The sequence below is a fragment of the Hoplias malabaricus genome, chromosome X1, assembly GCF_029633855.1.
Source record: "Hoplias malabaricus isolate fHopMal1 chromosome X1, fHopMal1.hap1, whole genome shotgun sequence".
NCBI classification, from domain to species: Eukaryota; Metazoa; Chordata; class Actinopteri; order Characiformes; family Erythrinidae; genus Hoplias; species Hoplias malabaricus.
The window spans coordinates 15,859,008-15,930,307 of NC_089818.1; the positions used below are offsets into that span (position 1 = coordinate 15,859,008).

The window sequence follows — 71,300 nt, forward strand, 5'->3', positions numbered from 1 at the left end:
CATCTGAAGTGTTTAATGTCTCTTTTGACTACCTCACAGAGAATCAACAGGAATAAAGTGATTTAAGTTTTAACGTAGATTCTGGGGTGAAAAGGAAAATTTAGAAAATATTTTAAAAATTATATCTCATATTTATTCTCCCTATTATAAATGGTCACTAATTTCAAACTATAGCTAGCTATATAATAGCTATATTTTCCAGATTTATCTCCGTTAGCCATGATCAATATTACGCATAAAAATAATTATTCATAATATTATTCATGGTAATACATTATATTGTATTTTGTGGAATATCTATGTTGTATACCTTGCCTCTTCTGGTTCCTATCACCACCACTGTAAAAACGTCTGACAGATCACCCCATATCAAACCACTCCTTAAATCCCAATTATTTTCTTTAAATCCTAAATATTTTATTTTCAAATTATGTTCAAAATCAGTGGAATTCATCTTGAAAAGAAAAGGTGAGACATCTCCAAAAGCTGTGTCCAAAACCGCCTACTCTGTGTACTATTCTAATGAATACACTTCTAATAGTGGTGTACTATTTCGTTAGCATGTTAGCATGCCATTCCGGACTTTGCAAGCAAACACTTTGCACAAAAAAAAAAACACTTTGCAAGCTTGAATGATTTCTTTTTCAATATAAAATTCAAAGAGTGCAACGACGCAAAGACACAAGTACAAATTTACACAGTGAAAGATACACGTAACCCTGTACACAGCTCATATGATGATACCAAATAAGATACAGCAATAGATGCCGTATCGCACACCTCAGCCATATCTCCCGGACTTGTGCACGTACCATTTGTGAGATGGTCTGCTTCTGTCAGACCATCGGACACTTCCAGCATTACAATGGCTGTCAACCTTGGTGGGATCGACTCTGCCATTTTGTCTTTTATTCACAGCAAAGAAGCATGGCTCAGCCTCCCACGATGCGCTGATGAGTCTTCGTAGTGTTTCAAAGCTATACATGCTACACAGCACAGTTCCCAATACAAGAGACGTGATTGGTTGTCGTTATCTTAAATCTTCTGCAAGTTCAGCTCACATATGTCCATTTTCTGAAGCATTAGTGTCTTCATGTGCTGAGCTTATAGCCACAGAACCTGCTCTGTTTATAAAATCTTGGACATTAATGGATTTAAAGGTTGCCATTGGTCTCTCTGTTAGTTTTGACTACTTAGTGCTAATGCTAAAGGTTTTACAGTGCCTAGTGAATTACTTCAATAATACTGAATGTTGGACAACTTTGTTATTCCTATCAGATTTCTACAACTGTGCAGACAATGTTATCAGCATTTATGAGGCAACAGCCATGGAGTGCTGCCTTGAAGACCGGCAATATTCTGTCAGCATTATATTTCATTTGTATATTATTAACTTCTTCGTGATTAGGCCGTAATCAACTGACATTCAAGATATGGATATCAACTAAATTTAAGTTAGACACTGCTTAGGGCATTTTCACACTTGACCCAATAAAGGGGATCCACACCTTGGATTGATTCCAGGCTTAGGGTAAAGTGAGAACCAAATTCTAAAGTGTGGATCAATTATACAGCTCCATACTTTACTTACAAACCCTCACAATAACTAACAAAACTTACTCCTGAAAACTTGCCATCCAGGTTATCACAGAAAGTACGTTTTTGTTCAATGCCCTCTTCATTAAATTGGGATTTTATTCACTTACAAAAGAAAATGCATGTTGATAAACCATGTTGCATTGTACGTGTACACAGAAACACTGTATTTTTAAAGAGGCCATTCTCCAAAAAGAAAGATGAATGAATGTAAAGAAAAGTAATAACACTGAATCACATTATTTGATGCCCAGCTTCACCTGCACCTGAATTCTTTCAATGCAAACCTCATTGCTCATTTGCAGTGGTCCAGATGTGTTGTTGTCGGGGCAGAACAGGTTGTCACTGACAGGAGACATGCTGACAGCTGTCTCTCCTTCGCAAACGTACCGAACTTTCTGTGCAACCTCAAGTGTGAAAACGTCCTTGTAGTCAGAAACATGGTGTGTGGAATGTAACCAGAATTTTAGCTCCTTCCACGAAGTCAGAGGCACTGTAGAGCCTTGCAGTACAGACAAAGACAACTTCGTGTGGGTCCATATCCCGCCCCAAAACAAAGGAGACCTGCTGAAGAGTCTAAATGGCTCCTGTATTTGCAGGAGTTTTAACCCTTACTAGTGCACGTCTAATCCCATGTACTCTACGTTTTCTGTGGCCGGGAGGTGACCGTTGGCCTTTGGCTTGGGCCCCTGGGGGCAGAAGTCCTGCTGGTAGTCAGGGTTGTCTATGCTGCTCTGGGGATTGAAGCTGTGGCCGTTGGGCTGGAAATGGCTGGGTGTAGAGGGCGAAAGGAGACGGGAGGTGTTCAGGTACTCGGGTGGAGTGGCTGGAGAAAGGGCTACTGGATTTTTGAAGCAGTTGAGGTACTCCTCCTCTGTCTCGTCCAGGGCAGCCGTAGAGGGCGCGGTATGTGGTGGACCCGGCTGCTGATAGTTGGGGTTGGACATGTCTGACATGACCACATCATTCTTTTGGTTCATGTATTCTATTGTGAGAGAGGAACAAACAGACTTTTAGAGAATCTCAGGGCAGGGGTTCCTTATGGCACGTTTTCACTGCATGGAACCTGATCAGCTCAGCTTGGTTCTACTTGGACTTTTTGCTGTTCCATTAAGTAAATTTGGTACCTGGAATGGGTACTCTTATAGTAATTGCTGGCTCATGGCTCCAAGCGATTCGAGTAGGGACTAAACCATGATGTCTAAACCTTGCAGAGCACTGATTAGCCAGAGAGACTTAGTCACAATGAAACACAGACATCTAGCTCTAAACAAGTGGTTTGTATAATCCGCAAGCTACAGCAGAGATCACATTTGTTTTTATCTGAAACACAATGGCACTTCTTAAAATTACACTGTGGTGTTTTCAAGAAGTTCAAACACTCCTTGAATCTGTGGCTGATGTTTTGCGACATCACAAGCTAAATGTCAGGGGGCGTCTGTTGTACTGGAAAACGAGCCCGGTACCAGGCACCAAACAGCAAGTAGCTGTAGATACCATAGCGAGTAGATACCATAACCATAGTGAAAAAGCGCCATTGCAGTTTTAGTGGTGGGCCAACAGGATAAACTAAGCTAGATAGATGCTTTTTTTAAAATCGATGTCTAATTAAAAACACTTATCTCCAGTTTTGTTGATTTTTTCCAATATTACTTGAAATAAAATATTCCATTCACTTCCACTGAAAGTTAAGTAGTTTTTTTCTTCTCCTGTAAAGTTACTATTCTGGGAGATGCATAGTTTATTTAAAATATATAATATACATTAGATTTAGTTCTTAAATTCCTCTTTAATTGTGAAATTTAACACATGAGGGAATAAAAAACATTATTTTTCCTATACCTTTCAAGTTTGTCTACAAACATGTGTTCATTAGCCTCGTAGCTTCAGCGCAAAACTAAAGAAGCAAACGTAAGAGACCAACCATGTGTTGACTATGTTTGAATTAGAAGGAAAATCTATGTTGATATTTTGTGAATTCTTGGATTTATTAACACTGGTAGGTGGTGGGTGAATTGGCTTTTGTGTAATGATCTGTTCCATGTGCTGTTCTCTCACACTGTTAAAAGCTCTATTCATGACAGCGTTACCCTGTCATTACCTAATCTCTGAACTGACACTGACCTGGGGCTGGCTGGAAATCTCCATCCAGAAACCGGTCGGTTGGGTCTGGGATGTAGCGCAGCATCACACTGTTCTCTCTCACTGGAAAGAGATTCTGAAACAAACCAAAAAACAGTGCATTACTCAGCGAGGACCCTGCAGCTTACTCATGAAGATGAAATCCCGCGTTACCTGTTCCACTTCCTGAAACTAGTGTTGGCCAATAACTTTTTATATAAGTTAAAACAAACATACAAATCTGGACGGAAGCCCATCTAACTCATGTTAAGCTGTAGTGCAATAGTCAGTGTGTAAATATGAAACGGGCGCTGTTTCCCCTGAAGGTAGTAGACAAACATGTATGAATAATGAAACGAGTCACAACTGACTTCTGATGAAAAACTTGAGTCACTGTTTACACTGTAAATATAATGTAAATAAAACTGACAAATTTAGAGACATTAAACCAGTTTCTGTATTTTGACATTGCTCACTCACCCCGTTCCTGTTGTGGCATGATCCGATGCTGCTGTTGAGACTCTGAAAAAAGATAAAAAAATCACAGTCTTGACAACTCTTTTCTAACAGTTTTTTCCCATCATTCATTTAACATCATGAATATCCATTTTGAAATGAAACAATGTTATTCTTGGTTGGTTTTGGTGGTCTACCCGGATGTACAAGTCCCCTTTTGATAGAAATCCCTTTCTTTATGAAAATGGATTATCTCAGATCTAAGATACATCTCCTGAAAAAATGATCTTCAGAAGAACTTTCACCTAAAGGCTGTTTAGACTGAAAAAGATGCTAATATGCTAATAATGCTAATAAAATACTGGTCTCTGACTTCTGCACTGCACTGTATTTTCACATCAGCGCATCCTGGTTACTTGTGTTACAGTTCATGCAGTAGGTTAATAAATTTATTATTCTTTCTTGAACGTAGTAAAGAGATTAGGCTGGAGCTGGATGTCTTCATTCAGATCACTTCATTGTTCTGAATCTTTTGCAGCAAAGATCTGTCAGCACTGCTTGTTCTCCTAATCATGGCCACACAGTGTCTGATCTGTTTGATAGATAGCGTGCAGACAAGATAAGAACTTGTCTTTTGTATGTATTGTAGATGTACGCACAGGTATTTAACAGCTTTAAGAAACTTCATTCATAACCAAGGCTTATGCAACTGAAGAAGCCAATCACCAAACCAGATTTCTTTTTCAAAACCCTCTTTTAAAAATGAGAAAAAGTGAGAAACAAGTAAACTAGGCTACCATCTGTGACACGAGATCCTGTCCATACATGGCTGTGGAGCGACAGCTGCCTTATGTAAGCCAACGTTATAGCCAGGGCTTCTTTTTTTCTCTCTCTCTCTCTCTGCAAAATATTTTTGAACAAGGAGTATAGCCTGCAAAGGCAATCACACTTGAAAGACTTGGGGGAGTTTAGTGAGCACTCAGGAGCAGGCAAGGGGCCAAAAAGCACACGGACGCCGAGGCCTGGCAAGCCGTTCATACGCTTTGTCACTGGAGAGCGCTCATTAATCAGTGGGCACCTGGGAGGATGTGGAGGTGGAGAGTGTAGGGGCTTTTGGGGGCTGGACAAAAGAACGGGAAATGGGCGATTGACTCTGGGCCAGCTAAATCCTGGCCAGGTAACACATCTACCTCTGCAGTTGGAGCTGAAAACCAGGTGCCCTAGAGTTTTAAGAGGCCCCCATAAAATGAAGAAAGGCTATAGCTGTGTCCCTCTCCAAAATCTCACTATTTTTTCATGTGTGTGTGTGTGTGTGTGTGCATGCACGTGTCATTACCAAAGAATGCAACAGTTGTGTGCGAGAGGTGCTGGGGCTGCTGAAGAAGCCATGATTGGGCACTAAATACTCATCGGCGTCCACAGCATCGTCCATGTCTACAGCACTCATCAGACTGCGGTAGAATTTGGAGTCTGTGGGGTTGGGCAGGTGCATCCTCTCATCGCCCTGAACAAGAAGCAATCAGCCAGATCCATTCAGAAGCAGTTCTACAGCATAGCTATTCTTTGAAACCATTTGACTTGTGTTGTTATGGGGTATATTTTGCATTATAAAGTCCCTCTATGCATGTTTGGCGATGCCTCTATGCCTGGTGGCGATATGTAATTGCATTGCAATACCACATCAGTTCTATAAAAATTTGTGCTGAGTCTATAAACCTATGAGCAAATTCACGTTGATGGATTATTCAATAAAAACTCAAAGGATGTAGGTTATTAATTATCTACTGCTGTCATCATAATCTAATCTGTTGGATTTGCACTAGAGATTTCAGAGGAAGTGTAAAAATATCAAGCTGGTGCTTGTTACTGAGCTGTACGTTCATAGGTAAAACATTATGACGTCCAAAATCCACCTGACTAGTTTGTTTTCATCTAGTCACACTGAATCATGACTGAATCACTGAAGGATATGCAGAAATGGAATGAAGGTATATTTAGGTCACCTGAATGACTAGGTAGCGTGTCGGATCTCGTGCCATCTTGGAAAACTCCGAGATGAGTTCTCGGAACCTCGGCCTGCTGTCTGCATCAATCATCCAGCCTGAGGAAAAACATAACCACGGTTGTGAGGACAAAAAAAATACCACTCGAGTCTGGTTTACAAGAGTCTTGGAGTTCAGTCGAATGAATCATCTGATCATGCTTTCCAAATTATTATCAAACGCTTTGATTCTCTGATTCTGTTAGATCAGGTTCAGCTTCACCAAGTTCTGATCCAAATACCCAGCAGATCCCTGAATGTGTGGGAAGTGTCTACACTCTTACATTTGACCATGATCATGTACACGTCGATGGTGCAGATTGGAGGTTGTGGCAGTCTCTCGCCTTTCTCCAAAACTCCTGCGATTTCACTGGCAGGGATTCCATCATAAGGCTTTGTCCCAAATGTCATCAGTTCCCAAACTGTCACACCTACAGAGGCAGAGTAGAGAGGCATTAAAAGAAGCCCTGCTGTACAAACAGCTCATTATTGATTGGCACCCTTGGTAAATAAGAGTAGGAAAAGAAAATTATTTTCAAAAAATGCATGAAAATACTGGCTAAAAATTCTACAAGGTTCACAGCTGGATGTTTACAAAAACAGTAATATTTTAGGCCGGCCAGGTCTTCCATGTAATTATAAATATAGCACCTGGAGATCGTTAGTTACCACTGAAATAACAGAACTAGGTTCTATGTTCAGAGGAGAGACAAAAATAGAGCTTTTTCATTAAACAGCAATGAATTTTCTGATGTTTTGAGGCCGTGTCTTACTCCAAGGTTCCAGAAACTGGTCACAGTGCTTAGAAATGCAGCGTTGTGGGCCCCAGAAACTATTATTATTATTTTAATTGGCTGCCTCTGTGAGAGACAAGGTAATGTGTGGATCTTTAGAAAGAATATCTTCAGGAATTTGAGTTCTGTTCAAAAAATTGGTTGTATCTTTTGTAGTAGGTGGATTTCTTACCATAACTCCACACATCACTTTGATGTGTATACGTCCTGTTAAGAATGGACTCAAGAGCCATCCATTTGATTGGCACCTATACAGAGTAGACATTCATGTTTTGTGTTAAGACAATGACTGACAGCTCTCAGCTTTTACATGAATATGTTCGTGAATCACTTTCATATATATATATATTTAGAAATGGCAAGTACACACCTTTCCGCCGTCTGCATGGTACTCTTTCTCATCAGCGTTGAGCAGCTTGGCCAGGCCAAAGTCTGTGATCTTCACATGCTGAGGGGTCTTCACCAACACATTACGCGCAGCCAAATCCCTATGCACCAGATGGCGCTCTTCAAGATAGTTCATTCCCTGAAGCAGATGTTACACACAAAGTTCAGGGACTTTCCACAAAGAGTTTGAGCAGGAGAGATGAGATGGTTTTTCCATTTCTTGTTTGTGCAAACAACATAATTCCATTTAATCTTGACACTGCACTGCGTGGCATTTACACCATGTGCTCCAGGCCCCTTAAACCATCAGAAAGCATAATGATACATGAAATTCCTCGCTTCCCTCCAAGTCCTCGCCACAGCTATCTGATCATCTCATTAAGAAGTGCGAAGCGGAGGAGAAAATATAATTCATTTTGAAGACCACCGGGGAAATATGACAAACACTGGCAACATTTCCAGCTGCCTTCCCTTAGAGTTTAATTAGAATTTATCACAGCGCATCAGATAAAGATAACATTCAGCACATCAGACTGCAAGACAGCTGGGATTCTCTAACATGATGAAGCCTCGCCGAACTGCTGTAATAACCACTTTTCTTTATAGCTCTTTGTGGACCGAAACAATATTGCAGTGTTAGCACTCGACGGTGTGTAAGGAGCCAGTACAGTAGCAGAGGGATATCTCTGAAAGAACGCCTGCTCCTCATAGACCAGGCCATTTCTGGGAACAATTTCTACAATGGGATATTAAATCATACTTAGCCTTAAATATGATTTAAGATATTTAACAGCCTTAAGTCTTCTTTCACTGGCAATATATGTACTAATTAATTGACAGGGGTATTGCTTTATTTCTCTCCCTATTTCTTGGGCTGTATGATTTCTGCCTCTTTATGCAGGGCCCCTGGTTGGCCATTCCACTGGCAGAACAGAAATCTCTGTTAAACAAACTCTGAAATGGGATTAACAAGGACAGCTCTCTGTGTGTGAAGCACTGTGTTCCTGTGTTTAGCTGCTAGAGAGCAATGAGGGTGAGAGTTTAGTGAGAACCTCCTGCTGTGAAATTAATGACATCCCTCCACAAAGATGACCATGTAGATTTCTTGTTATCATGTACAACCACCATAACAAAAAAACAAGTTTATTTACACCACAAAAAGACTCAATACAAATATCAATTCTTATGTAACTCTGCTCTATTGCTGCTATTTCAGTGCTGAACCAGGCCTAGAGTTAATACCACAGCTGTCAACAAAGGTAAAAGAAAGAATCCTTACCTTTGCAATCTGCACACACCAGTTGAGCAGGTGCTGAGAGCCGATGCTGTCCTTGTTTTCCTTGACATAGTCCAGCAGACAGCCATAGGGCATGAGCTGAGTGACCAGTTGGACTGTGGACGTCAGGCAGATGCCCAGGAGCCGACACACGTGAGGGTGCTCCACGCTGGCCATCACATAGGCTTCCTGAAGACACAAAAGCAGTTAGCATGAAAGCTAGTTAAATGGAGGTTGCATACGTGACAGTATAATAAAAATGGTTGTTATATTGTTAGAGACTCTGTTAGAGATCTCTGCAAAGCAAGGGTGGAATAGCTAAGTAAAACCCATCAGCTAATAAAGAGAATACTAATGAGAAATTAGCAAAATGGCTGACACAGTGATATTGTTTACAAACAGAAAGACCCTATGCTGTGTTTGTACGTTATCAATGTTCTGAGCAAGGGGTCAAACTTGAAGAAATGGCAGATTTACTGGGTGGCCTCACTTCTCTGAAAAAAAATAACAACAAAAAAAACTTAAAACACTACTTGCTCTGCCAGTGCAAATATTTATTTTCCTTTCTTTTAAGTCGCAAAGGGAGTATAGGGCTTATATTTCAGAAGATCCTTGACACAGCGCCTCCTTATTAATATTTACAGACCTGTTCCTTGTCAGATTTCCTGTCCTATCAAAGCCACCCATGTTCACATAGTTGAGTTATCTTCAGAGCAACTGACTTCCACACTATCACTAAAAACACATCCTCTGAATCAAAGAGGGGTTTCTTTTAAATTTATTTTTTATCTTCAGTAGCTTTCCTCCTTCATGTCCAGGAACAACTTCTAAAGGAGCTGACGGTTTCAGGATTTCACCTCATAGCTTTACACTGTAGGGTATTTGTGGGCAGACACTAACCATGCATTCTTTTCCAAAACACACTGACCCAACTTCTTTTTCTCCATGGTCGTCATGAGCACAACTAAGATTTTTATATTCCCATAAAATTTGACAAAAGTGTACCAGGATTTAACAAAACATCTCGTCATATAAAACTGAACAGCAGGACAGTTTATTGTACTGCATCAGTGTATTGGAATTAGTGTTTAATTTAAAAACATTACCTAGTGTATAGGATGTGAGGTCAGGACTCTTTAAATTACAGCTGCTCCCAGTATGCAGTAGCTTCTCAAGCTCAAGTAAACAAACATTATCCACTGCTTCCCTATAAAGGTGTTATAGCACCAGTCAGAAGCTATAACTTTTATTGTTTTAAATCTGTGACGGCTGTCAATTTCTTTATTTCATTTTTTTGTGCTTTCATTTATTTACACGTATTTGCTTCAAACCAAGCTCAAAAACTCTCTCATACATCAGTGTAGAAAGAACCACACTGACTAAGTTTATAACTATAATTTAATGCCCTTCCTCTAGCAAAAACATAAAAAAATAAAAATAAACTTTCATCAGATCAGTATCAATACACAAAGCCTGACATATGTGAGTTTGCCAGCCTTAATATAAATGCCTCACAGACCACTGTTGAATAACAACTAAGAAACTGTTTGTTGATAAGCCTGTAGGAACATAGTGAATGATTCACAAATGTACACACTGTACATCAATTGAAATGAACATGGTTATTGTTGCATAATAGACAGGAGTGACTTAGTCTGCTACAAACAGTTTATCAAGGCCAGATGAATGGAATAAAAGATATTTTAGCACGGACAGCTGAAATCCATTAGAAATATAGAATAATGGTTATAATCGGAGCCATATCTCATTGATTAGGATTTTGAACTTTCTTCAAACTCACATCCAAGATTTCTTTGTTAGCTTTCGGGGACGTGGCCTCTCGCAAAACTTTTATGGCAACAGGGATCTTCACATCCTCCCCTTCTGGGACCCACAAGCCCTGAACAAAAAAGACACATTATCAGAGAAGACAACAACACAAAACCCAAAGGGCTGCATGGCTGAACATGGAATTCTCATGGAATAAAAATCTATTCTGCTTATAAAATAAAGCATCAAATGTAGTCTGATGAGTAGCAAATAAGTATCTGAGTACAGTACATACATAAATCTGCCCTGATATCTACAGATGTACCTGGATTTTATGTATTAGATGGGAGGGTTAAAACCCAGTTTACAATATTGTAACAAAAATCACAGCACAATGACACCAGGCAGTGTATTCACAAACCTTCCAGGCAACAGATTTGCTGTGAGAAGTTTACAGAGATATTGAACTCTTCTGTTTATATGCATTAGAGACAAAGAAAGGTTCTTCACCTTATACACTGTGCCGAAAGCTCCGGATCCCAGAACTTTGATCTTCTTAAACTCTGTTTCTTTGAGGATGCGCAGGAGGGCCTGGTTGGGAGCTTCTCCGCTGGGGGTGAGGGGCTCAACTAACTACACACAAACACACATAAACATTTCCTCTCAGGAAAACACCTCTACACAATCACTCAAGAACATGTCCTGTCCAAATCTGCTGCTTCCTGTCCCAAAATCAGCAGAACACCACTCTTTGTTAAGAAAAGCACTATAAACATATTGCTGTCAACAGAAGAGTATAAGTATTGGTCTGACTTTATCTTGCTGAGCTTATGAAAAAGAAATATACACAAATTCCTATGATACCTATGATCTTTTATTCAACAAGTATGGTGTTGGAAGTTTGCTTCCGTTGTCTTCTTTTGCACTGGAGCTAAAAGGCTAAAGGCTCTAACAATTAATGTAGTAGCACTATGTCAACAAACTTTAATACATTTAAATAGGTCAAATTTTACAGTTAGATTTGTAATGTTTCATTTATCTGCTGTAATACAATGTTATTAATTGTTAGATAAGGGGTTTTTTATGATGTGTTTATAGGTTAAGAGGATTTTTATTTACATAACAGTGGCTATGTTCCACTGGTGCTGCAATGGTGTGCAATTTCATTTCTAAGGTGTTCCAGGTTGTTGCTAACCAGTTGGGAAAGTAATGTTCTGCTTCATTTTTCATCAAGCCAATGTAATGCAGGCTCAAAGATAGCTACTGATAGACTACAATTGTGGCTTGTTAGCTGCATTGGGGAAAGGGGGGAAATGAATATATCTGATATGGTAACTTGTGGACACAATGTAGAAGTTATGAATCTGGCCAAACCTCTCTCTCCTGCAGAAATCTTCGCAGAGTTCTCTTCCTCTTGATGTGTCGTCTCCTCAACAGCACGGCCACACCCAGACTGAGAATAACAAAGGCCAAAAGACCGCCAACGACCCCAGCAGCAATCACGGACAAGCCTGAATTACTGAAAGGTGAGATACATGGAAATATAGATAAAGTGGAGATCAGTCACTGAATGTTGCAGATTTTCTGATCTTCAGAAGCAAACAAAACAAAGTAAAAATTTATCTGTTTATTTAACAGAAAATGATACAAAAGACTCAAAAACTACATTTATTATATATTCTTAATGCTGCATAATCAATGTCCAGTCCAGTGATTTTTATTATAGCTTCCACCGTATCAGGGAGTTAATATAAGAGGTTAATTTATATGTTCATAATTACAAGCACGTTTCTTTTTCAACTCACGATTTAAAATCTCTGCATTCTTTCAGGTCTGGTCCAGTGCATCTAAAAGATATTAAAACATTTAAAGAAGTTCAAAAAATATAATTAAAAAATAGTAACTATTCACTAAATATATTTAAAATGCCATGTAATTTCATCACCAAATTTTGCACATGACTGTGTATTCAAAAAGACGTGTGTAAGAAATACACTATATTCTTAGAACATATAATAAAAAACCTGCAGTATTCAAAGTATGTAGAAGACATAATCCAGGGTCAGCTTGGCTTCGGATTGATCTCTGACTGTATTGCGTGTGTTTTGATGTTGGTGGAGGTTTGGCACACTCACCCCTGGGTGCAATTTGGGTGACACAGCTGGCATTCCCCATTACTGTCCGGATATTTCCAGATCAGTGTGTCCTTTTCTCCTGGGATGCCCTGAGGGCAGCGGGACACGCAGTGGGGTCCATCTTTGACGTTTGCACATTCCACACAACCATCAGGACCCTGCACCAAAAAGCAGTGAAATATTATATTAACAATTTCAAAATAATACACAAACCGTCACAAGACTGCCAACTCCTGACATTGTTTTAGGAACCATAAAGGACTCATTTCTTTTAAATGTTGGTTGCCCTGAAGTGCGCATGCACACACACATTCACACACACACAGCTTTCTTCTGTAATACTTCAAACACTATTTACAGAAGAATAAATTCATGCATTGCCACTCTAAATCAGATCTTCACTGAAGAAGCTATGTCCGTCCCTTGAACATAAACAAGACATTTAAATAATGGTTTTCTAACAAAAGAACCACTGACTTTACAAGGCAATTGTTTCTATTGAAGCGGCCAGTGGGTGGTCACACGAATTAGGAATGTCTCATAAACTGAATAGCATGTTAGTTCATCTGATTCAACGCACTATGAATGGAGGCACTGACCGATCCGGACAGATCTTTAGAAAAACTCACAGGACTTGTGCAGGTTTTGGTTCCATTCTGGAGTCTGCATTCGGGGTCACACTCCAGACACGTCTTGTTGACCTCACATTCACGAGGCTCCCTGTGGGCAAACAACAAGGCGATTGCTCCTGGTTTCATTATTCACTATTCTCCCAGTTTACACAGTGCATAATATGAATTTGGTAGTGGAGTGAGTGTACCCACCCATCCAGCAGGTTACAGGAGGCTACACAGCTCTTTTTCCGGCTGTGGTGTTCACAGCTGAAACACATGGTGGGCCCTGGACCCCAGCAGCCTTCAGAACTACACATTTCATCGCAAGTCTGGTTCTGAGCCACTGCAGAGAGAGAGAGAAAGAGAGAAAGAGAGAGAGAAAGAGAAGAGAGAGAGAGAGAGAGAGAGAGAGAGAGAAAGAGAAAGAGAGAGAGAGAGAGAGAGAAAGAGAAAGAGAGAGAGAGAGAGAGAGAAAAAGAGAGAGAGAGAGAGAAAGAGAAAAAGAGAGAAAGAGAGAGAGAGAGAGAGAGAGAGAGAGAGAGAGAGAGAGAGAGAGAGAGAAAGAGAAAGAGAGAGAGTGAGAGAGATGTCTGGATAAGAAATTCAGTACACAAAAAAATCCAGGAACTATGTTTTTATATAAAAAATGCAGTAATAATTCCGTGACACTACTTTTTTCTGTAATAAATTCCAACAGCTGAGACATCAGCAGCCAAAAAGTGGTTTCAACACCTGAAAAGTGTTTTCTGGAACCGGTAATATCTCACCACAAGTGGCTGGGTCTGCATTCTGCATGGGTCTGGCTGTCTGTGTATCTAATTTAAAGAGGCGTTTCCAGTGCTCAGGGCTGTTGTAGCAGAGCTTTGTGTTCAGTGTGATAGACACGTCTCCATCACTGATCTCTCTGAGAGCTCGCAGACCCAGGTGAGTAATGGGAATTCTGCTCACTCCAAGACTGATTGTACCTCTGTTAAAGGAAACACAGTGGAATAAGCCATACCTGAATTAGATTTCCATACTGCAGATGAATATATTACATTAATGTATTGTGACATATCTCCATTTTCACTGCTTTACATAATTTAAAAATGCTCGCCAACAGGTTCAGACATATATGAGGATCTGGCTCACCCACATTAGGACAAACATTTTAATGTATCAGTCCAGTCATTTACAATGGAAGATAAGATAACACTTTATTGAAAAAAAAGTATGCTTACTGATATTTTGTTCGTCCACGGATGACCTCAAGGTTTTCAAAGGGGCTGAGGGAGGTCAAATTTGGTGTCCAGTGCTGGATCAACAGGGCTCCTGAAAATGTACACAAAGGTGTCCCTGCTGTTACCAATTCAACAAATTATGGACTTATATAAAAATGGTTTTGAAACAGTTTGTAAAGCATTAAGCTGTGCATCAGTGAGGCCCCAGTGTCAGGATTTAAGCCATATTTATTAAAAAATAAGGGTGGCACGATGGCGCAGAGGGTAGTGTCGCAGTCACACCTGGACCTGGAGGTTGTGGGTTCGATTCCCGCTCCAGGTGACTGTCTGTGAGGAGTTGGTGTGTTCTCCCTGTGTCTGTGTGGGTTTCCTCCGGGTGCTCCGGTTTCCTCCCACAGTCCAAAACACACGTTGGTAGGTGGATTGGTGACTCAAAATTGTCCGTGAATGTGTTTGTGTTGCCCTGTGAATTATGTGTTGCCCTGTTAAATTATGTGAAGGACTGGCGCCCCCTCCAGGGTGTATTCCTGCCTTGCGCCCAATGATTCCAGGTAGGCTCTGGACCCACCGCAACCCTGAACTGGATAAGCGCTTACAGATAATGAATGAATGAATGATATATAACATGCATAATGATATACAAAGCTATGCACAGTTGTACTAACCAGTGATTTCTTTGACTGTCTTGAAAACACTGAGTCTGGCAAGATCAAGCTTTGGAGTCTTTGTATATCTATCTCTGCAAAAAAATACGAATAAACACAAAACATAACATTCATTATTTTACTAAGTGCCAGCTTTTTGCTCAAATTCAGCTTAAAAATGTCAATAAACAACAGCAACTTTTTAGAGTCTTTCTAATGAAAACACCACTGAGAGCACCAACAAATCACAGTTTCTCTGTCATGTGTTAACTGAGGCTTTGTACAACATGGTTGCAGACTATAACTCCATGCACTTTAGAAATTAACATAGTTTTCCATTGTCATTTTAAAACAAAAAGGAACAGGGTTTTCTTCTGATTTTCCAACTTACCCTTCAAACGTTGTTGTAATGATATAGACGTCTCCATTGATCGTTGTGCAATTCTCAAATGAGTCAATGTTGCTGGCATTGATTGACAGGATATGTTTCAGATGACCCACTCCCAGTCCAGAGCAAACTAGAGGATGATAACACATCAAAGATTTACTTCACTTTTTATAGTTTTTCTTGGCAACACTGGACTAGAACATTTATAAAAAAGGCTTCACACTGGTTCAGCTGATGCCCATCGACATCAATTATTTGTACCTTTTAAGTCACAGAACATTCAAAAACATTCACATTTTATCAAAAACAATGATTAGGAATAAATATACTCCTGGCTATGTAACCCATGTCAGTGTATTTCATAACAGATAACTTCTCAGACACGCAGGACTTTCTGGAGCTTCTTGTAGCCATTGGTTTGTTGCAAAGCAGCAGCGGGTATCTGCTGTTTCTCTCCTTGCCTATGCTTTGGTCAGAGACACTGCCATAGTGTGACCACTCTACAGGAGCCTGTGGCATTCTCCAGCACTGGGTTTGCATTCTTTGGCGATCTCAGGCACGTCTGTCCCGGGCTGCAAACTGTGGCCTTAAACTCATCCCACAACTTCCAGAGCTCAGATGTGGGAGGTTTTTTTCATACCCAGGGCATGGATGGTGTCATGTGTCTCTGGACTAAACTACAGCTTCCTAATTTGCTAATATAGACATTGAAATAAAACATTAGCTGAGGCTATGGCTCTAAACCCATTTGAAGTCATTTTTCTCTCTCATTTCTCATTTCTGCCGTGCTGAACTTCCAAAATGGAAACTTGTCTGTGTGTGACTCTCAGTTCATTATGTTCTCTTCTCTTCTGCCAAACCAAACGGAACTGGTCTGAATTCAACTGAACTTAGCTAAAAATGCTTGAGCGGCAGCAGTTTAAACCGGACGTGACGACCATCGCCTCTGAGGCCTGATTGGTCCTGAGGAACTGAGGGAGGAGAATCCATCCCTGGTTCTTAAATCTGATTGGAGGTTTCTACTGGGTTTTCCGACTGGAACATCCCTGAAGTGGTGACATCACATATAATTTACAACATTTTGACAGAGGAGTGAATGGCCAAAATTGTTACATCCCTAAATCAAGCCTTTGAAATTAAGACCAAACAATAATATACAATATTCCTACACGAGTTCCTCACACTTGAGAGAGTTTAATTAAGATGCAATATATCAGATTATATGTTAACACAAAGTAATACCCTTCAGAATAAGTAATGTTTTACACAATTCTTAACCAAATGGCACACGTAATATCTAGACAGTTGCCATAAGAAATGCTGGTGATTCATGATTAAAAGGTCATTGTAAACACATAATTATAATTCCAATTTTTGCTGGTCCAACTGGAATTATTTTACAACAATGTATACCATGTGAAACTTGTGAGTCCTTTTTAAACCAATGGGAATTAAGGAAGGTTTCATTCTTTAGTTTTAAGAGTCTTTGAGTAAGCAGTCTCAGAGGAAATAATGGTTTGATCAATAACACTATCCTTTTGTTATTATCCTATTGTAAATAAACGTGAAGTGTCGTTTATGGCCCCTTATTCAGACTATTAGGCACCAAAAACATAAAGGTTATTTGGGGTGAATCTAAGGTTTGTGGACACTGGGGTTTGTCCTCGTGATATTCCTTAAAATTAAAGTCCCAAAAGTCAAATTTCTTATGAGAGAAATTAAGCCATATTTATCTTCTGATACGTAAATTTAATCGAGCAGAGACTCATGGCAAATATCAAACATTTATGCTGTGTGCACTACACTAATTAAAAACCTGTTAATTAGTAGAACATAAAAGACTGTATTGTTTTAAAAACCCAATAAAGTAGCTGGTCTTGCAGGCCTGTGTGCACTGGGTGGGTAAAAAACAAAACACACACAAGGATTACTGTCAAACCAGTTAGTTGTGGTTGCGGTTGTGATGTCACAACAACACACAGGTGTTTGGTAGCGTCTGATTGGTCTAACGCCACAGGTATATCATAAGCTTAAATGATAATCGCTTAAATGTTCCCATTTATTATATTTTAAAGACGTAGGCTATAATAAAAACTGCAGCTCTTTAGAGAAAACTGTCTATTTAGAAACTATACTCCCTTCAAATTGCTATTTTTATTATAAGAACCATTAATACTTCGGCCCTAATAAAAAATGTTACCTTTGGGACACAGGCCTTCACACTTCTTGCACTTCCTGACCCCATCCTCATCCACTTCATAGGTGCCCGGACTGCATGCTCTGACACACGCGCCATGATCCGTGACCACATAGTTATCTGCAACACAGCAGCATTCAGTCAAGAGTTACACACCACAAATGATCAGCAACCAACTCATAAATAACTCATGTTATTCAGAAACTAGAAAAGTTATGAAATAGACTCAAGCGCACGATTCCAGATTGAATGATTGTCTTTGTCTTGACTGGGGATAATCATATTTTAACTTAGGTGTCTGTCAGTTGTGTGTGAATAGCCAGGACCTGAGGGAAAAGGCAGTTCCACTGATTGTTCAAACTACTGCATATTTTAACCATTAAGATGTCAACAAAGTAATTCAGGGCACTTCAGGGAGAAATGGCTCCATGTAGAGAAAAGTAAGGCGGTAATATGTATCACATAATTCATTTTATTTACTATATATAATCACCAGTGATTTTTTCAGGACTTTTATATTTACAATATGCACTATTTTCCCTTACTGTACACTGCATGCTTAGCTCTGTCTTAAACTGATCTTAAAGAATACATTATATGCCTCACCTTACCTCCTGTTACTATTTTCCTTAATGCCAACACTAAATTAAATGATAAAATGTATTATATAGAAGCTATTGTGTCACTCTTTTTACACTAGAGTGTAATTCTTTAAGTGAAGTTTGTCTATTGAAAGATCTTCTATTCTTAATTGCCTCCAGCTGAATCAACAAATCTCTGGGATGAGTCCAGCTCTTACGTGGGCAGCTCTTGACGCACGTGGCTCCATAGTTGTACTTCCCATACGGGTTGGGGGCCAGCTGGTGGGTGTTGGGGTCATAAAGCATGAGAGGGGGACATGCGTCTTTACATGTATCCTCATCTTGGAAGTCCCTGCAGGCCTGCCAACACACACAAACTCAATGAAGGTTAATGTATTACTTGTCATTTTGGATCATTTCTAAAGGAAATATTACCTCTATCATTTGTCAGAAATGAAACCTGGAACTTTACAAAGCTTTAGAAAGACAGAGCATTTTGTTGACTCTTTAAATGAGTATTTTCTGGTTGGTTTACAAAAAAAACCCCATATAAACGAGCATTTTCTCACTCCTGCAGGGGTTAGGTTTTGCCCGGCTTCTCCAAGAGCATGAAGCTCTTATTGATGGGGTTTTATCTCTGAGGGGACGCCTCATTGGCAGTGAATGGTCGACTATGTCCTTGAGGACATGCTCAATGCGCACACAGCTTAATGTGCTACCAGCAGCTATTAGATTAAATCTGATACAGGGTTTCCTGTCTATATTATATTAGACAAAATGGAAGCATGGTGTTAAAAATGTTCAGTGGACAATGAAGCATAGACCAGCCACTCAGTTGAGGTTCAGTTACATTATCAACTGCAAAATGAAGACACTTAGCATGTGGTCATTTTAGCACATTGTGTTGATTGCTGTGGTCTGGAGCATGATATGCGTTAATCCTCTGTCTGTCTTCTCTCTGACATGTGAAGGGAAGTCTAAGCAAAGGTATGTATTTTTGTATTATGTTGATTAATTTGTTTTATATAGATTTTTGATTAATGTCAAAACCCTGTAACTTACAACCTTTATTTTATTTCAAGCCAAACACTTACAGTATTTGCGTAGAATTTGTCATTTTAGGAAGGCACAGTAAAATAAATAATAAGTAATAATAAATGACTGTTTCTCCTTCTAGAAATGACCACATCAGAGATATGAGGAACGGTATAATCCATGACACATTTGCCTTTGTAAATTGAAGACATTATATTTGATTATGCTCCAAATTTGATCATCTTTGCCTCTTTCCTCTTCTCAGCGTAACAACTAATGCAAGGGTGGAGCTCATTTTCTCCTGACCTCAGACATAAAGGCTTTAAGCACGGTCTATCTGATGGGGGCAGCTGCTAAGAGTCCCATTTCCTCTATGAATTACTTTTTGAATGGATGATTGACTAGAAACCTAATGTGCTGTAGGTGATTAATAAATGTGAAATTTGAAAAAGCTGCCGTATAAAAGGACATCAGTCTGCTCCTCACCAGGCAGTCTTTAGGTCTAGGTCCAGTGCAGCCTGAAGCGCAGTGTTCATTGCAGCAGTCGCTAGGTTTGGTTCCTTTGCACCTCCCAGAGCACTGCTCTGCACACGTTAGCTTTGTAACTGTATACAACAAAAACAAAAGAGTCTTACACGTTTAAACCTTAACCCAAATTACTGACTTAAGAACATATATTACAAGAAAATAAGTGCTAAAATTTATGATTATTATTAATGATATAATGATTTATAAAGGGGCAGCACGGTAGCGCAGCAGGTAGTGTCGCTACCTGGAGGTTGTGGGTTTGATTCCCGCTCCGGGTGACTGTCTGTGAGGAGTTGGTGTGTTCTCCCTGTGTCCGTGTGGGTTTCCTCCGGGTGCTACGGTTTCCTCCCACAGTCCAAAAACACACATTGGTAGGTGGATTGGCGACTCAAAAGTGTCCATAGTGTGTGAATGAATGTGTGTGTGTCTGTGTTGCCCTGTGAAGGACTAAAATAGTGTCCGTATGAAATGTGTTCGCCCAAAGCCATGAAATGGTTGCCAACAAGCATTCATGTCAAGCCCTAAAAGCACTTAATACTAATCCCAGTACACTATGTAAGAATCAGCAGAAATCTACATTTCATAGTAAAAGTAAAACAGCTCAGCACTTTTCTGAACGCTTTTTAGTGTTTTTAATTATTCAGTGTGACCTCCATGCTTAAAAATGTATGAGCTGTACAATGTGAAGCATTGAATTCCAGCATCAAACCGCCCTGAATATTTACTACTTACATGTCTGGCATTTATCAGGAACCCAGCAGGAGCCGTTATAACAGCTGGAACTACACGGTTTACCTGGGGAAAGAAAAACAATGAGCTCCCACTCAACCACAGCACTTCAAAGTCCATGAACAGAGCCAAACAGTGGACAACCCCGATACAGTACAGAGTGATACACAGTGACCAGTGCACTCTAGCAAATCTCTAGTAAAATATATGTTTGTTTGTTTAACTAGGTGTGTTACCATACAATAATACAAAAATAGTCTCTTGGACAGTAAGACACGAAACGGTCCAGTGTGTCCACTGCGGATGGTTTATGGTGTTACTCACAGTTTTTAGCAGTGCTGGTCTCAAATATGATGGAATTCAGATTGCTCTTCATGTTTATGATGTCTGCCCACTGGATGGTATCCACATTACATAAGTAAGGGTTGGAGGAAAACTTCACTCCACCCCTGATTATTTCTGGAGTTGAAGAATGATACAGCAATTAATCAAGCAACCATTATACACACAATACACAGTACATGTCCAAATGTTTGTAGACACCTCCTCCAACATATGGATATGCTCACACTGCTGTTCAGTTGTGCATACACCACTTGTATCATTTGCATAGAAAGAGCAAGCACACATGGGGCTTAATACCCCACTGGCTCACCACTGACATTAGAAATGGTGAATGTAGGCACATGTGTAGCTTCTCCAGAGCTTTTTTTCTATTGGCAAAACAGTTAACTGGAAGGTTGCCGGTTCGATCCCCAGAGCTGGCGGGTCATGACTGACGTGCCCTTGAGCAAGAGCCGGGGCTAGGGCTGCCCACCGCCCCCTAGTGTTCACTAGTGTGTGTGTAAATGTGTGTTTCACTGCACGGATTGGGTTAAATATGGAGAACAAATTCCTCTGCAGCCAATAAAGTGGTTCTAATTCTGATTCTAATTCCTAGCCTGAACTGTAGGCCTAGCCCTAACCCATGGCCATAGTTCACTACTGCTAAATGTTAATTAAGAATTCAGTAACAATACTTTTAAAACCATATGGATTACATTTGAAATGAATCTATATCATAATTGTAAAGGCCAATGTACATAAATGTGTTTAACTCAAGTAATGACACTGCATTTAAATACTGCCAAATAACAATAACTGCTAATGGTTAAATCAGAAATGAATTGACAATCTGTTATGAATTGAATTATATTACCAATATTGCTTGTTTCTGTTTTGTTTGCATGTGTAATTTAGGCTAGTCTTGCTAACACCTAGTCACAGTATCTACACATACATAGTATACCCCATTCCTTCAGTCCAGGTCCAGGTCAAGACTCACCGGTCAGACTGGTGAGGGGCAGTCTTCTCAGGCCCCTTGATGTGGACTGATTTTGGTTGGACAGGACAACGAGGGAGAAAGTGTCCATGTACAGTGTGTGTCCACGGATGATCCGCAGGTTTCTCAATGGAATTTCCACGGCTTGATTGACCGCTATCAGGACGTAACCACCTACCTCCTCAATGCTCTGAAGATATACAAAAAAGGGGCAGTGTTTATGAAGCAGTCACTCATTCCATGTTTCATCTCCTTCTCATAAACAGAATCCGTTATAATGACACCTAGTGGTCTGGAGGTCTCACTTGTTTTAAACATGGCTACTCTCATGCTGGGGGAATCCATTCTATGGAGCATATATTGACTCATTCAAAGAATAACTAATGACATTCGTGAATATTGTCTGTCTGGAGACAGAAATAGGTTATGAGAAGATGCCTCTTGTTTGTACCTGGAGGAAAGACAGGTCGTGTTTCTGTGTGGCGTATGTGATCTCCAGGTTCTCCAGAATAACGGTGCAGTTACTGTACATCTTCACCATGTTCTGATAATGATCATCTACCGTGCTCAGAAGAGTCAGTCTGTTATTACCTCCCTGACACACTGTGGAGAGAGAGAGAGAGAGAGAGAGAGAGAGAGAGAGAGAGAGAGAGAGAGAGAAATAATTATAGCAAACTGACCACAGAAAAGATATAATTTCCACTCAAAATATGGTGAGAGGCTTCAAATCCACAAATGTCTACACTTCTACTGCATATAGACAAATAATACTATGGGTCTAAAAGGATACAGAGCTGTCAACAAGCCCTTCATGTCTTCATGAAAACGTAGTTCCTGGTGATCTCAGAACAATGGACTGGGCGCCCCAGAGCCCAGACCACAACATTACTGACTGTGATAGGGATGTTTCACATTGTGAGAAGAAGAAAATAAGTGCTAAGGCTGGGGAAAAAAAAAGTCTCAGAGGCATGACAGTGCTGAACATTTCTCACTCATCCTCGGTATCTGCCCATCCCAGTGCAGTGTGTTTACATGTTCTCCTCATGATCAGACTAATGGTTAAAGTTTAAAAAACTTTTCAGTTGCTGCAGAATGAAGTCATGAACGTGTCATCCAGCTCATGAATTAGAGCAGAGAGCCGGTGGGCGTCTGTTTAAACAGAACCACGGCAAACGCTACACAGCCAGGAAAAACACGGCATGGTCAAAGATCCAGAGAAATCTCTTTCTCTATCTCTCTATCTCTCTTATCTCCTGCTGTCTTTCTCCTCTCACCGTCTCTCCTTTCTTTTCCTTGTCTTGCCTTCTTTCTATCCTCCATCTCGATCTTTTCTTCCATTTATTTCACTTTCTCTCTCCTCTCCCTGTCATGATTTCATCTCATTTTTTTCCCCCTCTCAAACTGCTTCTCCATTTCTTTTTCCTGTTTCTATTTTCTCCTTTCTCTCTCTCTCCCATCTCTCTCCCTTGCCTCTCTTTTTTCTCAGTTCTTTTCTCATGTCACTGTCTCTCTCTGATTAAATCCTCCATCTCCTTGTGTTTCTCTCTCTCTCTCTCTCTCTCTCAGCCCCCCCCCACCCACCCCACCTTCCTCTTTCTCTCTGATTAGAACCAGAACATCTCCTCCCTAAAAGCAGCTGAGCTGACTGTCACTTATCCAGTGAAAGTTTAAGGAGGAACTGAATGACGTGTTCATTTACCACAGGACCACCACTGAACAGATGTTTTTTACAGGTGTGAACGCTAACAGAGTGTATTAATAACATGTATTTCATTATAGTTAATTCATTTCAACTGTTAGTGTCCTTTACATTTCTTTTTATCACAGTTTTATGACGCATTTCCATAAATCCCACCAACCAATCATAGCTTGCCTTCAATAACCCCTCCCCCTGGAAAAGCTTTAATGAAAACCATAAAGACACGGAAGAAAACTAGATCATACACCCAGTGTCCCAGGGATTTAACCTAGTCCTGGACTTAACAACAATCTGAATGGAGATTCTCCATAATATGGACAAAGTAGTCCGGGTCCAGGCTTAATCCCAGACTGGGAAACTGAACCTTGTTGTCTTTAATTATACTAAAAGCAGCAGTCCCTCATGAGCTTGTAGAAGATATTACCGATGATAATGGAATCGTTTCCCAGGCAAAGAAGGTTATTTCTCCCACTGTGTAACGAAACACCACTCATTAGCTGAATTGTAGATGCTTAATGCTCTAATCACTTCCCATAGAAGACACGAGGGATTTGTTTGGACTCATATACAGCTTTGATTATATCCTCTATCTATTTGAAAGAGCAGCCAATTTCAACCTAACCTTCAAGTGCCGTATCAGTATTATAGTCTAATACAAATTTGCCAATGTCAGGTGCAGGAAGATACCACTCCTTTTCTAAATTAGCTGGCAGTATGCACTCAAAGGTATTGAGAATGTTTTGTCCTGAAATGCTCCCTACCAGAGTCAGGACTGTTCACAGTGGTTGTGATAGAACCCACATGTCTGAACATTTAACAAGGCCTTTAAGAGCTACATCACAGCAGTGTATTTCAGGAAATGGTTATGAATATGTTTTCTGATGAGGAACACATTGTTTTCAAGGCTTTTATTTCTCTACATGAAGCATTTCACATCAAAACCTGTTTGTATGAGTTTGTTTAGATATGCACCACTGATTTATGCAGAAATGTTGTAACGTAACCATCAAAACGGTAAAAGAAAAGCAGAGACTGGAAACAAAGGGCACTGTCTGTATCAGGAAGCAGAGACTGGTTCATAATTCTGAGACGGAGTCTTAAAAGCAGCAGGTAGACAGTCCTCCAGACACACCACTGGGCTTTTATTTTCCCCCCATTTTTCTTGCTCAGATTTACACTGTTATTACTAGTAAATCAGCATCAGACTACTCATTCCTGAAAGGCATTTTCTTGATATATTTCATGATATATGAAATATAATGAAACATGGTACTGAAACTGAAGAAGTTTTCACTGGAAGAGCAGCGGGATCCGATTATACTTTTTTGTTTCTACACTCACTCTCCATTCTCTAAGCCCCAGTGACCATACAGGAGCACTTTGTAGTGTTAAAGATACAGACTGACTGTAGCTCATCTGTTGCTCTGCATACTTTCCCTGTGTTTTTCAAAGGTCGGGACCCCCAACGAACCATAAAAGGCCAGGCATCAGAGCATTATTATTAGAGGAATTCAGACAAATTATTTATTAGATTTATTGACTGATTGATTGCTTAATTCATTATTAATTGTTTGGTGTGTGTGTGTGTGTGTGTGTGTGTGTGTGTATGCTCATAATGCCGGTACGTGTTAAACTGTTTGTATGTGTTAATGCGCACACATTAAGTGACTGAAAACATTATCTTTCACGGTGAATCTCAGCGGGACCTGTGCCAACTTTCTGAATGGAGAAAATAAAAGTCAGACCCAGCACAAAGACACGTAAGCTGTGAAAGACAGATACAAAGACATGAAGAGCAGGACACACCCAGAGTGAGTGAAACCTCAGAACAAAACAGTCATGTTATTCCCAACACTAACAGGGAGCAAACACTGAAGCACAGTAACTGTACACCAACCACTTTCTACTGATTAATACTCCTGATCCACAATATTTCACAGACAGACAGACGAAAAAAAAAGAAATATTATGAAATCCTTGTTATCTCCTCCTGTGGTGATAATTCCTCAGATACCATGGCACACTCAGATGGAATCCTGTGGATGGCAGTAGCTCTGTTATACACAGACTGCACACACACGGCACGCACACGCACACACACACCCACACTAACGCAAACACTGATAACAAAGACGCCATTAGAACAAGTGCAATGCAAACAGGTCAAAGTTGTCCTTTTTCTTAATCCAGTCTTGTGTAAGTTTGTGTCTGAATAAGTCTTCGTGTTTAAATAAGATTTAGAATCATAAATCATTACAGTTCAGGGTTCAGAGGAAATTGGTTGTTGTATATATATGTACATACAGTACCAAAAGTCAAAAGTTTAGACACGTCTCCTCATTAGTCATTGTGCACCAGCCCCTACCACTGCACAAACCAAGTTATGGTCTCAAACACTTTAAGAAGCGGCGAGCGGTTCTACAAATTAACTCTTGACGAGGCCACAGCTGTTCACTGAAAACAATTCCAGGTGACGTCCTCATGAAGCTGACTGAGGGAACGCCAAGAGTGTGGAAAGCTCTCTTCAAAGGAAAAGGTGGCTACGTTTTTGGTTGTTTAACACTTTTTCCTTTACTACGTAATTCCATGTGTTCCTTCATAGTTTGAATGTCTTCCGTATTCATTTACAGTGTAGAAAATAATAAAAAACAAAGAAAAACCATTGAATGAGAAGATGTCCAAATTTTTGACTGGTGCTGTACTTTCACAATATGTTGAAAATGGCCCAAAATAAAGGAAACCCTCCCTGAGTAGGCGTGTCTAAACATTTGACTGTTACTGTACATTATAACCACCTTTCACCCTATTCTTTAATGCTCAGGACCCCCACAGAGCAGGTAGGCCTAATATTTGAGTGGTGGATCATTCTCAGTGCTGCAGTGTTACCATGTGTTGCGTTGGTACGAGTGGATCAGACACAGCAGTGCTGCTGGAGTTTACTCTCTTTTTATTTCACACACTTTATTACATTAATGGGATGCAAATTCCTGAAGAATCAGTGGTTTTATTCGACCAGATAATGGTGACAGCTGTAAAACTGAAGATTGTTTTTGTAATAACGGTGCAAAAACAAGTCACTAGTGCTTCTTATAATGTTCCTTTCCAAATCTTAAGATAAACAAGCAGAAAAATCCAAGTCTTCCCTGAAGTGCTGGCACGTAAATTGTGCTAGGTTGCATTCCTGGACATGTCTGTTCCTGACCACACAACTAGCTGCTTATTACGGAACCACAAAGCTCTGCCTGGCTGCAGAATTCACCAGCTTTAATAAAGAAAGAGTGACAACAAGATGATAATCTGAGGTTCCAAAGTCATCTTTTATTGCAGCGTGAGAAAACTAATTACACCAGTGTTCATACAGAAACTGAAACCCTGCACGTTGCTTCATAAGCAGGTTCTCCTCTTTCTTTATTGTTGTATTCAATTGTTCACGAAAGATCAGGCAAGAACAGATTTTTGACCTTGTATTCTGACATGATACAACAAAACCACCTGAGGAAGTAACAAAGTCAAACATGTGTCATGTGTGTGTCATGAAACCTCCTATCTCCAAAATGGCAACATTATAAAGAAGGAATGAAGCAACTTTCAATGGAAAATAATGTAAAACTTTTATTTAAAGCAATTTGGGATCATTAGTTTTGGTAAAGCTTGGTGAAATCTACGTACAAACTAATGGAGAAGTGATTTCAAGTTAAATTTTGTTCCCCCAGCAGCTCTATGAAACCATAAAACTTGGGAATATTGTTAAAAAAAAGCAGTGTACAATTCCAGGCTATTCTGTCTGTCCCACAAGTTAACCCTGTTTTTCTCTGTTTTAATAACAAAGTGGGGACATACTGTCCTGTATGTGCACAATAACAAGTACACACTATCTCTCATCATACTCTGCCTTGGAATCTTTCTGACACGCAAAAGTAATCAAGACAAGCAACGGCAGGTGCCTTCAGGGTACTGGAGTTAGCTTATAGCTAAAGGCTCAGCCAGCTGCTTTCTTTCATTTCCGCGTAAGGCAACTTTAATCAGCGCTGATTATGATTATGCTCCTGCCTGTGGTGCTAATTCTTGGTCATGAGGCTCTTATTAAAAATACACCTGCACTCACTGTGAGCTTTATTAGAAACACTTTCTCTGTACTTCTTTAACCGGCTACAAGTTTTGGTTTAGAACTGTGGTGTAATGCCATTGTTGATTTGTTTCTGTTGGCTATAGTCGACACAAATGACGTCTGTACTTTGAAGTGCACACAGGGACACAGACACAGCCTTTCTGTTGCACACAGCTCATATAATCTCCACAGAGAAGCACTGCAGATAGAGTGCTAAGGATCACCTCCACTTGAGCATGAGGTCACCATGCTCACAGCCAGAGGTGTGTTAGCGGATTATAAAACCCCAGGCATTGTGTTGTGTGATGGAGCACCCTTCAATACTATTGGGAAGAGTCGGAGTGGGGTACGTGATTAAGAACTAATCACTCAACACAGAAACCTACCCTCACTAATCTTCATGCAGTTGAATACAAACAAATCTTCACAGCAATGTTTTAAAAGGCTGTTAATGCAGCAGAAGAGGGGCAAACCCTCTAATGATACCCTTAATCTACATTTGTTTGTCTACAGTGTAGCTTTATTTTGAGGAACATATTGGAGCTGTCAGATTTTATATTCTGGAATTCATTGCTAATTGGCTTGTAAACAGCTTTGCCATTTCTGTGTGGTTTGAAAGAGGAAATGTGTCAGATAGCCAAGTTCCATGGCTCTCAGTGTGGGCGGCACAGTGGTGCAGCAGTTAGTGTCGCAGTCACACAGCTTCAGGGGCCTGGAGGTTGTGGGTTTGATTCTCACTCCGGGTGACTGTCTGTGAGGAGTGGTTGTGTTCTCCCTGTGTCTGCGTGGGTTTCCTCCGGGTGACTGTCTGTGAGGAGTGGTTGTGTTCTCCCTGTGTCTGCGTGGGTTTCCTCCGGGTGACTGTCTGTGAGGAGTTGGTGTGTTCTCCCTGTGTCCGCATGGGTTTCCTCCAGGTGACTGTCTGTGAGGAGTTGGTGTGTTCTCCCTGTGTCCGTGTGGGTTTCCCCCAGGTGACTGTCTGTGAGGAGTTGGTGTGTTCTCCCTGTGTCCGTGTGGGTTTCCTCCGGGTGCTCCAGTTTCCTCCCACAGTCTAAAAACACACGTTGGTAGGTGGATTGGCGACTCAAAAGTGTCCGTAGGTGTGAGTGAATGTGTGAGTGTTGCCCTGTGAAGGACTGGCGCCCCCTCCAGGGTGTATTCCTGCCTTGCGCCCATTGATTCCAGGTAGGCTCTGGACTGGATAAGCGGTTACAGATGATGGATGGATGGATGGCTCTCAGTGTGCTCAGTAGCTTATACAATACTGGACCAGTCTTTAAGGGGACACATAATGTCCCTATTCCAGAAGTGAACACAGTTCCCTGGTCTTAAAGAAACGTCTGTGACATGTTTGGTCAAAATGCCCAAACCTAGTTTCCCCTAGTCTAAAACAGCCCTGTTTAGAACGGCAGGTTTCATCATCTATTCCTTTAAATGATAATGAACTGCTCACAGTTCGCCCCGACCTGAGCGCACAGCTGTGAGGAGCAGAAGCTCTGGTTTTTAGCCGTTTTCGCTCTGTTCTCTTTCTTCTTCATTCTCGTTTTCTGTTTTTACTCAGTGCTCTTATTTCTCTGACCATGTTGTGTCCATTTTGCTTCGTTTAACTTTGTCACTGAGTTCTCACGTAAACCCAGATTCAGGTGAGAGGCATTACTGGGTGCTCTTGTTTCAGTGTGTGAGCTGAAATCAATGTGCACATTCACTGAGCTAGTGATTTGTTTCATAATATGTTCCCTATATGTTCTCCATAATATGTTCATAAGATGACCAAATAAATAGCGAGGCCTGGTATTAATCTGGACTCTCACGGTAATTAAATAACTAACTTGTTTTTAATTATATCCCAAGATGCCAATTCCCAAGGTGCTTTAGAACGAAATTAGAAATAATAAAAAGATACTTTCCCATCCAAACAAAATATAGGTTATCTCCCACAGCCTGTAAATAAACAGTGCTCATTAGCTTAACTGCAGATGCTTATTGCTCAGGGCTCTTTCCGTAGAGGTTATGAGGGATTTTATTCTGAATTTCACTATAGCAATTAGCCTGTATTTTGCTGAGGGGCATCTAGCTGAGATTAGGATATGAGGGGGAGGTAGACTCTGGGAGCTGAAGTTAAAGGTGAGAAAAGCCCCTTGTGCTACTTTCACTATGTTTTACAGCTCCAGCTCAAGCCAGAAGTTCATCTCCCACGCACAGCGCTGTATACATTCCTAAACAGCTCTTTATTGGTGGTTATCTGGGAGAAGCGATAAAGAGTAATACATTTCCTGTGCTGGTCATAGGCCATATGTAGAGTTCCTGAAGCTTAGGCAACATCCCACAGACAGTAACATGGCTTTCTTCATGGCCTGTCACCACTGAGTACAATAACCCCTTTAATAACACTCTCTAACTCACTAACAAAATTTCACGGGTGGCTAAGCACAGTGACAAAGAGAGCCATTGTTTCCAGAGCATGGAGGATGAAGTAGAACAATGTTAGCTTTAAAGTGTCATGCTAATCAAATAATAATAATTATAAATAAATAAATAAATAAAAGCTGGCCCAGTATAGTGTAACTAAGTATTTGTTTGTTGAGTAGCACTTTTATAGTAATTTTTTTAACAGTTGCATACGTTTTTATTTACATTGTGATTTTCCAGGTGAAAATAATTACACATCTCTTTCTGTACATGTTTTTTATACACTGTTTATTTGCAGGATTCAACAAATGTGCTAAAGAAATGGCACCTTATTTTCCAAGACATTAAATTCAGTAAATAGATAGAAGACAAATAATGTTATTTTTCTTTTACAGAATGAAATCACTTTATTAGAAAATCAGCAAGTCATCATCTGACCATCTAAACATGTCTGGAGTTACCTCATATCAACCATGCGTGCCACAGTAAAACCTGGCCCATTGGTTCACTTCCTTCAGGAGTGTTAGCAACCCCTGTGGCTCAAGGCCAACGTGACGCAGGTAAGGTGTGGCAGGCAGGAACAGGCAGAAGTCGGTCTTACTGTGTGAGCTCAATCCAGCTAGTGCAATCTTCCTAACTGTTACTGTTTTACCCTCCAGGCTGTAGGTGCACAGAAACTTCTTACAAATATGTGTAACAGGTACAGATGAGATCAGTGATGATGTCACTCAGCTCGTCCAGTGAGAACTGGTCAGAGATTTGCATTAACTATCTGACTTTTCACACCATTTTTCTGTGATCTTAACCAGTTAAAATAACTTTGTTTTTCCTTGTTTGTCCCAAGTGCTTTCAAAATCAGTTCGATACGAATGATCAGTACAGTACATACTGCATTTAGGTCAAGTTTAATATCACGACTGTTCCATTTCAGCCTAACCCTAATGTTAACCAATACAACAAGCAACTTATCTTTTTTTTTATATATAATGCAGCTTTATAAAACCCACTTTGACATGTCAGGTTCATTATTGATGTCCTGTAGTCAGAGAATTTGACAGTTTAAAGGAAGTTTTTAGAGATAAGAGAATGGGGTTCACAAGGCTCTACACTTGGCCCAATAATCTTGCATTGTCTTTAGTAAGTGGCTGTAACTTTGTTTTATTCTAGCAGCACAGTTACTGATTCCCATCGGCTGTTGGCAAATCAGGCCATATTGGACTTGTAAAAAGCTTTAGGACTCTAGAAAAATCCTTGAGGGACCACAAAGTGGTAATGAATAAGGGAAGGTCTAAGTGAGTTGTATGTTGTCCACCAGGGAACACAGCGCTGAATTGTGAGTTTTTTTTCTCTGAGTGGAGCACAAATTGGCAGAGTTTCTGTGGGTAAATATCTCAGGTCAGGCGACAGTTAAATGTGTCATTAAAAACACATGCAGATAAAACTAGTAATTAAGCTGAGATCTCTAAGGCAACCAGAAAGCAGTAATGTGTCATAATTCAAAATTTATATATTTATATTTTAATTAATAATAACAGAACTACTTGTTTATTATGCATTTATTGTTGGTATCGTTGCCAAATTCATTGCTGAGTTTCGCATTAAAGGATGAGTTGGCCATTCCTGTCACAATATGTGGTTAGATTAGTCAATTAATCTGTGTACACAGGCCTTTAAAGGGATCTTTCCAGAACAGGGCGTGAACGGATTGTGTGTTACAGCTCCAGGTGTACTGTACTGTAGCAGATGATGATACAAACAATCAGCACCAAAAATCCATATTTAATAAATGAGACACACAACCATTTATAGAATATGGTTAATGTTTACCAGAAGCAGTACTTCACAGCATAATGCCTCGGATAGAATTCTATCCACAATTCAACGCACATCCAAACTAAAATGAATGGGATTGGTGTCTCAGAGCATCACTGCTTGCAAAGACATTAGCCAGCAGCATCTATTAACCCAATTACAGGAAAGCATATGCATGCTTATAAGGAAGAGGCAATGGTAAACTGCTTTCCAATTACAATTAGTGTCCCTAGGTCTGCAATCCTTCTTTGTTTAATATGGACATTGGTGCAATGTCACGTACCAGATATTAACTGATGCTATACAGGATCTTTCTTTTTCAAACAGGGAAAAATAAGCGGGGATGTTTAAATATGTGTCAATGCTAAGAATTAAAACACTCTGATGATTGTGAATTGAGTGGCAATTCAGCTATTAGGACTACACATTGGTAGTACACACTTATATATATATGACCATTGCCCATGATCCAACATGCGGCTTTCAAAATGGTGGCCATGTTTCGGATATAGCTTAAAACATAGGCCCCCTGACCCATTACTTGCTGGGGTATTCAGATAAAAGGGTCTCCTGTGGATATGGACTCACCCTGTATATGAGTATGGGTATGTTTATATGAGTATGAGAAATGAAAGGATGGACTTGTGCCAGCATTTTTAATAATATTCTGTAAGATCAACCCTAAAGACAAAAAAAACAGATGTTGTTTTGTGCTGCATTTCTGATATCCTTGATATCCTCCACATTGGATCCAAAGCAAAGCTGGCTACCTCTCCTTCCCAGACTCACAGTTTTGAAGGGAGGCCCAAATCTCTGAAGTCCACTATCAGTTTTAGTCGGGGGAAAATAAAGCACTTCCTCAATTCTTCCTGTACACTGAGCCCACACTTCCCTGTCCTGCCAGGTTTAAATTGTTACAGAGTCAGGGAGCGGAGGAGGAGGAAGCCTATTCTATTACATACAATCTAAACAAAGATAATACCACAATACAATAAAGAGATCCACATCTGGAGAGAGATGAACACCACATATTTGATGTCTTTGAACCAGCTACTATGAATTCCAAATGAGAAAAAAATCCCTCCATTGAGCCGGAATTGGAGCCAAAAGCAGCTGGGAATAAATCTTGGGTGTGCCAAATGAAGTGGGGGGCTTTGAAAGAGGACTGAAAGATGCTCCCCCTTCCTCATCATCCTTCTTTAGAAAAAAAAAAATAGACAGTGAAAAAATGGGCCCTTCTGACTTTTCAGGAAGTTCCCTATATGGGGTCAGTCAAAGCATTATGCTACAAACCCAGATGCTAGAGGCCTCCAGGGAGGATGGAGGGGGCTTTGAGACAGCTCAAACCCGATCTGTGGAGGAAGGCATGCTTGTGAGCCAACCCAGATGCTGAGGGGCTACAGAAAAGCACTGTGTTTCATTTCTCTCCAGGAATGTTAAATGCATTAATGGACTACCTGAAAAACAATACGGCACAGAATTCATCTCGGCTGCTATAAAATGGTTTCTTGCCTTTGTAGATGAACATTAGTCTGAACAACCTAAAAGTAACACTGCGGTATTGTTCAAGCAGGTCTCAATCTGCTGTCTCTGTGGCACAGTCACTTACCATTGTGATAATTATGTTAATGGGACTATTATGGCAAACTCTACGCCTCTTACAATCAAATCTGCAAAATATTATTCCAGAGTACATTATAGTGAATGTATTGGAATCTTGGAATAACTACCACTTGGAATAGCAAAAAAATAACCAAAAAAGGCTTATACATACAGAAAAAGGCCAAGCTAAAATAAGATAAGATTACCCCCTAGACACCACACAATATCTTTAAAAGAGTAAAAAGAACCAGAAAAGAAGCAAGAATATTCCTTCAAAGCAACACTAGGTTGAAATTTGACCTTAAAATGATTCGTTCATTCATACATTTTCTGTATGAATGTACGCTTATCAAGTTCAGGGTCACGGTGGGTCCAGAACCACCCCGGAATCACTGGGCGCAAGACAGGAACACACCCTAGCCAGTCCACCTACCAACATGTGTTTTTAGACCATGGGAGGAAACCGGAGCACCTGGAAGAAACCCATGCAGACACGTGGGAGAAAACACCAAACTCTTCACAGACCTGGAGTCACCTGGAGCTATGTGACTGAGACACTACCTGCTGTGATACAGTGCCACCCCACCTTAAAATCACAGCTTCAAAGTCATTGTGAAGGTTCAAGTGTCGCTGTTGTTGCTGATCCAGACTCGCACTGCAGAAACTGCACTATGTAACTTCTCCCTCCTCAATTTCAGGACAGGTGCAGAGTGCAAAATATGACCTAGTGTTCCTTTCAAGATGCCTAGAGTTCAGTGATCCCCTCAAACAAGGATTAAGATAATGGCCTTAGTCCTCAGCATAACTATGTCCCTCTTGAGAAGCCTACGTCATATTAATTAGATTCCACATTAATGGAAAAAGGCCTAGATCAGTTCTAGATGTCCCATCTCTTATATTCATCTATGTGGAAAGACAAATAAGGCCCAAAAATGCAGCAAATGTTTATCCTTCTTGGAAGGGCTCCTCTAACAAGCCAGTATAAATCTCCAGTTACACTTTGCTGAAGTTTAGCTGTGTTTATCCTGAGGCCCGGTGCAAGATTCCTGGCCAAAAAGTCCTTTTAGCACACATGGGGTCAAACACAAGCACACTAACTGTTCAAAAGGCATGGTAAAGTCTCTACTCTACATCACAAATGTGATTATGTTGCAGTGAAGTCATGTCTAGGACTTAGACATATCTCAATGCTACGTCTAGTTAAAGAAAGCCTGAGATGCTATTCTAGCAGGGGATCATCAATCTTACAACGTCTGTGGTGTGAACAAAACCACACATTCACTGCGTTTGGATCAATTACCCTTTGAATTGCTAATGAGATCCCTTGTGTCTGCACAGCTATGGACCTTATTCATTATATTGAGAAAAAAATACGGGCTGTTAGCGGCTAGTGAATGACCTCTTTCTATAGCCTTTATTGAGACATGATATGGCTGTGCATTGGCTTTATCTTTGAATAAGGGCCTTTTGAAATATAGCTCAAAACAGACAGAGCACACTTGTACCATGGTGTATATCGAAAAAAGTGGCGTTCTGTTTCAAATCATGGTTGTGATAAAAAATTTGGCGCGCTAACGAGCTAATGATAGTGTGTATTATGGCTTTTGGCCGTTCATAATCTATGTATTTGCATGGAACCCTCCAGGTCCAATCTCAAAAAGCCAAGCCCCTTATGAAAACCTAAATTACAGTGTCCATAGGACAACAATAATTACTCAAACACATCACTGTCATTTAATGTCTGATGACTGGAAAGACTACCATTTTCAGCTTCTCAAGGCAGTGAGTGAATCAGAAAGCGAAAGCTCTGAAGGGATATTAGGTCAGGTTTTTCTAAACTAAGAAAATAGTGTCTGTAAAACTATTGCTGGACAGATAAAGAAAACCCACAGTTCTTGTCATCTGATATGTTTCCACTCCTTGTCCAACGTATGAGCTAATGGTGACTCCCGAACTCTAGACCACTTTTTAAAGAGTCTATAATAATTCACCCTCATTACCATCAGCATTAGCAATTTGCAGTGTGTTTTATAGAAGGTGCCTGGAAGATCCATTAGGGGTTCCTCACACTTTCACTCTGGCAGAACCATTAAGACACTATTGGCACTCTACTGTGATTTGTTCGTGCTTTAAAGCTAGGTTTGTATCCACACCAACACTGTCACCTCTATGTTTTAAATATACAGCACTCCATGAAACTCCCACACATGAAATCTGGGGTGTAATCTGGGGTTGGTCTGTACACTTCTTTAAGAGATAAATTCAATGTTGAATGTGAAAGCAATCCATCACTGTGCTTTGCTCACAGGCTGCACTCTGTGCAGTGTTACCTCCTTCAGATATTCTTTCAGTTTCCAACTGTCAGTCGATCTGTAATTATCTTCACTGAAAATTTCATGCACTCCCAAGTCTACACAATCGTTTTAACACACACTGACACACTGTTTTGTTCCTCCACCATCCTCCCAGGCTTCCAGTACTGCTCTCTCTCTCTCTCTCTCTCTCTCTCTCACACACACACACACACACACACACACACACACATATTCTGCTTCACTCATCACTGACACAGGAAATAGAGGAGGCTGTGCAAGGAGAAAGTGAATGAGTGGGCAGCAGTGGGTGAGTGAAAGCCCCCTACCCCCCACCACCGCTAACCACAATCTCACTACTTTGCAGCAGAGAGAGAGGGAGAAAGGAGAAAAGAGAAGAGAGAAAAGAGAATGAAAAATAAATAAAAGAGAGGGAAAGAGGCAGACAGAGAGACACTGAGTAAAAAGAGTGCCCCCACACATTTCACACATCATTCCAGCTGAGAAATAAAAAAAGATCTGCTCCTCGGGAATCCCCCACCATCCTCAACATCCCCAAGCTTCTCCCAGTCCGGGACCCAGGCAGAGGCTCGCAGGGATTTCTGATTGGCTTGGCTTACATTAGCATTGGTTTAGCTTAGCGTTCCACCTGACCACAAGCTGACCTCGGGTTTAAAGCTGTGTAAGGCCACCCACTCAGTCTAAACACAAGGGTATATAATAGATAGTCGCTGTCATCACCAGATCTCGTATCTCTGGACTGGTACCTCAATGGAGAAGAGGAAAACGTTCTTAACTTTCACATCTGTTCTTGTAAAGAGATGTTGTTTTTCCAAGACACTTTATAAAAAAAAATTTATTGGTCACATGTAAATCACCGGTGCTTTAAAATGAGGTTACAAAACCTTGTGAAGTCATGGAATTGTTTTGTATCAAGTGTCATGCCCATATAAGGTCTCTCTGATTTAAGCTGCTTTTCTCTATGGAGTTTTTTTTTTCTTGGAAAATGACTACATGCTCAAGAGATTGTTAAAGAAATGGCCTCGAGCTAAAGCAAGGCCGGAGAGGAAGGGGCAGACACAGAGTGAATTTGTGCTCAGTTCCCTCGAATATAGCTCAGATGAAACAAATAAGTACTGCACAAAGAGTGAAGACCCAGGAGTGATGAGCAGGGGGTTAAGTTTAGTTCCTGTTTGCTCTTCTCACCGGTTACTCAGCACACACTCACTGTTTCGCCCCCATTTGCACAACATGACACACAAGCCTTTAGTTCAGAGATGAATAATTCCCTCCTCTTGGAGACTGGTACACAAACCCTGACCGCTTGCTCCGGCTTCCACGGGGCGATAGGGGTTTTGCAATAGCGGGACATGGGTTCTGTATCAGTCCTGGCAGCTTGGTTGACAGCGTGACCAAGCGATTTCTCTCCCTGAAATTCAAAAAGGCCTGTTACTACTTGCAGATGACATAGCAACAAGTAATGTCTGAAATGCCGAGAATGGGCCAAGAGTCCGACCAATCCTCCACAGTGGGGCATGTGAACAACTCTGAAAACGGAAATGAATTAATCAGAGCCATATGCCGGAGCTCTGTGAGACTCCACGAGGCACCACCACTGGTACGGCTCATTTTTGGGTGAAATTGTGAGGTGTTAAAGTTGTGTCACTCAAACAAGTCTGATCCTGTGCCTGTTGCTGTCTGATTGCTATGGTCATCTTTTCCAGAGCCAGAGAAGCCACAGGATGTGGCAGAGCGTCTTCAGATACAAAGGCACTGCTGTCTGAAGCTCCGACCTCAAACCCAAGCCAGTTGTTTTAAGGCCACCCCCTCACTGTGAACACAAAAGGGTCCCTGCCGCCTGCCTTGCATCACTCATTTAAGCCTTGAAACTTGGACATCAGTGTACTTTCTTTGGGCCAGATACTAGCAAACTTCTTACAAATGGCCTGGCACAGAATCAAGCCATGAGACAAGACAGAAAGAGAGAAGAAGAGCATTCTGTATGCATAAAGACATATGGAATGCAGTACCCCAGAGAGTATACATAAATACGTTTATAAAATAATGAGAAATTGTTTTTTTAAATAATACAAGTCATTTTTATTCAATTACCTTATAATCTTGAACGTTGAATTGATTCTTTCATTCATTCTGGTCAGGGTCTCAGTGAGTGAGTCAAGAGTCTACCTGGAATCACTGGGCACAAGGCAGGGACATACCAGTCCATCACAGGCCATCACACACTCACAACTGTGGGCAATATTGCACATCCAGTCCACTTTTCAACGTGGGTGTTTGGACTGTGGAAGGAAACTGAAGCACCTGGAGGAAACCCACACAGACACAAGGAGAACACACCACACTCCTCACAGATAGAGGTGGGGATTGAACGTAAAAAACCCCTAGACCCTGGAGCGGTGTGTCAGTGACAATACCTGCAAAGCCACCCCTCATTTATATAGATGTATATATATATATGCATATCAAATTCCCAACACATATTTATTTAATTCCCACTAAATATTATTTACCTAACCTTTTTTGATTTTTTGATTGGGTTTTCCTGGACGAAGTTCTCCAGTGACTCAGAACACAGTTCTAAATGAAGGACTAGCTGTTAGAAAAACATTAATAAAAGAAAATCAGTTTTTATTACAAATCCTGGAAATGCCCAATGTCATATCATTGTTTTCCCGACACATTCATTTAACTGGTGCACAAGCCCAAAAAAAGCACCGCTAACGTAACATTGCCGCATGACATCAGAGTGATGTTAGGAACAGATGTTTGACTCTGTGCAGATACAATGAGACTTTCGCGGAAGAATGTTCCGTGTTTCCACTTTGGCCGCTGTGTTAGGGAGAGATGTGAGAGAATCTGGCTGAAACTCTCCACTGCATCCAGAACATTACAGAACATCTCTCAGCTGAGCCAAGCCTCCCAGCCCCCGAGCCCCCAGCACGTCACTGCACTTGGCAAAGCCCTGCATCTTCAGATGTGTGGAGGACATCATAAGTAGGTGTCGTAGAATGAGATAATGAAAACCTTCAGGGCACTCAGAACATGGGACGGCAATAGGGGATAAGCACTTTTTTACTTTTCAGAATCAGATTTGATGTTACAGGGCAAAGTAAGACTAAGCGCTGTTCATGTGTTTTTCATATAAACTGACGTACACCTACATAAACACCTTTAAAAACTTACTCCAATACACATGTGGTGGCAATATTTATGGTAAAAACAATGAAAGCACCTTGGATGAAAACAAACACTGGCTGGAAAAAGTCTTTAATGCAACACTAGGTTATTTAAATGGTATTTGTTGCTCATTTTAATTCATTTTTACACTTTCCCACCGTCCTGAAATAAAGAAGGAGGAGGAGGAGGGGGGGTGGGTTTCCTACCCTGCTCCAAAAGTTACACAGTGCTGAGCCTGGAGTAGCAACAACAGAGGCTCTATTTGCGCTATTACAGGTCAGGGAAGCATCAGAATGATTTTAAAGCTATCATTTTAAGGTATAAATACTACCTAATGTCCCTTTAACGTAGATGCAAGTTGATATAAAATGATATGGTTACTATTTTGGAGATGAATAATTTTCTTTGGACAGTGACCATATGCTTTTGAAGGCAGACTGTGTGCGCTTCAATAGTAATCACACTGCAACTAGTCATTAGCAGTATATTTGACTTGTCCTGAAAACTGGTCTGAATGCCAGGCTTGACTTGAAGCCAGGGCTGAAGTTAAATAACACCCAAAAAGGCAAAGTGAAACAAAGCCATTTGTCTTTAAAAAAAAGTGTGAAAATAACAATTTGAGCAACTTGGACCCAGTGGTGTTGAGACAGCACTTGCTGCACTGTTGTGGATTCCATGCATAGTTCTGACAGTCACTATGACAACAAAACCTCAGACAAATACTTGCCCTCTCGACCCCCTGAAGCACTTCTGACTCCTGCAATCTCTGGGTTATTTTTCCGTGCAAGTGATTACATGACAACGTGAGGGAAAGCTGTTATAATGCTGTAACAAGAGCCTGTATATTAAAAATTCCAACGTCCTGCCTATAATCAGCCTGGAGCGAGGCTTACTTTCAGTGTCCAGAGGCAGTTAATCTCCGCAGCTGGATACTTTCCAGATTTAAGCCCCAAGGAGATTTTGTCATCGCTCCGGAAAGTCTCCGCACCTACTGTCACACATGGATTTGGAAATGCCTCCTCTTTGGTTGTATCAATAGCTGAGCTGATCTTACTTAACTGTGGAAACACCCTTTAAAGTCAATAGTTCAGGTATGAGTTGGCTCAAAATGCCTCAGAAGACAACAGCACAGCAGAGAAAGCTTGCTAGCGAGCATACATGCCCTGCTAGGTTTAGAACTACTTTATTATCAATGAATCAAGAATTTATAGCATTGCCTCATGCTCATGAATCTGTTTACTTCACATCCTGGTCCACCTTCAGGGCAAACACGCGTTCCAGTGCTTATACGTTCTCATTTGTTCCACCTTCTGATAGCTTTGATGGAACAAACACCGCTAACACATTAGCTTAGTGAAGCTAACATTTTTCTATGCTCTGCCAACCAATGACTGTGAAATAAGTCAGAATTTTAGAGGGAAACATCTGATAAACATTGATAGACTGCACAGATATTTCATTAGCATCAGTTGTTATGTTGCTAGCCAAGTTACTATTCCAGCTGAAGTATGGCTTAAGTTACTCTGAGGGATTTGCCAACAATTTTATCATCACACTTACCACACATACCAACATAACAATACTGTTAATACCAAAAGGGAAACATTGTGGATGAATGTACGTCAGTGTAGTTAAGCTAAGTTGCTCAATGACAGAGCTACATAGAAAATGGAGGTCAAAAGGAACCCAACAAATCATGATACACACTTCCAAGCTCTTTCTAAGTTCAGTGTAGTGCACTGGATGGGGGAGATCATCAACTCTGCAGTTCAGGGGTGCTTTTGAGCGAAGGTTGGGTAACTGCATTAGACACTGTTCCAGGCCGTGGTATTTCACTCCATACACCCTCCTCTGTGGTTAAATAAAACAGGACTCACATTGTCTTGTGGAATTTCACAAAATGCAACCTCTGTCACAGCTACAGTCTTGTTTAGGGAGCGCCACTGCACCACAGGCAGTTCTCTTTAGATTCAGGTAAACAAGTGTGTTCAAATGTTGTAAAAGTGTTTTAAAAATGTAAAAATAATTTATTGTGTGTGGTATTAGTTTTATAGTGTGTCCTAAATATAAGGAATGCACAATAAGGCATGATGTAAATATCATATCAGAAGTATATGCGGGGCATTTTTACACAGTCAGTTTTAAAAGAACTCACTGATTCACCATCATGGAAAACACAGGCCCGTCTGATTCCCAGTACATTTCAGAAATGTGAACAGACTCTTTTTCTTGGCCTCCAGCCTCACAAAAGACCACTGCAGTGGAGGCCAGGCCAGAAACAGCCTTTGTGTTTCTGTCACCTTTAGATTCATTTACTTCTGAACCCTGCAAACAGAGCTAGAAACAATGGGTCCATGACAGAATGGCATCACACTGTATAATTAGTAACTTCCTGATTCTGTTTAAAGCTGTATACGCAACTTTAATCCCAATAAAGGTCAATATTATCTTACAAAACTGATGTGGAGAAATGTTTTTTTGTTTCTAATTATATCTAAAGGGGAATCAAACAGATTGTTAAAAATGAGGGCGGCACGGTGGCGCAGCAGGTAGTGTCACAGTCACACAGCTCCAGGGGCTTGGAGGTTGTGGGTTCAATTCCTGCTCCGGGTGACTGTCTGTGAGGAGTTGGTGTGTTCTCCCTGTGTCCGTGTGGGTTTCCTCCGGGTGCTCCGGTTTCCTCCCACAGTCCAAAAACACATGTTGGCTCTGGACCCACCGCGACCCTGAACTAGATGAGGGTTACAGATAATGAATGAATGAATGTTCAAAATGATGAGATGTAATCAATTGCTTTTGGAGCTTATGATGTGAAATTCTAATGTTAGGAACTGAATTTTTACTCCAACCCCAACTTTTCTCTTTAAATTATTTGTTGGCTATTCATTGATTACTTATTTATTGATAGTTATATATATATATATATATATATATATAAACAAATAAATAAATAAATAAATATTTACAGTACAATTGATAGGAACCAGGTGTCTACAATGTAAAATATATTCTAATATGTTCTTTTTAAAGCAGGTGATTAAATTTTAGGCAAAACAAATATCAGTAATGTATTATAAACTGAAGATGTTCTTCTTGATAAAGCCCTTGCGTCTGTAGTCAAGGCCGTCTATAGGCCTAATATGTAACAATATTACCGCAATTAAGTGACCATGACAAATGAAATGACACAGAACTCTTAATTATGGAGCAGGAAATGTGCTCTAATGACCACATTAGTGCAGTGTTTGTGTTTCAGAGGCAGAGAACGTAATACAGAGTGATTCAACTTCCTGCTGATACAAAGCTCAAGCTTAGGCAACTCTGCCAGGTAGATTCCCAAAGGGTCTTTGGTCTTATACTTTTCTTTCTTAAAGGAATAACTTAATAGCTCTAAGAAAAAATGATTTCCACCACAGAGTTAGCCGTAAAGACGGGAAGGAGCTCTGGCAAAGTCGTCTGCAAACACGGCGCTAGTCGGCTAGCGCTGGAAGTTAATCTCGCTTCAAAGGATAAAGCCTCTTTTGTTTGACAGGTAGTTGTTTCCATGGAGACATGTGTGTAAACTCAGACTTGGTCTTGGCCTTTACTGGGATGATGCTGAAAGCCTTGGCTATCGCTCTCTCTCCTGTCTCTTCTCTATCGCTCTCCCTCCACACTCTCTCGCTCTTCTTTCTATCGCCTCTCCCTTCTTTCTTGTCCGCTCTCTCTCTCTCGCCCTCTCCCTCACTCATTCTGCCCTCAGATCAACCACAAAACAAACACATGACTCTGAATTTAGGGTAAAGGCTCCCTTTGCAACACGAGCACCAGAACTGAAATTAAAGCAGATCTTTAGGAGGCTCTGAAACAACAGTGCACTCAACATGTTCCAATTCAGGAGAGAGCCTGAGGGGAATAAAGCCCCTGAGGCATTATCTGGAGCGATGGTGCTGCTTCCTGTATCTTTGGAATTGATGTTGTTGTGATGATTGTGATTGTGTCATCAAACATTAGTCAACACCTGACCTCACCTCGCTACAGTGCTTGTGCCTGAATGCCATCAAACCTTCAAACAATCATTCTAATGCTTTTCCAGAGGAGTAGAATATCCCTTGGTTATAGATTTTGGATGCACAATTGTATTTTTTGAAATATAATATAACTGTCTAGTGGTTTGCTAGTCTTGGCATTGTTTCTTTACCCTCCCTGTGATTATAGCTGCCCAAGAAATATGTCAGGCACAAGTACTTCACCTACTATCACCAAATATATCAGGTTTATACAGTAGGACCTTGACCAGGAGACAAATGGTCTCTTCTTAGTGGCGCTGAGGTTCATTTCTAGACAAAACACAGCTCCCTGTCTACAACAGCAGGGCTCTCGTCCAATAACATCTTTCCAGGCTCAGCATATTGTTAAAGACAACAACTGCGCTTTATTTCCACACAGCTCGCTTATTCAAACGTACAGAAGGTAACATGTTCTGTCAGGAGGCTGCAGGATATGCAAAGAAAGAGGAAAAAAGCTTGGCACAATGCTATTTTTCACTGCACTAAGACCTGCATTTGCTCAAAGGTTGTTTAATAGTTAAGCACTCAAGCGGGAACTGCTGTGGCTTTTCTCGGAAAGCTAACTTTCAAAGGCAAATCATGGCCAAGGCTTAGGTTCTCGCTTCAGTCTGACACAACCCAGAGAGCCTTGAATGTCGGCAAATACTGTCCTGAGATGTTGTTCCCGTGTGGGGACAGGTACAAAAGAGTGCAGAAAATAGCTTCAGCTTGTTCTCACACGTCTCGGCAGCTAAACGCCTCAGGCTGGGAAAAGCAAAGTCAATGGTAAGAATATCCTGATCATTATCAGTGCCCATCTCAGGGAAGGTGGGAAAGCCAGGTGGTAAACCAAGACGAAAATATCTGGGTCAAGAAGGTGGTGAAAACGGATCTGTTTTCTGTTTCGACATGTGTTTGGTGTGTTCTCGTACTGTTTTGTCACGCAGTCTGCAGTGTGGAAGTAATGTAGAACCTCCAACTGTAACCGAGCTGAGAGAAAACCAAAACCGACATGTTCACCAGGGTAAGTAGTAATGCTCTGTTAGGAATGCATAAAGACTGCAGAATGCAAACATGGCATGGTTTTCAACGTGTCATTTTTGATTTGCTTGTTTTACCCAATCACACATGGCTACAAAGCTGGTGGGTGAAGACTAGTACCTGCTTCCTGTAAGAGAAGGAGGAGAACACAAAGTTCCTAGTCTTTATACAAGCTCAGTGCCATCACAAGAACAGTGCCAACTGAAGAGTGGCAAGTATGGACTCTGTGTGTGAGTGACTGTGTGAGTGTGTTAAACTGTCCACAGGTGTGAGTGTGTGAGTGACTGGGTGAGTGTGTTAAACTGTCCACAGGTGTGAGTGTGAGAGTGACAGGGTGAGTGTGTGAAACTGTCCACAGGTGTGAGTGTGAGAGTGACAGGGTGAGTGTGTGAAACTGTCCACAGGTGTGAGTGACTGGGTGAGTGTGTGAAACTGTCCACAGGTGTGAGTGTGTGAGAGTGACTGGGTGAGTGTGTGAAACTGTCCACCACAGGTGTGAGTGTGTGAGTGACTGGGTGAGTGTGTTAAACTGTCCACAGGTGTGAGTGTGAGAGTGACAGGGTGAGTGTGTGAAACTGTCCACAGGTGTGAGTGACTGGGTGAGTGTGTGAAACTGTCCACAGGTGTGAGTGTGTGAGAGTGACTGGGTGAGTGTGTGAAACTGTCCACCACAGGTGTGAGTGTGAGAGTGACAGGGTGAGTGTGTGAAACTGTCCACAGGTGTGAGTGACTGGGTGAGTGTGTTAAACTGTCCACAGGTGTGAGTGTGAGAGTGACAGGGTGAGTGTGTGAAACTGTCCACAGGTGTGAGTGTGTGAGTGACTGGGTGAGTGTGTGAAACTGTCCACCACAGGTGTGAGTGTGTGAGTGACTGAGTCCATTCATTATCTGTAACCGCTTATCCAATTTAGGGTCGCGGGGGGTCCAGAGCCCACCTGGAATCACTGGGCGCAAGGCAGGAACACACCCTGGAGGGGATGCCAGTCCTTCACAGGGTAACACAGACACACACACATTCACTCACACCTACGGACACTTTCGAGTCGCCAATCCACCTGCATTGTGTGTTTTTGGACTGTGGGAGGAAACCGGAGCACCCGGAGGAAACCCACGCGGACACGGGGAGAACACACCAACTCCTCACAGACAGTCACCTGGAGCGGGAGTCGAACCCACAACCTCCAGGTCCCTGGAGCTGTGTGACTGCGACACTACCTGCTGCGCCACCGTGCCGCCCGTGAGTGACTGAGTGAGTTTGTAAAATTGTCCACAGGTGTGTGTGTGAGAGTGACAGGGTGAGTGTTTAAACTGTCCACAGGTGTGAGTGTGTGAGTGACTGGGTGAGTGTGTGAATCTGTCCACAGGTGTGAGTTTCAGAGTGACTGGGTGAGTGTGTGAAACTGTCCATAGGTGTGAGTGTGTGAGTGACTGAGTGAGTGTGTGAAACTGTCCACAGGTGTGAGTGTGTGAGTGACTGAGTGAGTGTGTGAAACTGTCCACAGGTGTGAGTGTGAGCATGACTAGGTGAGTGTTTATGTCTGTGATTGGACTGATAACCTGTACAGGGTGTGGAAACACTGACACCCATGATGAAGTGCTTACAGAAAATGAATGTATGAATAAATTAATGCGAAATCGCTGCGGATTGTGCTTGCAATCACAGCTCCAGTTTAGTTTTCCTGAGGTGTTTTAATTAAACTTGCATTTCCAGTGACCCAACAATTATAAATCTTTTTAAATAAAATGAGGGTCTTCAAGATACTGAATCTCCGTTGGCATCAGCTACCAATACGTGACACTAATGATGGTGTTTCAGCGTTTTCCCACTCACCTGCACTGTAGCTGTGATTCCAGTCTGTTTTTCTGTTCTTTTTTAAATGCAGGGATTTAGTTTCAAGTGAATGCTAAACATGTTTATTCAGAGTAGTCAGGCAGAATCATCCTTCAGTGTATTGCCAGGTGTATTGCAATCACAGTGTAATCAAAATAAGCCACAGCTCTAATTGCAGGCTTCTGTTTCTTGAGGTGGAACTCAACTCTTTACACTATATTAATGAAACTCTGCATACTGTACAGTATCCTAAGCATGATGTTTAAAGCAACACTAGGTAATATTTTTACCATATAATTACAGCTTCAAAATCATGGTGATGATTCACTGACCTACGATAGGGAGAACAGAGCCACTGTTATTCCAAGTTCAGCACTGCACTACACAACTGCACTATACAACTTCTGGAGGAGTGTTGGAAACAAACTCACCTCCCTCCCTCCATCCCTCCCCAATTTGCCTTAATTTCAGGACAGTGTAGTAAAAGTGAATTACAATCTGCGAGTGTAGGGGAACCCAGGGGCCAAAATACCAAGTCTTACCTAGTGTTCCTCTTATTGAAAGGCCCCAAGTCAGATTTGAGAAGGAAATGAATATTAAGCTTTCTATTGTTCACAGAACCTGACTCTTGTTTATTAAGCAAGAAATCAAATGAAATCCAGCCTGCCCTAAACACACAGGGGGATACTCAATCTACTGTTGTGTCCTTCCACTAGAACCGGTCAGGATTATCTTACACCGTAAATGAGTTTTACTCCGGTTCTCATGAACATTCTATGAGCATGACTTAGAACCGGTGGCCAAATATGGGTTTATTTTAAGGAGACATGGCTGGAGAAAGATGAAAAAGAAATACTAGCATTGCTAAGCAGAGCTGCTCCATGAGTCAGGAGCAGACAGAGACAAGTACCAAACCAAACACACATACACACACAGAGTCGGGAGTCTGTCCTGTTTTATGTGAAAATTTCATGCAAGTGCCTCTATATAATGGTATGTCTCACTGGTGTGTGTGTGTGTGTATAAAATATAGAACAAATACATGTCCCTTATGTATTAATATTATATGTATAGACATGCTTATATACTTTTACAGTGGTGGTGATGGGAATTTCACATTTAGATGTAGGAAAGTCCTGAGAATTGTAGGTTACCTCTGGTTTTCTCTGGCTTTCCTACAAAATCAAAGCTGTTTTTGAAAATTTATGGAAACAAATGCATGCATGAGCACACACACACACACACACACACACACACCCTACTGAGAAAAAGACACCACTTCTAAGTTCTAGGACATTATGACAAAAGAACGTGTTTTTTTTTCATCTATTGAAACAGAAAGCTGTCACTGATGAATACATTATGGGTTCAGTTTTGTGTGTGTGTGTGTGTGTGTGTGTGTGTGATTTTCTGTCAGGGCCTGCTGGCCTAGAACTGTCATCCTTCTCCTCAATGCCTTTTTTTCCTCATACAACGTCTAAATATACCACAGAAATGTCAGGTTCACTGGTAATCCTACGACTTCCAACAGGTTTGCCGAACAACCGTTAGACGTCTAGATCAGGGGCAGACAAACTTTTTGCCTTCATATGTTGGTCTTGAGAGCTGCCAAAGTTTAATAGCTGTCACCATGACTCTGCGCAAAACTTGAATGTCTTCAAGATTTAATAGAAGTGAGCATCACACATCAAACCCCTCTGATTGAGTTTGTTTACATCTTAATAATGTTCAAATTATAATATGGATATCATTCATTCATTGTCTGTAACTGCTTACCCAGTTCAGGGTCGCGGTGGGTTCGAAGCCTACCCAGGAGCTGTATTCTCATTGGCTAAGTGGTGGAGTTTTGGTTTGTTTCTTGAGAGCCAAGACAATCTCATCAGCCAGCTTTGGCCTATGAGCCACACTTTGGTCATCTCAGTCAAGGGTTATTATCATTTGGATTTACTGTGTGAATGTAAGTACAAAATTACATGTTTAACTCCATAGTGACTTCGTTTTCTGTTTATATAAGTGTCAACAAATGACTAAATCTTTCTGCAAAAGAAAGACTGCACACACAACAACAAAGTGAGTTAAATGTTTAGAACCTGCACTTTTCTCCAACTTCCAACACGAGTACGAGTGAGAAATGATTAATATTGAATTACAGCACGGTTTACTTGTTAGCAGCTTTAACTGGGACTTTAACAGACTGTTTGACTGGCACACAGCACTAAATCTCAAAGGCAATATTACGAATTTTCACCATCTCCCAACATCTGTCCATTAAATATCGCCAAATATGAGTCACTCTTCCTGATGATCCTCAGCTCTACTGCTGCATAATGCAAAAAGAACAACTGGTGTTGTTTGTTCAATTCCTGAAGTCAAATATTTGGCAAAGTGTTTAAGCCAAGTCTGTTTGCAATGTGGTTTGGCTTCGCTGAAATCATGTCAAAAATTATTTGCCTCCAGCATATTACGAGTTCAGCCACTGCACACAGCAATCTGTTAAAGCATCAGGAATGAAGATTTAGGAGTCTATGCAGTTGGAAGATATGGCAACAACATAACTTCTTAAAAACATATTGCCAGTGTATCCCTCATACTTAGCTCTGTAAATGAGTGTGTACTGATGCTAGACAAACCGTACTGTGCCACACCACTTTTGACCCTTTGTGTAATCCCTCCGTACGAACTGACCAACCTCTTCAAAGCCTCTAATGTGATCACTCACCATGCCCCAAGCATGGAACTAAAACATGATGTCAGTGGTGCAGCATTCACTGTAGCAGCACAGGGGTCGCTCTGGTCTGATGATGGTACACAACTAAGAACTTTGAGATACTCAGTGAAATTTGCGGCTACTCACCTCTGTGAAAATCTTCTTGTATGCTGAGTATGATTAACGGGAACTCGCTGCATAATCGACAAATCTATTAGCAATATGAGAGGGCCAAGAGACACTGCCAACAAAACGACTCCAACTAAACCACAAAGTACAATCATGAACTCCACAGTTCTGTGCAGAAGAGTCTTATTCAAAACTAAAAACCACAGTCGGTTGATGTGGGCTCAGGCTCTGAACATTAAGCACAATGTGAGTGTGTTCTGGGGAGGGGGGACAATCATGCTCAGGCACTGTACAATTCAACCAGATAAAAAGTGAGTACATCTTATGTCATAATGGACAAAACACACTAGTTTAACCCTTCAGTGCATCAAGAATTTCGGAGCTTTTAAATAAAATTGGTGTTCAAACATTGTTTTAACTTTTAAAATGTCTTTTAAATATACATTAGCTGTTGTTTGTTGGGGCGGCACGGTGGTGCAGCAGGTAGTGTCGCAGTCACACAACTCCAGGGGCCTGGAGGTTGTGGGTTCGATTCCCGCTCCGGGTGACTGTCTGTGAGGAGTTAGTGTGTTCTCCCCGTGGGTTTCCTCCCACTGTCCGAAAACACACGTTGCAGGTGGACTGGTGACTCAAAAGTGTGTGTGTGTGTGTTGCCCTGTGAAGGACTGGCGCCCCCTCCAGTGTGTGTTCCCGCCTTGCGCCCAATGATTCCAGGTAGGCTCTGGACCCACCGCGACCCTGAACTGGATAAGGGTTACAGATAATGAATGAATGAATGAATGTTGTTTGTTGGATGATGGTATTCATAGTCTCTCAGGGTGATTTTAAATGTGATATTACAGTTTCACTGCGGTGGACTGTGATTACCGGAATGCTCCACACCCAGAACAACCCTGATCAAGATGAAGCAGTCACAGAAGTTTAATGAATAAATTAATTAAAATGAAATACTGTGTTTTTGTTTTCCGTTCCACGTTATCAAACCTCAAAATGTATCAGATTCTAAATCGTGTGATACCCAATTAGTACTAAAATAGTGTTGTGTCCTGTACAGTTTTGCAGACATTAGAGGTACTGATGATGGCCCCAAAATCTCAGAAAAAGGCAAATGATGAAATGATCATGATAACAATTCTATAACTCCATTTTGTCCAAACACAGCAGACCATATGCCATCAAACGAAGCTTGAGAGTAATAAACACGTCTCAGCTTTATAACTCGCTAACAAACAATGAGGAGGGACGCAGTAAAACAGAAGCTGTTCAAAGCTGCTCTTATGACGCCACACTTAATGAGATGTAAAACTAATGGAACTTGTGTATTTTCCAGTCTGAATTCCAAGGTTGCTTTCCACCACAGTGGCCCATTTGATCATGGAAACGCAATAAAGTCCATGACGCTCTCGTGCTACAGTGCACTATTTTAGGTTTTAAGGAACATTCACAGCTTTTGCAAGCAACAGCTGGAAATGTGGGCATGTCTCAGAGGATGAGAAAGTGGCAAAACACCATGGATTCGGATATGTTTAATCTACAACATCACTCCAAACCCTTCAAAACTGTTAGATGTTTTAAATGTATGGTTTAAAAACATTTAATGACAGTTTTAGCTCCAAATTCCAAATGTATTTACCCTTCACCAACAGTTACATAGTAGTTTCTGGAATGCTGAGCCAGAAGCAGCAACAGGAGTGGCTCTGTTTCCCTATTACAGGTAGGTGAGGCATTGCAATCAGTTTAAAGCCATAATTGTAAGGTATAAATGCTACCTAGTGTTCCTTAAGTGATATGAAATAGGCTGTTTACAGTAGTTTCTATCAGAGTGTGGCATACTGCCATCTGTAAAAAGAAATAAAAGTGGACATCATTTTACTGTAGGTCATCACATCTTCGGTAACAGCAGGATGGAGCCCACCTGTTATCACTGGCTAAACCTGGGGACACTGGAGCACCCGGAGAAAACCCATGCAGACACAGGGAGACATGCCAAACTCTTCAAAAATCCGAAACAGGGAATTATCCCACAACACCAGGACCCTGGAACTGTGTGGCAGCAACACTTTCTGCCTAATGACAGCTTGAAATATAAAAACCCTCATCTAATGTTCAAACCACAGGGTCAGCGAGAAACACACTGTCACCCAGTCTGAAAATTGCAGCTATTGTACTTAGGGTAATAGTGGTGTCCGGATGGAAATGGCTTTTGGCCATTTCAGACTCACTCAGTGTTATTACAGTTGAATGCAAACAGTAAAAACATCATGGAACATGACACTCAAGCAGCCCTCTCCTCATTGTTCTCTGTCAAATAAAGGACCACTCAGAACCCTGGTTAAAGGAGCTTGTGGCAGGTTTCGGGAACAGTTGGACAGTTATGGCCAAGCAGGAGGTCGTGCTGTTTTTGTGTGTCTCAGCAATTCACTTGATTTCAGCAGCAGCAACTCCAAGCTCTTCTGCAGATGTGGTCCTGCGAAAGCCAAGCATCAGGAAGAACTATCAGGAACCGGCATTCTCAAACCTCCTCGCTAAAGGAGCGCTTTTAACAACCGTACCTTTGAGAACTCCCGCCAGACCCGGGAGAAAGCTCCGGTAACAGAATGTGAAAGAGTGTTTGATGGAAATGATGGGGGGAAAAAAGGTAACGTTGGCGGAGTAGGAGGAGGTTACAGGTAGAAAAGGGGAAGTGATGAAGAGCATGAAGCTCAAACGCTGAGAGAAATCTCAGACCGGGGCCTGGAAAAGGAAGAGCGTGGCTATGCAAAAGCCATGCAAATAGTGTGGGTGTTTTATGGGACAGAGTGGGAGATGCATTGAAAGACAAAGAGCAGGAGTTTTAACAGCTCTGCTTAAATCATAGATAGCAGTAAAGTTGGGCAATATTACTGCAGTTTAACCTTCCGTACTTGAAAACATTTCCATAATCATGGTATTTCACTTTAAAAAAGATTGTAAACAAGTCGAAGTGGACACAATACACAAGGAAAAGTTCAAGGTCACATTTAAACAAGGAAAAACAACATAATTGATCTAAAGTATTAAAAGATTGGCTATAGATAGCACCCCACTGTGGACAATCTTCAGCCTGCTAAACATGAGTGAGTGAGTTATTAAGTAGTAAGTGAACATTTTTAACACGTGTATTTTTGTTATTGTGATACACATCTATTTTTATATATATAATAATAATAATAATAATAATAATAATAAATGGACTATTTTGTCATGGATAGGCACGATAATAGATTTCATTTAATTTTTTCAAAGAAAAGCTAAAAGACATGGAGGTACTTCTTTCCAGATTTTCCACCTTTCCAGATAAACCCCTGCCTTAGTGTTGTTTGCATTAGACCAATAACAGACTGAATTATTGCCAGAACTGACACCACGTGGCACACGCTGGGCTGCTGACCGCTGTTTACTCAAAGGCAGGACGCTCCAGCTTGAGGACTGAGTCTATAAACATAACATTTGAAAGCATACTTTCGACCAGATGCATTCAAGTCAAACTGAGTGGAGAGGGCCCTTCAGAAAAGGCTTTAACTTTCCAGCCTCTAACGTCAATCTCACAGTTACAGTGCAAGAAAAGGTCAACAATTAACTCAGTTCTAAAATATAACGTATTAAACATGTACGGGCCGTAGACTTTGATTTGAGGAGGGTGGAATGAAATGTGCTCAAAGCATCTGTCTGTGATACATTTGTCAAAAGTTACTGTTTAGCTCATGAAGCCTCAGAGAGAAGTGGCATCAAAACACTGTCAGGAGATTAAGTAGACAAGAAACAATGACAAAGCTGTTCCATTACATTTATATGACACAAGCAATGTGGAAAAATGAAAGACCACTGTTCATGTGTTTACCTTCCAGTTAAAATAGTCATTAGGTATGAGACACTTAAAGGATATTACTGAGTGGATCTTATTTAAGATAATCCACTTGCAAGAGTTTCCACAATTTGAAGTAAAAAAATGGCAAAGTCTTTGCTTCTGATTTGACTGTGAGAGTGGAGCTAGATTCTGTGCATCCTGTAATTAGACCTTTAAATGCTGTGGGTCTGCAAGGAAGTAGAAATGTCAAGAAGTCGTACTGAGAAAAGGAAACAAACAAAATAACAAATGTTTTGAAAATAGAACAAGGAAGCTGTGGTGACCTTTGAAAATGGACAGCCGCCCCAAATTACTGATGTATATTTAGTCTCTGAGGCTTTTGTGTCAGTTTCTGTTGAATGTATTTTACCTTTTCTGTGGGTTTTTGTCCTGATGCTGAACACTGAATGACTCTTACTCAGACGTGTGCACAGTACTCTACATAAAAGCCCCTGCAACTGACATTTGAAGACATTTCTGCAATGCTCTTCCATTTTGGAAACGTTCCGATTGCGTTTCCTGCGGAAGAAAGAGATGGCCAAAGAAAGTGCGTCATCAAATCCAAAGTTCTTCTCAACCAGAGTGCAGTTGAAGCCTGATGTTTTCCCCATGCTCAAGATGACTTACTAAACCAATTCAAACCCCAGGAGAGTGACAATGAAGGACTAAAGATCCCTCCATCATTACTGTAGGAAACAGGAACGCTGATGGCTTTTCAATCTAAAACTGGATACGGGCCCTGGATGGAGTAAAACCTCATTAATGTCCTCTGACATTCAACTAAATGGCACGTAAATTGTTAAGAGGAAATGTCTAAAAGCCTCATTTCAGCAAAATGGGGCATCAAAAATAATCCTGTGAGGCAGGCTGTAATTTCAACCACAATCTGACACGTGTATGTTTAGACTTCCATTTAGACTCATGTGTCACCTCCACACTTCAGAATTAAGGCTTGTTCTGGGCTTGAACATAGGGTTTTAGAGAAATCTTTAATTCATATACAACCTTTACGTTATGTGGGTGTACTTTAATTAAAAATATCTTAGTCTTAAAGGGATACCTCACAGATTTTTCAAAATTTCAATATATATATATATATTCAGTGGTGGTTAATAAAACTTACATGGGCCCCTGGTTCCTATCAGCAGCATTCTAAAAATAAAATCTGAGCTGGTGCCTGTACAATGCACCATTTTTATGTGAAATCACTTTCATTGACTGAACTATGCAGAGCATCAGTGCAATTCCCCTTTAATAAAACCATCCACAAAAGCACTGCTCCTCAGTATTGGCTCAGCCCTGGACTAAATTGCTTTAATTCACATTTCCAGCAGGGGTTCGCCATTGAAACCCCTGTTTAGTCTATAACTACAGCTCCAGAAAAGTAGCCTACTATCTCAGCAGTAACTGCTGACAAGTCCAGAAAGTCATGTTTTGACAAATTCAAAGCCTTGACCATGTTTTGCAGGTAGGCAGTTTTTTTTTTTTAACGTTCGCAATATGTTAGTGTTGGCAGCAGCGTCAGGGTGTTTTTGGAAGATGAGGGTGTGATGAAGAAGTCATGTGTAACAGCAACATCTGCCTTGGGCTCTTGGATTTAAAAAAAACAAAAGGGAAGGAAAGCAGAAAAAAGAAAGAAAGGTTCATCAAGAACTGGGGCCGAATCCTAATGAGCCGCTGGAACAGACCACTCAGGAAGTGAAGCAGGAAAAACAACTGCATTAACGTTAAAATGAGTTCAGTTAAAAAAAAAAAAAAAAAACTAGGCAAGGCTGAAGGTTTCACTGGAACATCCTGTGTTCTGAGGGTCCTCACACACGCCTCGACGCTTTATAAGCAAGTGGCCTGGTGCACACTCTCTGGTTTGTTTAGCCGTGCTGAAATATTTGGGAGATCTGTCTGTAAGCTCACAAACACTAGGGATTTGTTATGATTGGGTCAACACACCGGTTTGCAGAAGAGGATGGTCAAGGCACAACTTTTGGTAAAGGAGACAAATCTAATTTACACCATCCCCCTTAAGTTTGCTTCTGAATTTTTAGCAGGAGAGGCTCACTTATGGTACTTAATCAGTACTTCATTACTAATTACCTGGAGTTAATTAGCCAAGTCAGTGTTTTGTCACCTGCCTAAGTCAGAATACATGTGATAAAACATGTAATTCTGTTTTCTGTAGCATCTTACTTAGAGTTCAAACACTTAAGAATTGCCCCGCCTCCTCATCTGAGTCTGTCCAATCACAGCTGGATAAGCACTTACAGACAATTAATGAAAGTCCTTTTGGAGTAAAGTGAAACTGTCTAAATTAGATTATTCTTCATTAAAAAAGATGGTTTTAAAAGTATAAATAAATTGGAATACTGTAGTTGTGCTTTAATTATATTTCATCACAGATGTTTGAATGGCTTCCTCTTCTCATTGCTCACTAGCAGCTAAACACAGAGTCATTAAAATAATTAGTTTTAATTTTAAAAACACCTCAGTCTACTTAGAGGCATGTGAGTAGATGCTGCTAAGTTGGATACTGAGGCTAGCCACCTAACAAATTCACCAAGTACCTGACCTTACAATGAGTTTGTCGCTGTCCAATTAAAAATATGTATCTCCATTTTTGACGATTTTTTACTTTGCTACAACATTTGGACACAACAGCTGTCCTCCACACTGTGTGAAAAAATCATAAAGAATGTACCAACAAAAATGCTCCAAATTTACTTGAAATTAAATCTTCTTACATTGACTTCCATTGAACTTTAAGACGGTTTTTTCCTTCTCGTGTAAAGTTACATTTTTGGCAGGAAAATGATTTTCATTTGACAGTGATGATTTGATATGAAGCTATGTTATCAGCACTGTTATGAAACTTCTCAGGGGTGAATTTAGTAATACGTAGACCATTAAAGACTCAGTTAGCTCAGTAATGGACTCTTATGCACTTCTCCTAAATGTCAGTGCAAAGAGGTTTAAAGCAGGTGTAAAAGGTTCCTCACTCCTCTGCAGTGGTCAGTAACAGTAGTGTCAGTGTGGAAGTTCTTTAGATGAACAATTATAAAGGACCTGCTTTAAACAGGAAGGATTTAGGTGAGTCTCCCTCGCTGACATCTGCATTCCCAAACTCTTACTGTTTCAGCCAGTCTCAGTCAGATCCGCCCGAACCACCTAAACAAACTGAGCACGCGCTCACGCACACTCACTCTCACACAAAACTCACTGAGCCACATTCAGACCTGAGAGTTTCCAGTACAGAGTCTCATCTCTAAAACAACATGGTGATGTGTGTTCAGGGCTGAGTTTGGCTATTAATCCTCTTCATTACAGGCTTTGTCTCCTGTTATTAATTGTTAGACTTAATCACTAACTGCTAAGAAGTCTATGAATAGGTTATATCTTTAGTGCAACCTGATATATCTTTTTTGCAAATACTATTGTTCAATATTTTGATGATTGTTCTGTATTATATTTAGGCAGACAACATCTTTTTTATCTAATATTTTAGCAGAAATGTACAGTCATACAGTACCAGTAACATCTTCTCATTAATCATTGGTGGAATAGGGCTATTCATTGCATAGAACTGTGTACCAGCCCCTACCTCTGCACAACCCAAACGCATGGTCTCAAACACATCAAGAAGGTGAGTGGTTCTACACAGCTGTTCACTGAAAACCATTCCAGGTGACGACCTCATGAAGCTGATTCAGAAAACACTGAGTGTGCAAAGCCCTCTTCAAAGCAAAAGGTGGCTACTTTGAAGAATCTAAAGTATAAAACATTTTCTGGTTTGTTTAAAATTGTTGGCTTACAAACTTTACATAATCCCATATGTGTCCCTTCATACTTTTAATGACTTCCACATGTTATTACAATGTTAAAAAAAAACCTTTGAATGAGATGTGTCCAAGCTTTTGACTGGAACTGTACATTCACAATATGTGGAAATTGGACCAAAACAAAGGAAACCCTCCGTGAGTGGGCGTGTCCAAACATTTGACTGGTACTGTATCTATCTGTTTATCAATACAATCTAATTCCCAGCTGTTTAAATCCTTAAAACCCTTCAAATATCTTCTTTAAATCTGCACTGATACCAGTCACAGCATTTTCATATCATTATCATCATGACAAATATTTTGTCCTGAAAGAGAGGAACTGAAGCATGGGCCTACATACGGGCCTGAGGGTTACAGCAGTAAAATGATGAGGGTGAGCAGTTTTTTTTTACAGATAAAACTAAAAAGTAAAAACACTGAGATTTATCCCCCCAAAAAAAAAAACAACAAGAAAAGACTAAACAGACTGTCTTTGCCTGATATCTGCATCAAGCTACTGACCTTCAGCCAGGGAATAAGGGGCAGTTGTAGAGCTGTTGAGACCCAGACTGTTTAAAATGAAGGTGTCTGAATGAGTTCTACAGAGCCATGCTGTGAGTGAAAATACTTTTAAAGCTTTAAAGTACGTTCACATTGTGGAATCATACTTAAAACCCTCATTTTTCTTAGAATATGGGCTTTTAGTTTATTTACTGCAGTGCTGTTGTCTTAAAATGAAGGTCCCAAAATGTTTTGATGGTGAGATGCCACAGAGAATCATTTTTGGATCAATAAAAACCTTTCAGATGAAGCTTCTGCAAAGACCCATGTCTGTAATAGAGATAGGAGAGATGGGTGAAGGACCCTTCTGAAGCTGAAGTATTGAAGAAGAAATTGGGAACCTTGTTTTAAGAGTGTAGTCAGTTCTCTAAGACAAAGTGAACAAATTTAGCCTCGTTGTTGTGTGAACCCCTCTCTGAGGCATTAGCGTTTCTGAACACTCTTGAGAGTTGTGGTTGACCAGTGGTTTTACTGCATAGCTGTTGGGTTTTAGAGAGGCAGAGTCTCTTTCTGGGAAATAAAATCACTCACTTCCTCGTAGTACATAGTTCTGACCTCAGTCTGGTCATCCAGAAGTCAGACCCTGCTGAGGCTAAAATGAAACTGTAGTGAAACATGGCTATAAATCGGGCAGCTCTCCAGGTTTTCTAGTTGTCCAAGTATTTGCTTGTGTAATATGTAAAAAGAACTCCAATATATTTCAGTTGCTGTTTGAAATGTAAGTTTTTCGGATCAGTGCTTTTTCCTTGGCCCAAGATTAGACACGGCCTGACCTCTCAGTAAAAACCTCCTTCTGTCACTCCCTCTCTTCCTCTCCCTCTCCCTCACTGCACTCTCTCTCTGCATTCTTGCAAATAAAGGTTCCTTAGATGTTCTCAGCTTGAAGGTGCAATTCTGGCACCCCTTTTCATTACATGAGAGAGAGAAAAAACACACATTCTTTATAGATAGATGGAAATTCAATAAATGAATGGTGGTCTCTGACTTATGCACAGTGCTGTATATAAGGCAGATTCAAACGACAACGCAGCATGGATGACAAATAACAATACACTGCATACTTTACTCCTCCATACATGTATCATTCCTGCACATTGTAACCTCCTCCATGCCTCAGAAACACCATCCTTCTTCTGCAGAGTGTCTGCACGGTATTAACTTATTATATCCTGCTTAATGTGATGGAGAAATGCAAGTCATTGCCTCTAATAAGACTAGTTAACGTAGGAACTCTCATAATGCCAGTCTTGGACATGAATGAAAGCCCTGTGTGTCTAAAGAGCATTGTGAAATGAGCACTTAATCACAGGGGGCAATTTAGAAGCTTTTCAATAAAGAAAACTGAAGGTGATTCCTGCCCTGGCCTGAATTTAATTCTGAATCTGAGCGGCTGTACAAAGGAGGAAGCAGACTGTAATAAACTGATTTGAGTGCGTCCCATCTGTCAATATTGGCAGGGAACACTGTTTACACATGGGACACCCCTTAGTTGACCCATCTAACACACTGAAATATTGAGACTTTCTAAATAAACAAATCACAGCGGTAAACAGCATTACATGAGCACTAAATAGGCCGATTAATGGTGCAGCCCCAGATTTATTCGGGAATCTTGCCTTACTTAACTGACAGAGTTTGGCAGGAGAGCCATAATGATCAGTCTCGTTTAGAAGTGTTTGTAAGTTCTGTATATTTAGGATGTTTCATGTTATTTAAGTGGTATCCTAATGTACCCTTAATATAAATCATATAAATACCATGCTGTTTTGTTGAAATAGCTAATTGAAAACACACACAGTTTTGAGTAAGCACTTGAAAGTCAACTAACAGAATCTGCATCACTGATTTACCCATGAATGAACTGAACCGACTCTCAAAGGAACATGAGCATTCATTAAATTAGCCTTGAGTCTTTATTAAGTGCCTAAAACTGGGGTTTCGTGTATTTTTAAAACATGTATGCAGAGACTTTGTGAAAAGAAAATGTTACGGTGTTACAATCTTGTGCTGAACACGTTACGGTTCAAATTCAATTGACAGTTAATTGACAATTCAAATTCATTTGGCCGTTGGACTGTTTCTCTGTCAATGGGGAATCTCCATTTACACTGAAATTAGCAGTCCTGAGGTAACACTTGCTGTGTGGGACTGCTGTATCACTTTGAAACAACAGTTTAAACGCTGAATGAACACATAAACAAACTTTGTTGAATTACAGAATACACTGAGAGTGTAAACCGCTGAACCGTGTTAAATCCACAATAACAGTGTAAAACTGCCGACTCAGTACAGGCACTAAGGGATTTCTGAGAGAAAGTCGAGGTTAAAATGCCATAACAATAATGGGAAAGTCAACATCTAAACCGCTCTACGTGCGTGGACCCCTAATGAAAGCGCTGGGAAAAATCCCCACAGAAAAAAAAGTTCCGTCCCTTTCCCACAGCGCGGTAACGCCGCCACTCTTCGCCGAGCTGAGGTTGCCCTGAGGCGACTACAGCTCCTCTGTACGCCGTCAGTGTGTCTCCCATGTTCCAGGAGGGAATAAACCCATAACAGGTATTTAAGCAGACTCAGATATAAGCGGAACTATGACATTAATTAGAAGTAAGAGATACTTAAATCATATCTTTCCTTACCTTTCTTTTCCGGCGTCAAACACCAGCCCGAGGAAAGGAGCAAGAAGGTGAGAATGAATCCCGCCTCAGAGCTTGCCATTTCGTCTTATGTTCTTTCTTCTTCTTGTTCTTTTCTTTTAACCGCTTAGCTTTTCCTCACAGTCCTGTGTTACTCCATAATGGCAGGGTTTCCCCGTTTGAGAAAACGCTGTGTGACTAAAAGTTGCTCTTGTGGAAGGAGCTGTGTCTCGACTTTACAACAAACTTGGAAACTTTTGACAGCTCCTCCTTCTCACATACACACACGCAAAGAGTGTGTGTGTGTGAGAGTGTGAGAGAGAGAGAGAGGGAGAGAGAGACTGCCTTCTGGTGGCTAGGACGGAGGAGTGACGTCAGCAGGAGGGAGGGATGAATTAAGGCAGAATGGCTTTAAAAACAGGGTGGACTGGGACAGCCTCTCAAACTAGCCCCCCCAGGGACCTCTCCCATCTCCCCAGAGAGGTGAGAGGTTTCGTTTTGTTCTGGTTCTTTTACAGCTCCTTTTACCCCTGAAGCAGGTGGCGAATGGCTGCAGAAATACAGGCGTACAATAGGTGTAAATTTCAGGTGGATGGGGGTGTGACAAACTCCCAATAAAAAATAACTGTTAGCCCGTCCCAAAATAATAAATCAGAGAGGTGAATAATCATTTTTTCTGATGTAATACATCCTGCAGAAAACTGTCTCTGACTTTATGAAAGATGGGTAATGGTGCCAGCTGCAGTCCAGGCAAATAAGTGTTTTATGCCTCAACACACCTTTTCCATCTCATCAGGTAAAGATCAAGCCCTTCAAGAGGGGCAGGGAAGATTGAAAGGACTGGAGCTGATTACTTAGTTTTGGACCAGAACGTTCAGTCTCGCAGGCTAGGACATGCTAGGACATAAACACTCAGAGAGGGTTGAAATAGGCTATTCCTTGGCATTGCTAGGGCAGCATTCTTTTCCAAATTTCCAGATTAAATCACAAAGTAATAGAGTCTGAACTGGAAGACTGAGTGACGTTCCCAAATGCCACAATTTCTAAAGCTGTACTTGATGACTTTAATGGTCAAACCAAGCGAGAAGCCATCAATTATTCTTTGAGTCTATCCATTTAAGTGTCACTTAGGATCTTTTTCTGCTAAATCCACCTTAAGACATGCCAGCTAAAAAGCTGTGTTTGGATGGCAGGACCGCCTAAAAGTGATTTTGAAAAATTGTGCTCCCACGGGTGTTATAAATGGGGGAGCAACAATACATTAAAGTCCTGTGCTTGTGTTCTTCCACTAAAAGTATTTGAGCTGCATCTTGTTGAATAATACATTTGATAACTTTCTGTGCCTTTGCCGTTAAAATAAATAGTTTTATTAGATTTAAGGTCCACGTTTAAATATTTATAAACCTTTATTCTGTAGTTAATAACCAGGAACTTTATTGGGAACTGACATATTCTTATACACTATGGTTTGTAGACACCTTTTCTAAACAGTGATTTCTGTGGAATTAAAGCAACACTAGGTAATATTTGTACCCTATAATTACCGATTCCAAATAATTGTGATGCTTCACAAACCTGACATAGGGAGAACAGTGCCTCTCTCACTGCTACTCTGGCCTAAGCACTGCAGAAACGACACTATGTAACTTTTGGAAGATCGTAGGTAATCAAGTCTTCAGAGAAACATCAGGTGAGCCAGTGTCTGTAAAAGTGTTATATAGAGTATTTGCTTTTAGGCTGCTACTAATTTGGTACAGCTGCATGTTTTAATTTGTTTCACAATATTTTCTTTGCACCATCGCTACTCTGTCAGGAATCTACACTACAGTTATTCGTGTAACACTTCTGTCTCAATTTCCAAGAGCGTTGATGCTACATTTCATCAGAAGTCCTCAACTGAAGCAATGTACCTGTTTATATCAACGGTGTCTTCAGCTCATGGCCAACAGCTTGTGGATGTTTGTTCGTCCAATGTTCCTTCAGAAACCAAGGGTTCAAATAGGGAGCTGGGCTTTTTTTGCAGCCTCAGTTTTTCTAGAAATGCTTTACAGTAACTGATGGAACATATCTGTGAGGATCTGATGGCATTTAGCAAAAACATACAGATATTGAATGATTAGTTCTAGTTTACAAAAGCTGCTTCAGTTAACTCCAGCTTCACTGGATGGTACTCCAGAGCTCCAGAAAGCACAGTTCCACTGCTCCATATCCCATATCTACAGAGGTATACTCTCTAGCCAACACTTGACATGGGGTTTGGTGACGACAGGCTAATAACACATTCCTAAAGCCAGTGTATCATCTTCTAGGTCATTTGTAGAACATAGCAGTTTAAAGGTAACATAGAAGATTCTGCAGAGCTACTACTATTTCCTGCTCCCATTTGTGTTCATTCAAAAGCTTTGCATTTATTAAGGTGGAACGGTGTGTTTGAGTAAGAAGCCGACTGTAGCTTGTTGATGGTTGAAGATTAACTCGTCTGTAAGTTTTTATTCACTGTTTGAATTACCACAGAAACGTATATGTAACTCAAGCTGTTCTTTTTTTGTAGCACGCTCCGTCTGCGTTTATTTTCATGCAGTTCCTCCTTCAGTAATGTCACTGTAAAAGCTAAAATAAGTCAGTGTTACCAACCTATGGAGCAAGAATAGAGCAATCTATTTCCTCATCTATTTTATTTTAATGCTTTTCAATTTACGGAGGTCTCTCCACCGTCTAAATGTCTCTAGATGCTGTTTCTCACTGTGCCTGAGCAGGTAGCAGGGGCAGAGACATTTTGTTTCCCATTTACCATGCCAAGGCTGCGTACAAACACTGCACCTTTTTCCCAACGTGAAAACAGACCAGAGAGCTAGCAAGGGGTGAGGAAATGTCTTCATAATTTAAAATATATATATATTGGATTAAAATCATTAACATCACCTATAAGGAACACATCTTTCAAGCTGTCAGAAATGACCTTCATCCACTGTGTTTTTAATCCAGCACTTTGTATCTTTGAGAGATCATGGTCACTTTGTCACAGTAACGTCATTTGAGACGATGATGCCGTTTAACCTGGGATGCAGTAATGGTGGACATTTATTCACAGGGGCTTCATGGCCATCATTACGGCAAGCCAAGCATGACACAAATCTTGATAATGTCCACATACAGACTGAGCGGTGACATGAGTGAAGGACCTCATACATCTCTGACTCGTTTCTACAAGCTGTTATTACATTACAAGAAGTAATGCCTGGATGAATTGTGCTGGGACAGGAAATGAGGAGTTTTGATGAGTTTGGAGAAGTAAGGGATAGCATGGAAAAGTCATGGTTGGAACGGGAACACTTAAAACATTACATGGTTGTGGAAGGTAGGGTTACAGCTGGGCATTCTGGAGTAATAAAGTGGCACTGATTGTAAAATACTGAAGGAACAAAGTCAACGACTTTAAACCATGATTTTAATATAAAACACATTCAGCTTTTCCATGGAGCACTCATTAAATAGCACCATACTTTATCAAAAGACAAACCCTAGTTTCTGGGGTTGGGGTCTGAAAGTCAAATTGTGAGTACAATGATTACACATATTTCCCATGGGGTAAAATAACCAGGGCTTCCCAACATTTTTCATCTCAAGGTCCGCTTGATGGACTTTTGATATAACTAAAGTTTGGGGGAGAACTATGCGTGGAACCCTTCCCACTTCCAATCTGGCCTCCTATAAATATTCCATACCTATCTTCTGCTACTTGGGATGAAGTTACTGAACCCCACCAACCACCAGTGTCTTCATCCTGTTCATCTGTTCATCCAAAGGGTGTGTTGGGCTCTCCACGGTGTCCAGAATTCTAACTCTATTTAGTTATGTAGATGACATTGCAATGCGGCGCACTAGTGGTCCATAGCCCAGTGGTTGAGTCCCTGATCCAGACTATCCCCATGGCTTCAGAAAAACTGGTCTTTAAAATGTCCCTGCCTTTCCAGCCAGTGGTCAGCATTAGGTCGTCACAGGTCATATCTGAGAAAGCTATCTGTACACAAACTGATAAGAATGAATGAGTAAGCCTTGACACCAATCTAACTGGGGAAAGATATTGTAAAACTCATTGTCCATGGCCGGCAGGTTGGATATGTGAGATATTCTGAGTCACAACAGCTGAAAGGATTAAAGAATCCTCTCTTTCACATCAGCGTCCGGTTCCTCAGAGAAAGAAAGGAGATTAAATCACAAACATATGCATTTTCCTTGAATTGAAAAGATTAAAATGGAAAAAAAGATTATTTTAATCCCATATGTGTGTGAGCTCTCTCGCTTCTGGCCCTCAGACTGTGCTCCAATGACCCCTGGACCGTGTTTTTTTTTCCAGGACTGGCCTCGTCCTGCCCTCAGCCCAATTATTACGCCAGCAAAAAAACATATTGCTTGTTGTTTTGGAGGGTCAGTGATGGAATGCTTGAGGGGGGGACTGTTTATTTGATTGTTGATTTACTGTCGCTGATGATGCACTGTTACATAAAATTGTGCTGGGTGTGTAATAAAAAAAAACATATTTCAGGGTATGATGCGTATTATGACTATATTACAGTATAGTATAGTGCCTTAAAATAATAGGTAGTATTAATATCTATAATGTTAAGCAGTAATAGGACTATCACCCACCACCACTGCAAGCAATATAATGTATTCTCTCTTAGTGACTTCTAGTGCAAAATAATAATAATAATAATAATAATAATAATAATAATGATAATAATAATAATATTAAGACCTGCTTCCTTCTAAGGTTGAAGGAATCCACACAGGCTAAATCTTAGATTTGTTATGGGTTAAATTAATGGATAAACAGAAAAGGAAAACATATAGAGAAAAGGAGATCACCAAAGATAATGAGATAATACTTGACCTCCTTAAGATCTGTGTTTACTGAAGAACAAAACCGCCCACCCCCACCCCCCAAACATAAACACACACACACACTCATGCACATGCAGTCCACAAGGGTCAAGAGCAGGTTCAAGACTGCCATCTGGGCGTGCTGAATTATTCACCATCCTATTCTCTGAATGTTATCGTATTTTTAGATCACAATAACAATGTCCACCAGAGTTTAAACAGTGCTTTCTCTCCGTGTCAAGAGCACCGGTCCAGTTCTCCTATTTGTGTGGACGTGAAGTGGACGTTAGTGGTGAAGCTGCTCATCAGACGAGGATTGGAAGTAATTAAGTTGTTTATTGATGCAGAAGAATGATGTGGAGCTCGGCCGTGCGGGAGGTGTCTCAGACACCAGCGCTGGGCTTTGATCTCGCATGACCGAGTCCAGCTGGACAGCCAAGACATTGTCCAAAAAAGCACAAAAGAAGGCCAGAGAGGTTTGGACCGGTCACAACTGCTGCTGGACACAGAGAAGGGTTCATAAGTCGAGGCTTGAACGTAAACTAAAGGTGGTCGGTCGTTTGAGGACAAATTAATAAGCACATAATTCATTAATCAATAAGCCTAATAAAAATTACATTTATTATTGGTTGGAAACAAAGGGCAAGGCAGGTTTAATTATAGAGCACCTTTCGTACCCAATGGCAATTCAAAGTGCTTTACAGAACAATACAGACAATTACAGTAGAAGAATTTAAATGTAATTTAATGAATACAGTTAAAAAGCTGTTAGAATAGAATAGAATTAAAACAAATCAAAATATCAAAAACAAATAAAACTGAGCAAGAAAAGAAAAGGCATTTATATAGTACTAAAAACTAAAGCAAATCAAATAAATTAGAGATGTCTGAAGTCTGTATGTAGATCTAAGTGCAGTGCTACTCAATGGCACAGGAGAACAGGAAGGTCTTTAATCTAGATTTGAAGATTGTATTTATCTGGGGCAAATCTGATGTCTTCTGGGAGTCTGTTCCAAGTGCAGGCAGCATAGTGACTGAAAGTGTGGTTCTGACCTGGGGCAGTACGAGCTGACCAGTCCAGAGTGACCTGAGTGGTCTATTGGGTTGATAAACTTTTAGCAGATCTGAAATATATTTTGGTCAGAGGCAGTTTATTGATTTATAAACAATTAATAGCACTTTAAAATCAATCCTGTGTTTAATCGGCAGCCAGTGCAGTGACCTGAGAAGAGGAGTGATGTGCTCCGTTCTCTTTGTCCTGGTGAGATTTTCTAGCTGCTACATTTTGAATAAACTCCAGCTGCCTAGCTGTGGACCTGGGAAGTCCAGTAACGAGACCACTGCAGTAGTCCAGCCTGCTGGAGATGAATGCATGAGTTCTGGTTATGACACATACCCTTTGAACTTTGATATGTTCTTGAGATGGTAAAAGGCAGATTTTGTTATTGCCTTTATTTGGCTGTTAAAGTTCAGGTCTCAGTCCAGTACTACGCCAAGATTTCTGACCTGGTCTTTAGTCTTTAGAGCTCTGCTGTTAAGCCGAGCAGTGACCTTTGTTCCTTACTGCCAAACACAAACACCTCTGTCTTTTTGTTTAGTTGAAGGGAGCTGTCCCTCATCCAGTTATTTACTGACTCTAGGCAATTGCACAGAGTGTCAATGGGACTATAATCACCTGGTGACAGAGCTAAATAGGTCTGAGTGTCATTTGCATAACTACGATAGGCTATTTTATTATTTTTAAGGATTTGCCCAAGTGGTAACTTGAAATGGTTAAACAGTAGAGGCCCAAGAATAGACCCTTGTGGAACACCTCATGTCAAGTTTTGATTCACAGTTACTGATAGCAATAAAGCAATTTCTACTTCTACTTGTCCGGTAACAGGGAGAATAGAGCCCCTGTCATTGCTACTCCAGGCTCAGCACTGCAGAAACTGCACTGTGTAACTTTCGAGGAAGGTAGGACACCACCCACATCCCGATTGATTTTAGAAAATTACTGTGAATGAATTACGCTGCAACTGTAGGGGGAGCCTAGGAGGAAAATAAACCTGTGGTCCTTCATAGGGTTTGCTGTGAACCTAGAAGGCTAACACAGCTAAACATCCAAATATATCGTAAGTATAGTAGGTCTTTTATATGTTTGCTCTTACTAATTCTTTGTTAGTCATTCATGAAGTCCTTTGTAGCAAAAGCCACATTTAATAAAGTTCCTGAAGGCTCTCACAGATTCCACAGGGGGGCTTTCAGTCTCTTTATAGATCAAACCTGAACCCGCATGTGTCTGATTATTTCTGCTCTAATTAGAGATGTGTAACAGCAGTGTTCACCTTGTTCTCCCGCGGCACGGGACACATGTCCTACAGTTTTGTGGTTTTGAGCCCCTTTGTGGACACAGAGCGGACACAAAAGAGAAATAATTGGTCTTCATTAAGGAGAGGAAGGAGAGCGTACTTTTCCGCAGCAGATGTTCATCTTACAGCTATCCAGTCAACCTGCTCCACACTGAGATTACAGGGCAGATGTGTCACCAATAAAGTGCAAGGCATAAAATATGTACTCTGTGCTACAGAAGCACTGCTGGAGTGAAATAAATAGTAAGTGTGTTGTAAAAACCAAATTACACAGATGGTGAATATTAAGTAGGTCAGCCGATTCAGGTCTTTTCCGACATCTCCCTTTTTTTTTAGAAATCCACACGGATATTTTTCCACAATAAGAGTTAGTATCTATTTTTCACAAACAATGGTAATCCAAAACACATTCGGCTGAGATGGGGACTGAGATGGTCAGTCCATGGAACACCTGTAACTACTTTACAGTAGAAGAATTTAAATTTAATTTTATGAATACAGTTAAAAAGCTGTTAAAGTAACCGAAAGGAACCGAAAGGAAGACCTGCAGAGTACTGGTGGGAGGGGGCTTTATGCCTCTTCAGCTCTTGCTACTTTGGGCATGGTGACCAGGCTCATCCCATGGGGGCAGCGGTGGCTTAATGGTAAATGAGGCAGGCTTGGGACCAGTAGGTTACAGGTTCACTCCCCTCAGCCTTTAGAAAAATTGGATGCGGGGGAGAAAAAGAACAGCACTGTCTCCTCCTTTAACATTCACAGCTGAGGTGCACTTAAGGTGCTGGGATGGTTGCCCCGCCCTCTGAGGTGGCACCAGTGTCTGTGTGTGTGTGTTCACTGCCACGGATTGGTTAAATGTGGAGGCACAATTTTGTTGCATAGTGAGAAATGCAAAGTTGGAGGGTGTGCAGTCAATTGCTTAGATTGATAGATGTGAATATAAAGTTACAATAACACTAAATGCAATAAAAATAAGACATAAAATAACCTGTGCAGTAGGCTGCATAAATATTAAAGTGGCTGTGTAGTGACGTATAAGCAGCATCCACAATAATCAAAGACCAGGCTACATTTACTGAAAAGAACAATAATCAATGAACTGAATGTAGGCACAAGTCAGAGTGTAGATAAATTGACTGTACTGTAAACAGGACCAAGCTACATCCACTAAATAAACAATGGCCAAGTTAACTGAGAATACAGTACTTTATAACAGCATTTTAGAAGTGTGTAAGGCAGCCTTAGTCGGTCAAAAGTGGTTCACCTCTGGCGTAACTCTTTGTACCTTTATTTTTCAGATAATCAGAAACATTTAATGTTCCGTGCCTCTCCAGAGCACAGTGTGTTGCAGATGTGCTGTTACTCAACAGCCTCAGCTCACCGTCTGCAGGCAGCTCACACTTGTAAGGACGTGTGTCGCCATGGCTTCCGTCCGGGTTAAACAGTAAATACTGCTCTCTCTCTCTCTCAGCTTGAGAAAAGAGAGCTGAGATTTTCCATTAGTGTTCCATTCCGAGAGGCTGAGAAATCTAGCCATTATCAAAACATAAGAGTCAGCTCCTCAATTCTGCGGATACCTGTCTGTTATAACGTCACCTCACAGATGAAGTCTTGGCAGGACCTGAACAATAATGACATGATAAGGCATATGCACATAAAAGCATACACAAAAATGAGCTAATATCAAAGCAAACAAATGCTTTTGCAAGCCAACATCAGATTAAGCCTTTGTTTGTGTACGTGCGTGTGTGTTTGTGTGTGTGCGTGTGTGCATGACTGATGAGAGGCGTGCGTAAATAAATAAATAAATAAATACATAAATAAACATGAAAGTTGGTGCATAAGTAAATACATAAATAAGAAAGCACTCATTTTAAAAACCTCTTTGTGTGGTGTCCTGTCAGATTGTGTGTGTGCGCATTTGTGTATTATAATTAATAATAAATACTATATAAACACATTCTATGAATACATAAATAATAGAATTATAAATAAGGCGTATTATAAATAAATCATAATATTGTTAAGATATTGCATGGAGCTCCATCTTTTCTGAGTACACAGTTCCACTCCTGGATTTATACCCCTCTTGCTGGCTCTTGGCATTGAGCACGGCTCATGTGCATCTGCTCCAGAGCGTCATGTTTGAAATGATACAAACTGTAATATTATACTGCAGTTAAAGCCTTAGGTCAGAAGGGTGCGCTGTTGATAGCAGACCAGTTCATTCATTAGCAGCACAGGTGTCTACAAATGTTTGTTCGTGTCATGTAGCTGTAATGTGTCTTCACACACAGGCTCGTGTGAAAATGAAAACCTTGAGGGTGTTTCCAGTTGTGTGTTATTAATCTCAGCTGCCCTGTTTAATGTGTGAAGCAGATTAGCTCCTGTTCTCATCAGTGATCAGAGTATTAGCGCGCTCTAATTGATTGGGCTCCTCTCTGCTGTACCTGGGATTTCTGGTGCGAATTTAATCCATAATTATCGTTCTGATCATGCACTAACACACACTGCTATAAACCCCCCTCAGCACTAATCCACAGCATCCAGCAGAGGGCAAAACCTCCTCTGACTCAAACTTATTTTGAGGTAAATCTCCAAGACAAACCCAGTAAACATTTAGCCGTTGATTCAACGTTGAAATAACGTAATTACTGCCGTCTAGTGATGGGAATTTTTGGGGAGCCGGCTCTTTTGGCTCGGCTCTTCATTTCTTCAACTATTTTTTGGAAGGCAGATTGGCATTCAGGAAAACCAAGTATCTCAGCTTGGAGAGTTGGAGAGTTGGAGATTGCTTGTTGTTCTCTGATTGGTTGAATGACAAGCCTTAGAAAAAATATGGCTCGGTCTTAGACGGGAACCGGCTCTCATCGTTCACTTACAAGAGCCGGCTCTTTGAACCGGTTCGTTCGCGACCGACACATCACTACTGCCGTCTAATCAACGTTCTCTTAAGGTTGAAAATGAAAGTTGAAAAGACGTCGAAACACAGACATTGAAAATACGACTATTAGACGTATTTTGGACGTCCATTGACGTTATTAACTGGTCCCAAAATACGTTAATTGTATAAAACGCATTTTGGACGTCCACTGGCGTTATCGATTGGCCAACACTTGATAACTAACTTATTAAGATGGACTTTGGACGTCCATTGACGTTTAGAATATGTCCTTGACTACTTTTAGACCTATTTTTAACATCCAGGGACATTCATTGTTTACTGGGAAGCTCATTTATCTGTTGGATTTAATCTTAAGAACAAAAAGCAAATGACATGAATCCACTTCTTTTCAAACTGTTGCTAACACAACGTCAACACACAGCTCAAGATGATTGGAGAATACTAAAAGTCCAGATCTGCTTTGCTAGCAAAAACATGTCCACGCTTGCTAGCACGGTGCTGGAAGTGAGGTGGCCATTTCGCGCCACAGAGGCTGAGGAACTGGGAATCCAAACTGCAATCTCTAAAAGCTTAGACCGCTGCAGCTCTTTGGAATTGGTTTGAAACTCACTTATTGAATCACTCACATACTCACTCATTCACATTGATTTAGTCACCAACTCGGTTAGTGTAAATATTCACCACAAGAGGGCGCCACTCACTCACATCTACGAACTGCTGCTCAGGGAGTACTTTTCCAAGTCTTTTTTCATCGAAAGACACTGTGTCCTTGTTTAAACATGCATTCATTCAGTTTTACTGTGGTTTAATAATAAAGTAGGATTCTTCTAGGTGACCCATGTTGGTCATTGATTACTGAGCTATGGCCGCTTCTGTGGCCTTTACACTGAAGACTCAGATTTGTCCTGGTCTTATCACTTTGACCTGTAGTTGAAAATAGGCCAGTCATCCTCAGCTGTGAAGAGAAGCCAAGATATTCTACTGTTCATTTACATGGTTGCTTCTCTCTCTCTCTCTCTTACTCTCTCTCTCTCTCTCTCTCTCTCTCTCCTCTCTCTCTCAGACACACACACATACACACATGCACACACAAGGCCAGCTTGCTCAAGAATGTATCTTTTTCCTCCTGCAGAACTTGAGATTATCTGCAGTATGCATTCTGTATTGATCACAGCGCTGTATTCTGCTTTACAGCTCCAATTCACTGCTGTAAAGGCATCTTTTGACTGTATTCTATAGATCTATGCTGTATTTATTCGTTCATTCTTTTATATTCAGTCACAGCTTCATCCTGTTCAGAGTCATGAGCTTACAGGGAATCTAAGGACACGAAGCAAGAACTCACCCTGGACAGAGTCCATCACAGGGCACCACACACTCACACATTCACTCACTCAGTCACACACTCACACATTCACTCACTCAGTTATACACTCACACATAAACACACTTGAATAGCCAATCCACCTACAAACAAGTGTTTGTGGATTGTGGGAAGAAACGAAAGCACCTGGAGGAAACCCACACAGACACAGGGAGAACACACCTCATTCCTCACAGACAGAGACCTGAGGCGGCGAGTG

General features: G+C 40.8%; 1 protein-coding gene across 1 annotated transcript; it reads right to left on the reverse strand.

Moving 5' to 3' along the window:
* Nucleotides 1-1,364: 1,364 nt before the first annotated feature.
* LOC136675513 (epidermal growth factor receptor-like) lies at nucleotides 1,365-59,852 on the reverse strand. Its single transcript, XM_066652071.1, has 28 exons — nucleotides 59,581-59,852; nucleotides 22,285-22,436; nucleotides 21,837-22,023; nucleotides 20,837-20,971; nucleotides 20,516-20,578; nucleotides 19,742-19,860; nucleotides 18,439-18,580; nucleotides 17,643-17,759; nucleotides 15,446-15,572; nucleotides 15,076-15,149; nucleotides 14,411-14,501; nucleotides 13,958-14,157; nucleotides 13,401-13,533; nucleotides 13,206-13,296; nucleotides 12,577-12,734; nucleotides 12,247-12,288; nucleotides 11,816-11,960; nucleotides 10,952-11,074; nucleotides 10,473-10,571; nucleotides 8,675-8,860; nucleotides 7,379-7,534; nucleotides 7,181-7,256; nucleotides 6,499-6,645; nucleotides 6,177-6,274; nucleotides 5,510-5,677; nucleotides 4,198-4,239; nucleotides 3,721-3,814; nucleotides 1,365-2,581 (listed from the first exon to the last, which is right to left on the reverse strand). The coding sequence occupies exons 1-28, from the start codon at nucleotides 59,657-59,659 to the stop codon at nucleotides 2,211-2,213; spliced, it is 3,615 nt and encodes a 1,204-aa protein (XP_066508168.1). The 5' UTR covers nucleotides 59,660-59,852; the 3' UTR covers nucleotides 1,365-2,210.
* Between the last annotated feature and the right edge of the window lie 11,448 nt (nucleotides 59,853-71,300).

Excerpts from the sequence above, each read along its gene's own strand:
- LOC136675513 (XM_066652071.1), bottom strand. The coding sequence starts at position 59,659 with ATGGCAAGCTCTGAGGCGGGATTCATTCTCACCTTCTTGCTCCTTTCC. Across the intron at positions 11,961-12,246 it reads GAATGCAGAGATTTTAAATC|TAATTCAGGCTTGTCCGTGA; the intron begins GTGAGTTGAAAA and ends CTCACCTTTCAG. Across the intron at positions 2,582-3,720 it reads AGATTTCCAGCCAGCCCCAG|AATACATGAACCAAAAGAAT; the intron begins GTCAGTGTCAGT and ends CTCTCACAATAG.